Consider the following 72,089-nt stretch of genomic DNA (forward strand, 5'->3'; position numbering starts at 1 on the left):
TCAAAAAATGAGTCTAAAAGTCGTCTTTACATTCCCCAGTTTTATTTTTCACCTATTTATTTCTTTATTCCACCTTTTTAAAATCCTCCAACCCAAGTAACAAAAGTGAGGAATTTCCCCAGATTCACCAACCGTGGTGACTTTCTTTGAGGAATTTCCGAGGAATTTCTTGAGAATTGGTCCCCAAGATTAGAGATTTTTGTGGGATCACAGTTTTGAGACTCAGTTTCAAGAAATTCCTGAGAAATTCTCCGGAATTTTTCCCCACAAAATTCCTCAGAATTTCTTCAGAAATATTCTCTAGAAATTCCTGAGAAATTCTTAGGACTTTGTCACCATGTTTACGGATTTTTCAGAGAATTTATTAAGAGAATTAGTTTCGAGAAATTCCTGGGAATTTCTCCGGAATTTCACCCCAAGAAATTCCTGAGAAATTCTCCTGACTACTTCTTAGGAAATTCCTGCGAAATTATTAGGACTTGGTCATCATATTTAGGGATTTTAAGGGGAATTTAATAAAAGAATTAGTTTCAAGAAATTCCTGGGAATTTCTCTGGAATTTCACACCAAGAAATTCCTGAGAAATTCTCCAGAATGCTTCTCCGGAAATTCCTGAGAAATTCTTAAAACTTGGTCACCAAGTTTACGGATTTTTTGGGAATTAGATAAGAGAATAAGTTTCGAGAAATTCCTGAGAATTTCTCAGGAATTTTTCTCACGAAATTCCTAAGAATTTCTCAGAAATATTTCTCCGGAAATTCCTGAGAAATTCTAAGGACTTCCTCACAGAATTTTTAAGTTCCGTTTTTCACCAATAGGTGTCTCTGAGGTTCTCTTCTTTTATGCACTGCTCAAACTAAATCTTTTTTTCTTTGTATCCTTATTGATAAAAAATGATAATTTACTTCAGAACCATCTTTTAAAAAAATATTTAAAAATTTTAAAACATTTTTTTTAATTTTTTCTTGACAATTCACTTGTCTGAATAAACAAAATACATGACAACTTCAGTAAGATCAAAAACGACTATAACATTCTGACTTAAGAAGATGGTTATACCTCTAAAAAGTTGGAATATAGTTGTTAAGTTATTCACTACTTTTGTTAGTGAATATTCCTGAGGAATTCTTGAGAAAATCTTGGGAATAGTTCCAGGGAAATTCCCAGGAATTGGTTCTGAAGACCTTTTTGCTACAAATTTTCTCTGGTTTTTCTGAAGAATTGGTAACAAGAAATTCCCTAGAATTGGTTACAAGAAATTCCTTGGAAAGAGTTACGAGAATTTCCACGGAATGGGTTACAAGAAATTCCTCGGACCTGGTTCCTCGGAATTGGTAACGAGAAATTCCTGGGAAAAGCTGTCGACATTTTCACCGGATTTTCCTGTGAAAGATTCCTGGGAATTTCCGCGGATTCCCAGGAAAGATTCCTGGGAAATTCCGCGGATTTTCTGCAAAATTGTTACTTGGGAATAATTCATGCCTCAAACCTTTTGTAATCAACTTTAAAAGACTTTTAAGTAAAAAAGTCGCCCTTTAATTTCCATTTTGAATGAAACTTTCTGGGTATTTTTTTCTTAACTGGTGGATATTTTTGAAACAAAATCCTCATAAATCAATTGAAGAGTAAGATTAATACATTAATTTATGCGAAATATCATTTCTTTGCTTAAGATTAAACAGCAGACGACATTTATACAAAATTAATTTACCATTTAAAATATTTGAAAATTCTGGTCCCCTTTCTTCTTCATCACCAAAATCCCATTCCATAGAGTCTCAGAAAGAATATTTGACAACATCTGAAAATGTTCACTTACAATTATTGGCTATTTTTTATACTAAAGGTATGCGTAATTTTATCAGAAATTCAGCTATAATTCACCAGACGATCCTCATATCCAACGAGGGAGGGAGTCCAGAGTTCCTCAAATAGTAATCAACGCCACCCAAATCTGTTTTGCGGCAAGCACGCTCCTCAATTGGTAATCTCCACCACCTCAATTAGTAATCACCGTAAAATTTTGTTTTCTGTGATTTGAATTTAATGCACTTTTAACACAATTTTCGACATCTATTGGGGTTTGATGGCATCTGTATTGACTTAAACTAAATTTTCAAATTATTTTCAGATTTGTTTGGTCAACAAAAACTGAGAATCAAGGCACAGTTCATTTTAGCCGAATCTTAGATCCAATTCGCCACTTTAATGACTGCATTTCATGATTGGCGTCAAGATACAAAAAAGGTCGGGCTGCTTATTAACTAAAAATTATCTCATCGCGCCCAAAGTAATATCAATCTCCATTTAAAAGATATTTTCAAAAAACCTTTACAGTGTTTAGATTTTTGTATTCGCCAACTCGAGTTCAACATCTACAACAAAACTAATTATATGCATAGAAAGAACATAAAATTAGTCTCATCACATCAACTACTGAAAATGAAGTATTTAGTCCACTAATAATGGGTTAAAGTTTCCTCTCTATATAAGGAGTTTAAAACAACATTCAGAGGAAAATGCCGCAAACATTCTTAGAGCGAAACTTGAAACTAAAAAACGTAATATATTTCTAGCACTTAGTGTGGCATATTTATTGATTTATTTTCGAAACTAAGGAGCAATAAAGAAAGCTTTAACAATATTGTACACCATAGGGCCATTAAAAGAGGTCAATATGGTCTTATTTCTAAGAAATAAACGATTTAATTTTATGCTTTTTTGGGCTGATTAATATTTGAGGTGGTGGAGATTACCAATTGAGGAGCGTGCTTGCCGCAAAACAGATTTGGGTGGCGTTGATTACTATTTGAGGAACTCTGGACTCCCTCCCTCATCCAACCAATGATTAAATAAATTTTAAAATACAAATTTATACCATAATTTTAGTTACTTTCTTTTAGCACAAAACATTCACAATGTCAAATAATTAAAGTATAGAAAATAGAATATAAAGAGAGGAATTAAAAGAATCTCTCGGTATGAATATTTTCAGTCTCTTTCAGCCTGAAAGGGAGTTCAAAGTGTACAAATCATGTAAATGTTCACAAATTATATGCAGTAGAGTACATTAATACAGTATGTTCCCTAGACTATTCATTTCAATTTCGAAATTTTTTAAGCTGTTAAATAAACGTTATAATGAATTAGGTGAATAAAAACATCATTTGATTTATAGTTATAACGGAAAATCATCGTTTGTAAAGTGGAAGGCATAGAGTCTATGTGAAATGATCATTGGTCAATTATGAAACCAGCCTATTTCATTATTTGGTTTTCTTTTAACAATAATTTTAGATTTTCTATAAAATGACATTCCAGGGCCCAACAGGTTATATAGCATAAATATGTGAAGTACACCTGCAGTATGGAAACAGTACAACAAAATGGCCGTTTTACACTTTTTTCTAGTAAATTCCTCTCTATATATTCTATTCTCTATGAATTAAAGTCTTTGGCATACATAAACTATGTACTTTAGGGTTAGTTAAGGTTTAGACACTTTCTGGGCTGCACAAATTGCGGCAAGGACAGGCTAGGGGGCCGTGCGCTGCGGCTAGGACAGGCTAGGGAGCCGAGCGCCCGGCTAGAACTGGCTCTCTCTCTGTCTTATAATTCATTGCGGCATTCGCGAGTAACACAGATTGCATGGCCGTTGCCTCGGTGGTCGGTTTTCCAAGTTCGGAAAACAGGAATAATTATTCTTCGTAAAAAATGTTTTATTCAACAAATTTAAAAACAACTTTAAGCTCGATCTATATTCGCAGGAAAATATTTTGTGGAGTGTTAATTTTTTTCTACCACTTTTAAATCTTTATTAAAGAGGATCCTTGTACAAACAATCCATGCTGCATGATCTGCAGGCGTTAAACCCGTTAATTATTCCAATTGTATGCATCATGCATAAGTATTTTTGTTATTAATGTGTCCAGAACAATTCACTTTTATGATATAATAATAAATTTGTATAAATTTTAGGAAAGTTTTACTCCCGTTGATATATTAAAGACGACTAAAGAAAAGGCGACATTCGTTACCGTGGAAAGTAGGTGGTGTATTTTTCGACCTACACATATCCGCCATACTCCACTTGTGACCTTCGCCAAATCCGCTATACTACACATCCAACCTACTTAGCACGTGGTATTACAGCTGCTTTATGGACTTGTGGCCGCAGCGCCTGGCCCCCTAGCCTGTCCTAGCCGCAGCGCTCGGCCCAGAAATTGTCTTAACCTAACCCAACCCTCAAATAATACTAAAAATAAACAGCTGGCGTAGATCCGATATTGCAGTAGGACGGAAAGTTAGTAGGTCGGAAGTTCAGTAGGGGGGATGTTGCGTATAGACGATGTAACATTACCGCAAAATATCAATTGAACAATGAATGAATAATGATCGACTGAATTCTAATTTATTTGAATTAGTGGTGAAACAAGAAGTTACAAAGAGACGTAAAAATTGCGATTAAAACATATACTTTATAGTTTTTTTACAAGAAATTACAACGGATTTAGTAAAATCTAGATATTATGAGATTCTAACAAACCTTTATAAGTAATTGGAAGCGTCTCAATTGTGTGCCCATAGTTTCTTTTTTAGTCTCTGATTCGTGTGTAAAATAATTAATTAAAGAGTTTTCACGGAAATGACCAGTTTTCCGTCAGATTTTAGAACTTCATCACACGTAGTAGTCCAGAAGAAAATATTCATGTCTGGAGAAGCCACACGAGGGAGGGAAGGCAACCTCCCCTGCACAACTTCGGAACCTAATTCTACCTATATTTGCGGCAGTACGCATCCCCACAGGACTTCCAAACCTCCCCCAAACAGTCTTCCAGATGATTTTCCATTTATAATCGTCCATTTCTACTTAAAACAGGACTAATTCGATAATTTAAGCGCGGTAGTCAAAGTTTTCGTTTTTTCAAGCCAGATCTTTGATTGTAAAAAATATATATATATATATATATATTATGCAAATGTTAAGGATACTATAGATTGACTACCGTGCTGAAATTATCGAATTTATATAGTCCCGGTTTAAGTAGAAATTGACTATTATAAATGGAAAATCATTCTCGGAAGACTGTTTGGGGGAGGTTCAGAAGCCTTATATGGGGAAGAGCACTGCATGCAGCAAATAGGTAAAATTAGATTCGGATGCTGTGCGGGGGAGGTTGCCTTCCCTCCTTCACCACACAATAGGGTATCAGAGGGTTATTAGCAATATTGAGTTTACACCATAAACCTCTTAATCGAGTCAAATAAGGCCGGTCGCATGAGTAGTTTTTTAGAGAAGTCTCTATTCTCTAAGTCATCGTAATTTTATGTTTAAGTTCTGAAGTATGATGGAAAACTGGTAATTGTGTGAAAACTCTTAAAATGGGTATCTTATTGACAAATCAGAGCCCTAACCAATACTTGAGCTGGCGTGTGGCGCCCCTACACCTTTGATTAATGGTTGTTAGAATCTATTTATATATCTAGGTTATCCTGAATCACTTGTTAAGTATATATATTTTTTACCCCAAAATAGCTCAGCTCACTCACAAAGACGATATCTAAATATATTGCGGGTTTACAGGATCCATTCAAGGAACAGGAAAAGTAATTAAAAATTGAAATCATTATAAATCAATGCAAGCTATAACGATGCAATGTTTGTAAATGAAAAGATTACTAGAATATTTTCATTTTGTCCATTCTCACCATGAAACACAAAACAAATGCATTTTAAGAGGAGTATTGTGACAAAAACTAGTCACCACCCTTCCTGACCCCCTAAAATACCCCCACCGTTCACCACGTCCACCTCTTTGAATTATAAACTTAAAACTATTTTTTTTGTGAGCTATCATCCATTATTTCAGTTTACATGATCAGTTTTAATAATAAACTTATAAAAATGTTCTACCTATAAGCTTTATTCGTTTTCAAATTCTTATACAGTTTTACCCTAAATGAGCCATACATCGAAAGAATTTTTCAAATGTCGTCTTGACAATTTTTCAATGGGTTTTATACTACAGGGTGAATAGTTTTCAATGTCTTCTTCCATATCAAGTATTATATATTAAATACTTTGCAGCTTATTTTGCTAAAAAATCTTTTACTCAATTATAATTTGCTTTGAAATCAACTTTATTATAAAAAGACTAACAAGCCATGTTTTTATTATTCTCTTTGGTATTAAAGAACTTAACAAATTATGGAAGAAGACATTTAAAACTGTTCACCAACTGTCATGCTTCCTGGGACACTCTGTATTTTATGTAAATCTTAGTATTTGCAAAAATAAATAAAAATATATACGGGAACAGTTTTAAAGAGCTCCATATAATCATTTAATTAAAAAACTAAATATCCACAACATTCCATTATCAGATAGGGAAGAATACGAAATTTGATGAATTATTGCGATGCATGGCTTATTTAGGGTTTATCTGCAGTACCTTATAGAAAAAGTCAGTTTTAAGATAAATCTTCAAATAAACATAAGAAAAACAATATCAAAAGTAAAATATCATCAAAATTCAAAAACAATCTGAAGACAATCTCCCTCCCTGGAATCCACCGCTTTGTTCACAGCGTTTACCCAGTAACAGTCCTGATTTTACTCTCACCTCGCTATGTTCGTTAAATCCGTGAACACTCTCTTTCTATAGGTTAGATAAGAATAGAGCTGTACTCCAGCGACTCCAGCGTGTAGGTATAGTTGATAAGCATATTGACATAAACCTATATTCTATATATATATATAAACATATATATTTAAAGAATAGATATATATATATAGTCATTTATTGCAGTTCTTCATTGTTCATTCAGATAGTTACATTCGTTACATACATAGGTTAATTAATCTTACACATGGTTAAACTATATACACAGTACATGTATATACTCCAATACATAGATAATACTTAGCTCCGTATATCCGTATATATTTGGTTTTAAAATATAGATATTTCCCTGTAAATGTACAATTAACCCAAAGCTGAAGCTACACGCGCGCGCAATTTCAAGTGATTAAAATGCTCGATTTACAACGGTACCCTTGAAACCTTCATCTTATAAAAAGAATTTATAAGATACTGTCGTTTTTCTGACAGTAAAAGTGTTAAATTCTTATAATTTATCCATTTCTTCTTCTAAGCAAGAAATGCGCAAGTCGCTTTCGCAGATATTGGTGCCCGTACCGTTGTAAATCGTTATGTTTGGATGATGGAGTGCATGGAGGGACACTTTAAGTAAACACTGTTGATTAAATTATGTTTAATTCGCACTAATTTTGATCTAATTATCGTTTATCCCTTTTAAAAGAAAACTGGAATGATTGACACAGTACAATGAAATAATGTGGAAAAGACGACAACTTACATTCAAGGACACTAGTTACCTGATTATAATAATAATACTTTTCACAACAGGTTCAGATTTATTTTCTAATTTCATATTTCAAAATCAAATAAATGTTATAAGAAATAATGTATTCAGAATACTGTTTCCGGCTATGTGTTCTGTATTCTGTATTCCGTACTGTGTGTATTGTATCATGTATTCTGTATTATTTAATATGTATTTTGTTTTAGTACTCTGCAACCTATATTCTGTAGTGTCTATTATTATTCTGACTCTGAGCTCTGTATTCTATTTCCTGCTTAATGATGTATTAATTCCGTATATCGTTTATTGTATTTTGTACTTTGATTTCTGTTTTCAGAGCTGAAAACTTTAAAATGGCGGATATCGAGATCAATCTCCTCTTTTTCTCAATCTCCAGATTAAATATGGCTTGTTCTCCTCTTGTTATTAATCTCCAGATTAATGAACCGATAGAGATTAAGGATATTCCATTCTAAAGTTTTCAGCTCTGCACTCTTAACCCTGTATCCTGTATCCTATATCTTATTTCCTGTATCATGTATCCTGTTTCCTGTATTCTTTATCATGTATATTGTATATAGTATCCTGTATCCTGTATCCTGTATCCTATATTCTGTATCCTGTATCTTGTATCCTGTATCCTGTATCCTGTATCCTGTATCCTGTATCCTGTATCCTGTATCCTGTATCCTGTATCTTGTATCCTGTATCCTGTATCCTGTATCCTGTATCCTGTATCCTGTATCCTGTATTCTGTGTCATATATCCTGTATCCTGTATCCTATATTCTGTGCCCTGTATCCTGTATCCTATATCCTGTATCCTGTATCCTGTATCCTGTATCCTATATTCTGTATCCTGTATCCTGTATCCTGTATCCTGTATCCTGTATCCTGTATCCTGTATCCTGTATCCTGTATCCTGTATCCTGTATCCTGTATCCTGTATCCTGTATTCTGTATCCTATATCCTGTATCCTATATCCTGTATCCTGTATCCTGTATCCTGTATCCTGTATCCTGTATCCTGTATCCTTTATCCTGTATCCTTTATCCTGTATCCTATATTCTGTATCCTGTATCCTATATCCTGTGTCCTGTATCCTGTATCCTATATTCTGTATCCTGTATCCTGTGTCCTGTATCATGTATCCTATATCCTGTATCCTTTATTCTGTATCCTGTATCCTGTATCCTGTATCCTGAATCCAATATTCTGTATCCTGTATCCTATATCCTGTATCCTGTATCCTGTATCCTATATCCTGTATCCTGTATCCTGTATCCTGTATCCTGTATCCTGTAGCTTGTATCCTGTATCCTGTATCCTCCTGTATCCTATATCCTGTATCCTGTATCATGTATCATGTATCCTGTATCCTGTAGCTTGTATCCTGTATCCTGTATCCTCCATGTATCCTATATCCTGTATCCTGTATCATATGTCTTATTCAGTAAAAGAATAAATTGAGAAGGACTGTTATATGGGGAAAGTCTGTTATTGGAATTCTGATTGATTGATTATACTTGAAGCCGGGGCTGGATTTAAATTGATATTTTTTTTCAGTTCTGTACCTCAAGTGCACGGAGATTAGGTAAGGGTCGGGCAGAGGAAAGGTTGGACATATTTACCGTTATTTTTCACCCTAAAAATTGGTTTTGGTCAAGTTTGTTTTTGATGAGAACATTTTCGGCAGGTTTGAGAAAAAAATCTTTTTTGTGCATTTTATATTTTTTCAGAAAATTGTGCACATTCCCGGAGTTTACGGAATTTTCCTATGGTGTATAGATTATAAGCATGTTCTTTTCTGTAAAAAAGAATTTTAGTTTATTTAAATTAAATCACTATAAGAAAATTCTGAAAAAATATCAGTTATCATTTATTCAATTTCATAAATGTCTCTTTTAGTTTGTTGTTCATTAACTACTAGCTTGGGAACCCAGCTTTGCTTGGAAACTTAATAGCTAATCATTTCTTTTGAGATTGAAAGTTAAAGATTACAAAAGGTTTTGCAATTATTGCAAAGAGATGTTCTCACACAATAGTTTTCTTTAAGCTTGGAAACTAATCTTCTTGTATAAAAGTCAACTCACTCAACTTAAAACTTTAAAACCAAGCTCAGAACACTCCCATAGTTCTTCCTAGTTCCGGCCCTATACAAATTTGAGGCAAATCGATCCAGGGGCTCCTGAGTTATGATCTGACAATCAAACATTAGACAGACAGAGCAATTACTAAAGATAACACGTTCAAAAAGTTTAATTTTGTTTAACAACTTCAGTATCTCTGACCAAAACATCGTTTATAGGGAGAAGCTACCCTGCTCCTTAGCTTTCCCTCTAGTCCAGCTACACCTGGCCGGTCAACCTGTACCTGAACTACTACCTAGAGAACTACCTATCTGGATGGTGGAAACTAGTGGTAACTTAACTAATATTATTAATGGCATAAACGCAACTTTCCGATGTTTAAATGCGTTCTAACCAATCTTTTAACCAAAGGTATAGAGTTATTGCAACATACTCAATTTTTCTAATCCATATATCTTTTCAACCTGATGGTGTAAACCTTTGATATATCAAACTTAGACTTTTTGATCTAACATAATTCATAGTTTGAAACAACAAAGGTCTGCGACATTAGGTTTCAAAGATACATCAGAGAATGTGGTAAAGACTTCATATCGTTAAAAAAGGGTCATTGTCGAGAAAACAATGTATTTGCAACAATTAAACTTTGCACTGTCCCTTTATATTATATTATGATAATAATGGCTTCGTTAAAAATGTAATTCACATGACAGAAAAAAATCTATCGTGTCATGCATATAACTAAGCACAATTATTGAACATAGTTAGTTGTAATGCGCAATCTGCTAATAGTCAACAAATTCTAATTTCAAATTTTAGAATCGATCAATCTTATTATTTTCAGTGTCAAGCCATGGTCAATGTCAATCTAGTCAAAATATGGATATTTTCAAATCTGTTCTAAACAGATATCGAAGTTTAGACTAATTGAAACTGGACAATATTTAAAGAAGAGACCATTCATTATTAATGGAACAAGGAAACCTTAAAATTCATCACAATTATATATACGCACTACCCAAATCAAGCGGCATCGGGAAAATTAAAAACATATACAGGGTGAGTCATAAGAATATTGTCAACCATTAACATTAAGACCCCCCCCCCCCGCAGTTTATGTAATGTCGTCTTCAACTTAAATGCTCCTCTCAGAGACAAGAATCCAAACCAAACAATTTCAGCCCGCTTTTCTTCTTTGTTCTCCGATAACGGAGTATAAACGTTTATCAATTGTGAACCATTTCAAAGTTAAACAAAAACATTTCTATTTAAAGAATTAGTGACTTTCATCAACATTTAATTGTTAATCTTTTCAGAAGTTTTAATGTATAAAAAGCGTCTTTGGACTTTTCGACAGATAACCCCCGAATAGGAAAATAGATCGTAAGAATCTTTTCATTATAAATTTGTAAACCCTGTAATAATTATTTATCATTATTCATTTCATTATTTTTTTAGGAAATAAAGAGTTTTCTGCATTAGCGATTTTGATTTGTGGGTTATACCTTGTCTATCTGTTCATCGTCAGAATCTTGTGCCTTAGCGACAACAAATATATATTCTGGGCATACTGGACTAACCAGAGTGAGCAGCATTTGGTTTCCTCAATTTGAAATCAAATGTGTTTTGGTCTATAATTCAACAATCTTTTACCTTACGGATTTGTTTATTTTATACTTTTTCATTCAAATGTATATGCCGACAAAAAAGTATGTAAGAAAGAAGGCTAAAAAAATGATGTCTAAAGGGTCAAATTGTGATCGAAAGCAACAGCTTTCTAATATATTGACAGAACCGTTAAATCCACGTGCTAGGGTGAGACACAAAAACAGGATTAGCTTTGGTTTACACACTTTATTTTTGCTGTATTCATGTTTTAAATTGAAAAATATGAAAAAGCATTCCACAAAATGTAACAATATTATTTTGTTTAAAAAATAAAATATTTTCTAAAATTAATCTTTTCTTCAAAAACCATAATTAAACAAAATATAACAACATTACACAGAAATACATATTTTCTAAAACTAATCGTCTCTTTAGAAACAAACTAGACCTTGGTTATTTTATTCAATTTAGAAGTTTTATAAATATCTATTATTACCGCGAAAAAATAGTTTTGACAATCACCAAACCTTACAAAGATCAGAAATCTTATATGTTTTGAATCCGAATTTCTGTTATTAAAAAGCTATTTAGAGTATCTAACCAACGAAATGTGCTTTTCTTATACTTGTGCGTAACATCAAAACTATAGGAGCTCCGAGGTCACACACTCGTTCCTTCCTCTTCTGTTTAGTGAAGCGTGGTTCAATTCTATTGCAACCTATTTATTTTAAATTATTTAATTTCTTTAAATATCTGAATTTATAAAGTTATCTAACCAAATAGATGTGAACACAAGTTTTCTTTTATAACAGGGGCGGATACAGGATTTAAGTGAGGGGGGGGGCAAGATTTTTTAGGAACAAAAAAATTAATAATTAGGAACAAAAAATCGTGCCGCAGGCGAAATTTTTTTTTGACTTAAAAGACTCAAAAAGAGTCAAAATTAATGACTAAAGACTAAAAAAATAGATTTTTAACTTTAAGGAACAAAATTAACGAATTAGAACAGGAATTTAGGAACAATTAAAAGATTGTTCAGGAATTAGGAACAAAATTAAAGGATTCGGACAGGGATTTAGGAACAATAAAAAGATTGTTCAGGAATTAGGAACAAAAATATTGGATTAGGACAGGGATTTAGGTTGGGTCGGACACAGTATTAGGAACAGGAACAATAATAGGATCATTAGCAATTTAAAAACAAAAAGAAATTACTAGTTATACTTAAATGCATCAAAATTAGGACCAATATTACAATTTTGATAAATGAGTATTGATTAAGGATCATTACTAGATATGAACAATATTATAACTTAAGTCTAGTTTCTTACAAATTTCTAATTCTAATTTTATCGTTAACAATAACATTTACTTGTTGTCGGTGATTTTTAAATTAAACTGAAGAAAAGAAAGTCAAGATTTCCATAAAATAAAAAAAGCTTGAAATTGAAAAACACATACGATTTATAAAATTGGGAACATTTTTTGCCTCGAAATCTGTCAGGGGGTGGCGAATGTCCCCCCGCCACCACCCTGTATCCGCCCCTGTTTTATAAAAACACATTTTTACAAATTAAGACGAGATTAGATGAGAAGAAGTGGGGGGGGGGGGGTTAGCCTCTGATTCTATTTCCTTCTTATCCTTAACCTCATTGCTTTTAACATAGAATTAACCGATAAAACCGATATTGAAGTGTCAGAACTCAACAGCAGAGGAGCCAATCTCTTAGCTTGCTATACTCCAGATCAAGGTTGTAAAATAAGGTTAGTTCCAATATACGGAAAATGTCGTCTCCTAAGATAGATAGATAAAAATATCATATGACGTCCATGATTATAGAGGCGAGAGTGACGTCATATGAGGTTTTTATATCTTAGGAGACGACATTTTCCGTACATTGGATCGCATCGAGAATACCCAAACTTCCTATAAAACCTTGCTCCAGATATACAATATATACAAAGATAAAACATTTTAAATTTAAATATATTTAATATTAGTTTGAGAAACCAGTGTTGTCCATGGGATACTCATATTTACTCCTGCCGTTTACCCGCTCATTGTTCGTAAATTACGATTTCCTTGTAAAAGTGGACACACTCATCTTAAAATCGCAAAACCAAACTAAGACCGTTTCCGTGGTTCTCCCGAGTTCCCCAATCATAATTTGAGTTCATGAGTTATAAATACAAACAGAGATTACATCTTTATATATAAGATTTGTTGAAATAAAACTTTTTCAAAATGGAAATGTATTGAGTAGATTATGATTATGTGATATCATTCTGAAGTTTTATTTTTGATAGCATAATTTCATTCTCGTTTTTCAGGGTTTAAAACATGCAGGATAAAGCTCAGTTTTCTAACTTTGTATATAAAGAGCCAATTTGAAATTATGTCGCATTTGTGAATATGGTCGCATTCACACTGAATCTGGTCTACTACGCTAAAATCATTTAAATACAATTTAGTACCATTAATTAATAGGTTAATTTACAAATAATTCAATTTATTTATGAAAAATCAATCGATCTACAGTGGAAATACATTGTTATTTACTGGGATATACCAAAATACACTTTTTGCAGTGGAGTCGGCTCTAAAGTCTCCAAAAATACAATTGTTCAAAAATTTTAAAAATAACTATGCACTAGTATGCAGCCACATATATACATTTATTTATATGGATAGAATTAACCAGACTGTGTACATACATATCTATATATATGTACAGGGTTACCCACTAATTATGGAACTTTAATGACCACCTAAAACTCTACTCAATTACCACAAATTATGAAACTTTAATGACCACCTAAAACTATGTGACGATCTGAAGGTTGACTTACGTTTTATACCTGCCAGTGCATACCCTGCATAAATTCCATAGATTCTTTTCTAACTCTAAATCTTTTTGAGTAACCCTGTAAAGTTAGGAAGTAAGTTAGGAAGTAAGTTAGGAAGTAAGTTAGGAAGTAAGTTAGGAAGTAAGTTAGGAAGTAAGTTAGGAAGTAAGTTAGGAAGTAAGTTAGGAAGTAAGTTTTTTGTGTTGTATTTTCTATTTTCAGTTGTTTAGTACATAAAAAGAGAAGATTATCCGCGGACAAAGAATACAAAAATTACATTTACTTTTAATCAAAAAAAATTGTTGTGCTATTATCAACTTTTTAAAATTTACAAAAAGCTGGGAAAAAATCAAACATTTTTGTGAATCTAAAATTGCGAAAAAAAATCTTTAAAAAAATCATCACTTTAATTAAGAATATTTTTACTTTAGAATCAATTTTTACGCCTTAATTTTTATTGATCCATTTTAAGAAGGGCTTCTAAAGGACTGTTTACGTAGAAAAACATTCTCAAAGGAATTGAGTCTTTGTAACAAATTCTGATTTTCTAATACCCATATTTTTTCCACCTGATTGTGTAAACCTTTGATATTTCAAACTTAGATTCTTTAATCTCACAGAATTCATAGTTTGAAATACCTAAGGTTTAAGGCATTGGGTTGCGAAAATATAGTCATTAGAAAATCTTAATTTGTGACAAAGACTCAATTCCTTTCAACTAATTTCTTATAGAACACAAGTCATCCAAGGTATCGTTTATTAGGTAAAAACATATGTTTCATAAAGGACAGTGCATGGTTTAAAAAAAAAAATTACCGCCGAGCTGTTTATTGTTTCAACTGATTTCAAAAAGAAAATTGAAGAAAAAATATATTATTTTGGACTGGGCAAGATTTGTGCTAATTTTGTCTTCAGATTACTCAAGCTTCAACATTTATGAAAAATTTTAGTTTAAAAAGAAACCTTAGACTATATAATAGCAATTATGATTTAAAAAATTACAAAACTCTATTAATATGTTTTTTTTATTTAGAAAAACTATTAATTTTAAATAAATTTACAACATAAAATAACTAAAATATAGAGCTTTCTATTGACAATTACCTTGATTTAAAAAATTGAACGAAAATTGTTCCCTCAGTATCCATGCAATGTTTTTTGGGACACCCTGTATGTATGAGCGTATAGAGCTTATTTAAATAGATTACAAATCTTTTATAAGATTTATGATAATTGCGTGCTTACTTTTATTACTTAAGGTCGCGTGAAGTTGACCGGAAGGGAGTTGTGTGCACTGGAGAGCGCTGCGCTTCATAATCCAAACCAAATTATTTATTTTCTTCTCACGAACCCCAGGTAGAAAATAAGAAAATATATATGCACTAAAGAAATTGTCAATTTTGTTTTAATATAATTTAATTGTTTTGTTTTCTTCAGGTTCTAATCTTAGTTTTCAATCAATTTAAATATAGGATTTCTTGGAAACACAACATGCAAGGTCCGAAGCTTCCAAGGTTTAATTGCTTTGAAATGTTTAAAAATGCGGACCAATAGAGTCAGAGTAATGGAACATCTTATTCTCAAAAAAAATTAATAATAGTTTTCCTGTTTGAGACAAATCTGTATGAATTTCGAATTGTTTAGACTTGAAGATCTGCCTTGGAATCTAGAATATCCAAATATTCATTTTCGTTACCTACATCTGGACAACTTTTTCCATGAAACACCCCTTGGTAATTTTAGCTTTTTATTAAACACTCCTTGCTAACCTAACCTTATCCATGAAACACCCCTTGGTAATTCAAGCTTTTTACTAAACACTCCTTGCTAACCTCTAACCTTATCCATGAAACACCCCCTAAAATGTAAACCTTCTTCCCGATCCCTTTCTTCGTAAGTTATAGCTAGTTTTTATGAAACATTTCTTGGTATAGTTAACCTTAATCATGAAACACCCTTTTACAATTTGGCCTTTTTCAATCTTATATTTTTAATGACACCCTTCTTGGTATTCTAACCATATGATCAAACCCTAGCTTGTAAAACATCTTTTAATTCCATACTATTTGGAAATATAATTTTGGTGCACCTTATTTTTTAATAAGCATTGCATATTTCACAATTGCATATTTCACAATTGCATATTCCACAATTGCATATTTTTTGGTATCTTGGAAATTGTTCGGAGTACTATTTATAATTGGTTACTAAACAAACTTTTTAGAAGACAATTTTAGCTGGCTAAACTTTTTGATTTCAACCCCCTAAATCAAAATGAATTTTCAAGGAAATTAAACTTGTTTTACTCATAAAGGACTACATAGTACATATAACCATAAATGACTGCATATAACCATAAGTGACTACATATAATCATAAATGACTACATATAACAATAATTGACTAGATATAACCATAAATGACTTCATATAACCATAAGTGACTACATATAACCATAAATGATTACATATTATCATAAATGACTACATATAATCATAAATGACTATATGTAACCATAAATGACTACTTACAACCATAAATGACTACATATAACCATAAATGACTACAAATAATCATAAATGACTACATATAACCATAACTGACTACATATAACCATAAATGACTACACATAACCATAAATGACTGCATATAACCATAAATGAATTGATTATAAAAATAAATTGGAAACATATATTAATTATACAGGAAATATTTGGAAATCTGGACAATTGAGGTCCAGCAACTGGCCGGTCAGTCACCTTAGTGACTTAGTCAGGTAAATAAATCGAGATTTTGAAGGGGTGCGGGGGGGGAGACTGGTAAAAGAAGTTGAACTTGGCACTCTCCTCCTTATTCCCCTTCCATTCCACATCTATGATCTAGACTTATTAGTGAAATAAGCAGATATTCCTTACCCAAAAGGCGACTAATAGGAATGATCCTATTAGATATTTTGGGGAGGGAATGCCTGCTTATTTCACTCCTCTCGTTAACAACATTTTTTTACCCCAAACCTAGAATTGACAACCCACCCATGATCACTTTCCACCTTAACATTTCTAGGCCCAAACCTGAAACTATTGTATTGGATACACTTAATCCTGATTTCTGAATCTTGGTATCCACTGTCGAAACTTTTGATTTCAAGCTTAATCCTCTCTTTTGGATTTCCCGACGTACTGCATTGCAAAAAATGAATTGTCATTTAATACGCGCGGAAAATTTCAAAATTTCTTGGCTTCTGATTGGCTTTTTGAATTCTGCAATCAACACTCTGATTGGTTGATTTTTATACAATTTCTAGGATATATACTAAAAATAAATTAATCTTGAGATTAAAAAAAAGAAGAGATCGTGCATTGATCTCTATATCCACAATTCTAAAGTTTTCAGCACAGATCATGTAAAACAAAGTTTTTTTTACTTTATGTACTTTGAAGAAAAAGTTGTTTAAGCTTGAAATTTATCTCTAAATCTTTTTCTAATCAACCCCATCAAATAAAAATTGTAAATCAGTCCTCCGTATTGTAAAGCTAATGTATTTGCAGGTATCTACTCCTTTATGAATATGGAGGAACCTACCTAGATACAGACGTAATTTCTTTAAGAAATCTACCAAACTTTACTAACTTTGCCGGTATAGAGTATTCCAAGACAGGAACAATTGGAGCAGGGGCTCTCAGGTAATTAATTCGATTATTAAATATCAATTATATTTAAAAACTCTATTTTCTAATTTAGAATACATATTTCAAGATTAATCAGCTATATTTCCTAGTTTAGAATACATATTTCAAGATTAATCAGCTATATTTCCTAGTTTAGAATACATATTTCGAGATTAAGCATCTATATTTCCTAGTTTAGAATACATATTTCGAGATTAAGCATCTTTATTTTCTAGTTTAGAATACATATTTTGAGATTAAGCATCTTTATTTTCTAGTTTAAAATACATATTTCAAGATTAATCAGCTATATTTCCTAGTTTAGAATACATATTTCAAGATTAATAAGTTATATTTCCTTGTTTAAGATACATATTTCAAGATTGATCAGCTATATATCCTAGTTTAGCATACATATTTCAAGATTAATCAGCTATATTTCCTAGTTTAGAATACATATTTCAAGATTAATCACATAAATTTCCTAGTTTAGAATACATATTTCAAGATAAATCAGCTACATTTCCTAGTTTATACTACATATTTCAAGATTAATCAGTCATACTTCCTAGCTTAGAATACATATTTCAAGATTAATCAGCTACATTTCCTAGTTTATAATACATATTTCAAGATTAATCAGCTATATTTCTTAGTTTAGAATACATACTTTAAGATTAATCTGTCATATTTCCTGGCTTAGAATACATATTTTAAGATAAATCAGCTAAATTTCCTTGTTAAGAATACATATTTCAACATTAATCAGCTATATTTCCTAGTTTAGAATACATATTTCGAGATTAAGCATCTATATTTCCTAGTTTAGAATACATATTTCGAGATTAAGCATCTTTATTTTCTAGTTTAGAATACATATTTCAAGATTAATCAGCTATATTTCCTAATTTACAATATTTCAGATTTTATAAACAGCATCCAGTTATTCAAAATATAGTTCACAGACTTGAAAAAGGTGAATCCAATTTTTTTAAATACTCTTTAAGCGCGAGGAACAACGTTTGCCATATTATTTCATTTTAAAACACAGTGTCCGGCATGTTTCTTAAAAAAGAAATTATATTCCGAAAGGAGAAGGGCGACAGTTCTTTCATTTTTTTTGACTTTTCTTAGATTGTCCTTAGATCCCTAAATATATTGCTTAAACATCTTTTGAACTAAAAGAGGTTCTAACCATGTGCTGTTTAAACATTGCATTGCTAAATCAATATACATTTTTCTTACAAAAAAAGGAATACAATTATTTTAGGCCCTTGTTTGAATGCTTTCCTTAATAATGGATAAAATTTTTAAGAATATGATGGAACAAATTGGGGTTGGAACGGTCCTGGAATACTTACTCAGGTTCTCAAGGATACATGCAGATTACAGGTAGAGATCAGGTTCTCAAGGATACATGCAGATTACAGGTAGAGATCAGGTTCTCAAGGATACATGCAGATTACAGGTAGAGATCAGGTTCTCAAGGATACATGTAGAATGCAGGTAGAGATCATGTTCCTAAGGATACTTCTGATACAGGTAGAGTCCAGGTTCTCAAGGATACTGCTGATGCAGGTAGAGACCAGGTTCTCAAGGATACAGGTGGAGACCAGGTTCTCAAGGATACTGATGATACAGGTAGACACCAGGTTCTCAAGGATACAGGTGGAGACCAGGTTCTCAAGAATACAGGTAGAGACTAGGTTCTCAAGAATGCAGGTAGAGACCTGAGCTGAAAACTTTAGAATGGTGGATATCAAGATTAATGCTTGATCCACTCTTTTTCTTAATCCCTAGATTAAATAATGCTTGTTCGCCTCTTCTTATTAATCTCCAGATTAATTAACCGATCGGGATTAAGGATATTCCATTCTAAAGTTTTCAGCTCAGGTTCTCAAGGACACAGGTAGAGACCAGGTTCTCAAGGATACAGGTAGAGCGCAGGTTCTCATGAGGATACAGGCGGAGACCAGGTTCCCAAGGATACAGGATACAAGTAGAGGTCAGGTTCTTAAGGATACAGGATAAATGTATAGACCAGGTTCTTGAGGATACAGGATACAAGTAGAGATCAGGTTCTCAAGGATACAGGGATACAGGTAGAGATCAGGTTCTTTAGGATACATGATACAATTAAAGATCGGGTTATAGAATACAAGATACTGGTAGAGATCAGGTTCTCAAGGAAATAAGATACACGTAAAGATCGGGTTTTCAAGGATACAGAATACAGTTAAAAATTAGGCTATAGGATACAGGATCAGGTTATCAGAAATGCAGGATACAGTCAAAAATCAGGTTCTCATAGATACAGGATACAGGATAATGTTTTTAACGATTCAGAATACAGCTCGAGATTAGATTATAGGATATACGGAATACTGGAAGAGATCAGGTTCTTAAAGATACAGCCGGATACAGAAAGTTTCCAAAGATACAGGATATAGAGTTAAAGATACAGGATACAGGCAGAAATCAGGTTCTGAATGTTACGTGCAGTTATTATTAGCCCCCTTTAATAGTGGTATATTAAATACTTCAGGATATAAGTTGGCCGGAAACCTGCTCCGGAATCCAAATTCTCAAACAGGAAGTTTTCTACGCGGTTAATTGGCGGGAGGTCTGTATGCTAATCATATTTTCTAAATCCTTAAAGAAATTGTGTGTTTGTTGCAATCTTTGATTTCTTATCCTTATGTCTTTGTAACCCGATGTTTTAGACCTTACAAACTGTACACAGTCAGGTTGCAAATCTTATTACGGGATTAGAAGATTGAATTTTGTGGCAAAATCTCAATTCCTTTGTGATAATTCTTTTTGCTTTTTTGTTGAATTGATGAAAGGGGAAAATTTCAGGAAGAAAATATACAGGTTGATATGTATTTCCACGGAGAGAGAGGAGACTTGGAGAAAAGATTGAGGTTAAGATTTTAATTTTATCATAATATTATTCTGCACAGACTAAATTCACATGGCTACATGTCAATAAAAAGAATAAATTTTAAATATCTTAAATATGTATCTATTGCACTTCGTACACTAAAACCGTGGAATGAGAAGACGAAATTCAAGCAATCTCATGTTTATTGTATGTTTTCATTAAGTAAGCATTTTTATCACAAGATTTAACATCAAATTACTAATTGAAATTGGGTTGTATACTACAAAAAAAGCTTTTTTATGTTCATTGGACTATTTAAAATCAGATATTCTAATCTAAAATTTGAATCTAAAAGTCGTCCTCTTGTTCCACATTTTTAAGAGCCAGACTTTTATTACTATTAAATTTTTAAAAAAAGGAAAAAAACATTTAAAAAAATATAAAAATGTCAGGTCCAGCATAGCAACACATATCTGGGGAAAGAAAACTTCATCTAGAAATCTCACAGAGGAGTCTCCATTGTACAGAGTAATGCAAGAAAACTGTCCTTTCTCATCCAAACTTCTTCTGTAATATATCTACTTAATAAATTATTACTTATTAGAGTTCTGAATTAATGGATAGTGCTTGAAAAACTTGAAGTGATATTTCAAAACGGAAAAAATGCCAATTTTATCAAAGGAACTTTTGCACGCTTACACAGTTTGTTTTTAATCTTTGTGAAGAAACAATCTCAAGAACTGACGAGGGTCAACCCAGACCGAAATATATTTTCAATAAATGTGGAACTAACATCTACTTTTTTACTCTACAGAGGTTTGGTCCATCACCATCACCGAATTTTAAATCTCTGTAACCTTTGAGAACATTTTTAAATTTGAGGATAATTTTTGATCTTTGATCCCTAAACCAAATTTATCCATGCAGAGATAGGAACGTGTGTGTCAATATTGTTACACAAAAGAATAATAGCACAAAATGTTGATATATTAATATAAAAAACATGTGCTTAAGCAAACATATACTTTTATTTGTGCTCAGAATACACTCTCAAGAATCCTTTGCTTCCTGTAGGAGTGACAGTGTGAAAAGTGGTTTCCACTTTCCGCCCGGGAAAAAAAAATAAAAAGTTTATCAACATTTAGACAAGTAAGTGTAGCCACAGGTAAAATTTAAACAAAATCCATTGTTAAAAATCAAAGAAAAAGGACTAGAAGTTTCACCAACCCCCCCCCCCCCCCTCTATGTCCTAAATTTTTTAAATGGGGGAGGATGTCCCACCAAATTTCCAGGGAGGGGGACGTCCCCCCTCCTCCCCCTTATATAAGCCGTCTCTGCCTGTAGGCTCTGGTCAAGTATACGGAGGATTGAGGGAGTGCCTTTCGCTAATTCCAGAGATTTATTGGTCTTCGTTCAGCCTCATTTATTCTTCTTCTTTTACTATAGACGAGGGGAGAAGATTTTATATTCTTTATGACGTCAAAGTATCACTGCAGCTAGGGAGTAATATAGGATACTTTGCTACAGGGAGACTTAATAAAAATTAATTTGACTTTACAACAATATATTCATTTTCTTTAAAAAGATTTTTAAAAGAATATCACGAAACGAAATGGCCGATTACAGTCCAGAGAACATTTATTATTATAATTCATATTATTCCCGTGTATGATCTTTAAGTCTAAGTAAAGTATGCAATGATATTTCTATTTCCAAATATGTAAAAAATTTCATTGCTGTGAGTGTAACACATCCATTTCACTAGAAGGGGATCATTCATAATCATTTGGCGTACCGTCCCGGTTTCCCTTACATATTAATTGTACTCTGTCTGGTTTTAAGTCAACCTGAAATTAACCGGAGTTTACAGTGGTGACGCCTGTTACATACCAAAAAACTAAAATGTTCAAATATGATCCAAAAATGAATAATGTATTTTATATTATGTATACTAAAAATAGGACACTCTAATATTAGCTGGTGCAACATTTATCAATAATCAGCAACAGGGGACAAACTTATGAGGAAGCACCATTGAGGATGAATTCCTGCATGAGGAAGCACTAATAAACGTGCATTATTTCATGAGGAAGCATTAATTAGGATGAATTATTGCATGAGGAAGCACTAGTAAAGGTGCATTATTGTATGAGGAAGCACTATTAAGGGTGCATATTGCATGAGGAAGCACTAATAAGTATGCATTATTGAATGAGGAAGCACAAATGAGGATGCATTTTTGCATGAGGAAGTACTAATGAGGATGCATTATTACATGAGGAAGCACTAATTAGGAAGAGTTATTGCATGAGGAAGCACTAATGAGGATGCATTATTGAATGAGGAAGCACTAATAAGGATACATTATATCATGAGATAACACTAATGAGGGTGCAGTATTGCATGAGGGAGCACTAATGAGGATGCATTATTAAATGAGGAAGCACTAATTAGGAAGAGTTACTGCATGAGGAAGCACTAATGAGGATGCATTATTGAATGAGGAAGCACTAATGAGGATGCATTATTACATGAGGAAGCACTAATTAGGAAGAGTTGGATTATTACATGAGGAAGCACTAGTAAAGGTGAATTATTGCATGAGGAAGCACTATTAAGGGTGCATTATTGCATGAGGAAGCACTAATAAGTATGCATTATTGAATGAGGAAGCACAAATTAGGAAGAGTTGCATTATTGCATGAGGAAGCACAAATGAAGAAACACTTATATAAATGAAGACATACATTAAGGGGGCACTGCAGTTTCTGTTAATAACACTATTAAAGAAACCAATTGAAGATACAGAAATGTGTGACATACAGGGTGTCCCAAAAAACATGGGAATTCAGTGACGAATTCGATATCGTCTTTGTGAATAATTCTTTTATTTAGTATAGTGATACCTACTGAGAAAGCTGTAATCTGTAAGAGTTTCGTCTGCTATGTTTACATTTTGTTTGTTTATGTTTTGACTGCAACCGGTTGTACTTATGTAAAACAAGAAAATTACAGTATACAAACAGATTAAACTTGTCCATATTCACTGTTCATCTTGCGGAGACATTATAGACACATCTTTTCAGTCTTTTACCCTTTTCATTAAATAAACTCTAGCAGACATAACAATATTATGGCTTTTGAAATTAGGTATTACAATGCTAATTCATAACAAAGACGATATCGAATTCGTCACTGAATTCCCATGTTTTTTGGGACACCCTGTACTTACAAACATACATCGCAGGCTTTGTACGCGTAATTTCAAGTGTCCAGCTCTATGCAATTATAGCAATGCCCGATTTACAATGGTATACCCTTAAACATTTATCTGATCAATAATGTGGAAAATATTGTCGTTTTTCTAGGTTTGAAGGTGTTTATTTTTGATAATTTATGTATGTTTTCTTGCAGTAGAAATGCACAATTCACTTTTGTAGAGAAACCATAATTGTAAATAATTAGTTTTCAAAATTATAAACATTGATTTCTAAATCATAATTTTTCAGACAAAGCTTTTACTAGGGTACACGTGTAAATAAGCTATTGCCAGCTATTTTACTAGGGTACACGGGTAAATAAGCTATTGCCAGCTATTTTACTAGGGTACACGTGTAAATAAGCTAATGCCAGCTTGGCATGTAGGGTCACATAAAATTACACTTACAGTCCCTTTAAACTAAAGAATTCGTATAATTATGTAAAGTTTTGACTGTTTGATGTCGCGGAACTAGAACTTATATATTTTCACAATTCTCTGTTGAGTTCAGTATTCTAGACACGTTCCTACCATGGGAGAAAAACAAGCCAGTTAAACCGTTTCCCTCTCTTTTCCCTGTCCCTCGCTTACAGGGAGATCCAATAAACATCAGTTAAACCGTTTCCCTCTCTTTTCCCTGCCCCTCGCTTACAGGGAGATCCAATAAACATCAGTTAAACCGTTTTCCTCTCATTTCCTTGTCCCTTGCTTACAGGGAGATCCTATAAACACCGGTTAAACCATTTTCCTCTCTTTTCCCTCGCTTACAGGGAGATCCAATAAACATCAGTTAAACCGTTTTCCTCTCATTTCCTTGTCCCTTGCTTACAGGGAGATCCTATAAACACCGGTTAAACCATTTTCCTCTCTTTTCCCTGTCCCTCGCTTACAGGGAGATCTAATAAACATCAGTTAAACCGTTTCCCTCTCTTTTCCCTGTCCTTCGCTTACAGGGAGATCCAATAAACGTCAGTTAAACCGTTTCCCTCTCTTTTCCCTGTCCCTCGCTTACAGGGAGATCCAATAAACATCAGTTAAACCGTTTCCCTCTCTTTTCCCTGTCCCTCGCTTACAGGGAGATCCAATAAACATCAGTTAAACCGTTTTCCTCACTTTTCCCTGCCCCTCGCTTACAGGGAGATCCAATAAACATCAGTTAAACCGTTTTCCTCTCATTTCCTTGTCCCTTGCTTACAGTGAGATCCTATAAACACCATTTAAACCGTTTCCCTCTCTTTTCCCTGTCCCTCGCTAACAGGGAGATCCAATAAACATCAGTTAAACCGTTTCCCTCTCTATTCCCTGTCCCTCGCTTACAGGGAGATCCAATAAACATCAGTTAAACCGTTTTCCTCTCTTTTCCCTGTCCCTCGCTTACAGGGAGATCTAATAAACATCAGTTAACCCGTTTTCCTCTCTTTTCCCTGGCCCTTCGCTTACAGGGAGATCCTATAAACATCAGTTTAGCCGTTTCCATCTCTTTTCCCTGTCCCTCGCTTACAGGGAGATCCAATAAACATCAGTTAAACCGTTTCCATCTCTTTTCCCTGTCCCTCGCTTACAGGGAGATCCTTAAACCGTTTCCATCTCTTTTCCCTGTCCCTCGCTTACAGGGAGATCCTATAAACATCAGTTAAACCGTTTCCATCTCTTTTCCCTGTCCCTCGCTTACAGGGAGATCCTATAAACATCAGTTTAACCGTTTTCCTCTCTTTTCCCTGTCCCTCGCTTACAGGGGGTCTAATAAACATCAGTTAAAAGCTAAGTGATGTTTATTAGATTTGCTAAATTTGTTAAAGCTTTTGGTTTCAAAAAAAATTAACCTTTCTTAAAGCTTTACAATCAATAAAAACAATATATATAAAGTAGTAATCTCTGTTTGTTTTTTGTACATCCAAGCAAAGCTTTGTTTCCAAGCAATTCTTACTTTATAAACTGCAGTTTTTGGGTATCAATAGCAAACTCCATTAAATCCCATTTACCTTCAACACTCTACCGATATCAATAAGAAAGGTATTTGTTGAATCAGACAAGCTTTTTAATGACTTTACCACTGATTGTTCATATCAGAATTGTCTCCTAAATTAATATCCCATCCTTCCATCCGAACTTTTTAAACTTGCCCGTTGTTATTATTATTATTATCCTATCCTTCCATCCGAACTTTTTAAACTTGCCCGTTGTTATTTTTATTATTATCCTATCCTTCCATCCTAACTTTTTAAACTTGCCCGTTGTTATTATTATTATTATCTTATTCTTCCATCCTAACTTTTTAAACTTGCCCGTTGTTATTATTATTATTATCTTAACCTTCCATCCTAACTTTTAAAACTTGCCCGTTGTTATTATTATTATTATTATCCTATCCTTCCATCCTAACTTTTTAAACTTGTCCGTCCCTGCCTTATAACTTTTCCTCTCTCAGGTTTATCATTGATTTCCTCACGCCTTTAAAGGAATTGAGTCTTTGTCACAAACTATGATTTTCTAATCTCTATATCTTTGTAATCCAATGCCGTAGACCTTTGATATTTCAAACTATGAATTCTGTTAGATGAAAAAATCTAACTTTGAAATATCAAAGGTTTACACCATCAGATGGAAAAAATATAGGTATTAGATAATCAGAGTTTGTTATAAAGACTCAATTCCTTTACATTTATTCTTATTTTTCTGAAAGTTAACTATACATTTCTGAGGAATAAAGAGTCTTTAACACAAACTCCAATTCTCTAATCGCTGCATCTTTGCAACCTAATGTCGTAGACCTTTGATATTTCAAACTATGAATTCTGCTAAATCAAATATTAAGTTTAAAATATCAGGTTGAAAAGAGAAAAAAATAAGAAAATTTGAGTTTGAGGCAAAAAATGGATTCTAATTTTTCTGAGAACCAATAATACATTTCTAATTTGAAGAGTTATAAATATTTTTCAATGTTTGTATCTATAGATCTATATATCAATCCATGGATAAAATATAAAAGATTAATAAAGTATCATTCCAACATAATTATAATAGATAACAAATTTGTTCATTTATTTTTAAATAATCAACAATATAAACAAAAGATATGTTTATGTAACCTCCCGTTATCCGATATCTGGGTAAAATGTAAAAAAGTACATTTAGAAACACACGGAAGAGCTGGAATTACTAAATCCTCTCTTTACTATTTATCTTTTCTTTGTCGAGATACAGAGAAAATTTGACCCAGACACATATTTTGAAAAAATAAAATACATATAAAGCAAATCTTACAATTAAATACAAAAAATGTCTTTTATCACGGCTAGAATTTTGAATATATATGAAGACATTTTTTTGAATTGAATATTTACAATTTACTATTATTGAAACCTTGAATCCGAATCCAACCTCCTGTCAGACACTTCTCCCCTGTCTCCTGAACCTGGCAGGAGAAGAGAACTTTGTCTGCGTCCTTCCACATCTCTGTAATCACAGTTTGTCCTGGAAGAACGGGTTTAGAAAACCTTGCCTTGATCTCTCTCACAGCTCCAGGATCGCCAGCACAGAACCCGTCTATCACATGTCGCACAGCGATCCCGTAGGTGCAGAGACCGTGAAGGATTGGAGACGAGAATCCTCCTATAGCAGAGAATGCAGGATCTATGTGGAGAGGGTTCAGGTCACCAGACAGACGATACAGAGCAGCTTGATCAACGGTGGTTTTGTGTTTTAGGGTTTTATCTGGAGAGCGGGATGGAGGAGTTGAAACCGGAGTCAGGTGTTTGGAATTCCTTGGACCATTAAACCCTCCGCTTCCTTTTACAAAGATTGAGTTCTGATTTCGCATGAGAAGCTCGTTATTCTCATCCCTTGTTTCTACTTCTATAAGCAGAACCATACCTGATCCCTTGTCCAACACATCCTGAATCCGGAATATGTTTTCAAGTCGTCCTGAGGTTGGGATTGGTTTTAAAATCTCCATGTACTGTTCTCCGTGCAGAACGTTTGCAAGATGAAAATCTAATCCTGGAATATTTCCCGACACAAGATCTTCTAGTCCGCTCATAGCAGGGATAACTCCGAAGGTTGGCAAAGCAGAGAACATTTCATCATTTTCATATAAATATCTTAAACCATGCTTATCCTTGGTGGATACTCCCACCCCTAGAGCGTATATTATCAAATCCTTAAAATTATATGAGAACGGAACAGGTTTAGATGTATATCCAACCGCACTTAGCGGAGAAACTTCGTCAGAGCTGTGCCCAGGATCAGAACTCATAGATTCTTGAATCCTGGCAACAACATCCATAGTAGCCCCTTGTGTTGAATCCGGATACTCATGCTCCGACATATCAATAACCTTCTCCCATCCATCCTTCACGTTCTCTAGTGAAACCATCTTAGTTCTCTGATCAGTTAGAACTATTCCTTTACTTCTCTGCCACCTGTATCTACCTGCCCAACCTCCTGCTGCCTCAACTATACTTCCATTCTCCTCACAATCCTCATGACAGAGCCAAGCCACAATAGGAGCAATATGATCCGGAGACAATGCATCAAAAACCTCCGGAGGAAGGATATCCTGGGTTAGTCTAGAGGCTGCCATGGGAATTATTACATTTGAATGAATACCGAACCTTGCTCCTTCCTCTGCTAAAGTATTGGATAACCCAACCAAACCAAGTTTAGCTGCGCTGTAGTTTGCCTGACCAAAGTTACCAAAGATCCCCGCAACTGATGATGTCATGATAATTCGACCAAAGTTGATTTTCTTCATATGTGGCCAGGCTGCCTGAGAAACTTTAAAAGCTCCCCGTAGATGAACCCTATGGACCAGATCCCAATCTTGCTCCGACAACCTTGCAAAGGATTTATCCCTGAGAATACCCGCGTTGTTGATAACAATATCTATCCGTCCGTACACGTTGAGCGCGGATTGAACCAATTTCTCCCCCTCCTCTACACTATCGTAGTTAGGTACAGCTTCTCCTCCTGATGCTCTGATCTCCTGGACAACAAGATCAGCTGCTCTACTATCTCCTCCACCTCCTGATCTAAACATATAGCACCTGATAGGGGAGGCTATGGAGAGTACTCTAAACTCCAAAAGAAGTAAATACTCGACACCTATTCTAATTTTCAAGTATCTATATCTTTGCAACATGATGTCGGAGACAATTGATATTTCAAACTATGAATTTTTGTTTGATCCATCTAAGTTTAGAATACAAAAGATCTACACCATCAGAAGTCAGAGCTTCTGATGGTATAACTCAGATTCTCGTATTGAAACATTAATCTCCATATAATACAGAGTCTACGGATTGATTTAATTCCTCTTCTAAATCCCGTGGAAGTCATACCCCTACCCTGCATGGATAACTTGAATTGAGTGATCAAGCATTAGTCCTCAAATTGGAAACTCCGCACAAAAGTTTCGATATCACTATATAGGTTGCAAAAATATTGATGGAAAAATTAGAATGTGTCTCATAGGTGTTATGTTTAGTTTAAACTAAAGAATGAGGAAAGCAAATTCGAATTCGATTGGTTGCTTAAAAAAATTTAAAACATATTTCTGCATATCAATAGTTCTTCAGGCAAAAGAACTTAGAATTTGCGATTTTTTTAAAGATTTACCTAAAATAAAATGCATTAGTTTAATTGAAGGGAAGATAGTTAACTTTTTTTGTCCTTTACCTTATTTACCCCTTAAAAAAGTGCCAACGCTCATGAAAAACAAAGATTTAGTAAAATTTTCATTTTACTTTCTTCTAAATCCACCCCTTTTCTATTCTTCACAGAAACAATCAAAGAACATTTATATAAAGGTCTTACTTTGATCCTCCAAGATCATTAACGACGACCTTAGCTCCTCGTTGAGCCAACAACAGTGCATATGATCTTCCCAAACCTAATATACACATCATCATAAACATCATAGTAATTATCATTATTTTTACTCTCATTACTTATATCATTATTCAACATTTATAATTACTGATGAAGATATTTAATGGCAAAACAATGGTAAAAATAATTGTATAAATCTGTATAAATTTTAATTGAAATCTTTTATATTATCTTTACCTTCCCGTCCCCCTCCTATAAATTTTGTACATGACCATTTATTTTTCAGCAAATTTATTATTATTGGGTTTTTTCTTGTATATCATTTGTTTCCAGCAATCATAGCTGTATCAAAAAAACGTTTGACATTTTTTTATGGTTAAAAGCAAGATCAAGAAGAAAATTACTGGCGACCATATAAGATGTCTACCTCCTCCTGCCCCTGTGACCAGAGCAACCCTTCCATCAAACCTGACCGACATCCTTTTCTCTAAAAAGCTGAGGTCAAATAAATTTAAAGAATTGGGAGGTAAATATTTAGCCTTTAATTTTTGCTCTTTCTAGAAAAAAATGAGTATGACCCTCTAATTTAAAAAAAAGATTCAAAGCAATTCCTTTTCTTATAACGTGTTATATGTTTTAGACTGTCTGTGAACATTTTATGTTTTAGAGGCTGATAAAGGTTTAAATGTTAGAAATTTTTCTTTTAATATTTGTTTCATAAACTTATATAAAGACAAACTAATTTGTAATTTAAAACAATATGTTTTAGGTTATGATATATATAAAATGTTTGACGCCATATATAATGTATATCTTATTCGTTTTTTTTTAAATATTCATCTAATTTACGTCTTTTGAGAAGATCGTCATTAGTTTAATGGAACTCTAGATCCCTCAATTAATTTTAATGAATGATGAAATATTTCAAGAAAATTTGACTTCCTAATGTAGGATAAGAAATAAAAATACATTGCCTCGGGATAAACAAAATATATTATTTGTCGAAACTACGGTAAAATAAAGTACAGTCGTTGCCATAAATATCAATACAATGAATACGACTTTAGATTTCAATTTTTGAAGCAGCAAGGATACACATGAACATGGAAACAAAGAGAAACTACCAAACAGCTGTTCTTTGTTTTCATGTATTTATGCTGGAAATTAATTAGAAAAATGCTCTCCGTTATATTGATATAAACGCCGACCTCTGTAGTAAATTCGAACCTGATGCGTCTTGAATAATTTCTCTGTATTTCTCTGGGTACTTGTAAGGTTTGTAAATAAACCTATCTCCTCCTTGTCCTATAGTAAGAAATCAAAATTAAAATAATATTTCCTAATATCCTGTTTTTCATATCATAAATAGGCAATATATTTTCAAAGGTTGAAGCTTTTGTTTGAATTATATAGCGCTAATCTTCAATGCTTGAACTTAATACCAACAGCCAAAAGCTAATGATTTGATGCGATTAAGCGCTTAATCCTTACGGAATAACAGCTGACTTTCATTTTTCCGATCTCCCGTTGTACGAAACTGAGAGAAGAGTTTTTATTGTAACTGAATAATTGAATCATCAAAAACATCCAAAAGAGATTAGCTGAATACATTTGATTTGATGGTTTGATTAAAAATACCTAAAACCTAAAATAGTATAAAGTTTGTTTTATGATTTTATGTTGACTTTATCCTAAGTTGCTTGGACGGCAACAAAGAAATGTGGTGGCATATCTTTCTTTACGTTTTAATCAAAGATATGCTCTGCACAGGTCGATGTTGATAAGTATACAGGGGACGTTTTCCTTTAATCAGTTCCCGGATAAGATTTTATCAATTCTGTTACAAAAATATTTTGTGTTTTTTGGGGAGTAACAATCATACTGATTTTGAGACAGGGAATTTTTCTTGAGACTCAGTAAAGGTTAAAATATCGATTTCGATATCGATATCCGCAATGGATTACTTATATCTAACTCTTGTTTTTAGATCTATGCAATCTGCAGATGGTATTTGATCTAGCAGAATTATCAGATTGAATTATATATCAAAGGTCTACGACATTAGGAAGCAAAGATATGAGAATGAGACATGTATATCTTGTGGACAGGAATCAGTCACTGAAAAGGTAGGAATAAACATGGAACACGGAGTTTTGTGCACGCTACTTCTAAATATACTTTATTCAGAAGGTTCAAAAAAGTGGATATAGCAAGTTTTGTTTTGTTTACACTATCGAAGGTGCATTACATAAAAATCTGAGCCGTAAAAAAACACCACAGTTAACTGTAAAAACTGGTTTCATTCCATACCTTTCAAATCTCTTATTTCAATGAAAAAATCCAACCTGAATGTATTGAAGAAACTAGATGATTTTTAAAAGGACTTGTTCTACAAAGAAATAGTCTTGATTCTTGATAAAACTGCTTGTCAATGCCTGATCCTTGACCGACAGTGCCTGATCCTTGCTGGAACTGCCTGACAGTGCCTGAAAATCTGTGTAACTGCCTGATTGAAGGCATTTATCTTGAATAAAATGTTTACTGAGTAAAGATAAGAGATACAGAGACTAAAGACATTCATAACACAGGCAGTAGGACCTTAAACCTGAATTTCAGATCATAGATACATGATAGATAGATAGATAGATAGATAGATAAATAGAATAAAGATAGATAGATATTGAAGTCTAAGAGTTCTACGAAATGTGTGATTGGTTTACTCTAAACTATTCTATATATCCTAAATAAAATAACTATCCCCATATTCAATTTTTTCATTCTCAAAGGGAGTGTTCGCGAAAAATGAAAAGGGGTATATATTTACGTGGAAAAATTATCGATTGTGATTGCTACTAATCTTACTTCTATCTGTTGCGTCTATAAGGACTCATACCGAAGAACGACTCGTCCACACAATTTTAGAAAGTTGCAACATTCACTCGGATCGGAAAAAAAAGTAAATTTTATTCCAAAGAAATCATTTGTTTCCAGCAATCATAGCTGTATCAAAAAAACGTTTGACATTTTTTTATGGTTAAAAGCAAGTTCAAGAAGAAAATTACTGGAGTCCATATAAGCTGCTTCTGAAAAAATACTATGTCCTTTGCTCTGTAATACTAACTTTTTCGTAATACATAATTTATATAATCGTTTCTATCATTAAATGACAATTTTTTATCTTGTTTAAAATTTAAAAAATGGCCTAAAAGAAATAACTCAGTGTATTTTTTTACGTCAATATTAATGCTTTAGCGCAAACTACATTTCTAGTCTAGCAGTATTTATCTTTTCTGATCTTCTACAGGATTGTTTGTGCTGTAAACTTTATATTTCATGATATAGTGAGAAATAGTTGAACTACGTACCGCTATATGGTTTAACCAATTCACTTGTGCCATCAACCTGAAAAAAGGTTTAATTTGGTTTACACAGTTCAACAGCTTCTCCTATTCATTAAAAGAACTAAATTCTTGCCACAAACTCAACATTATAAAATTCCTAAATCTTTGCAACCTGATGGTGTAAACTTTAGGTATTTTTAATATCTATGATATAAGTTGCAAGGATAAAGTGATTGAATAATCAGAGTTTGTGGCAAGAACTCAGTACCTTGTACTGTATAAATAAAACAAGTTGGAAAATTAAGAACGAAGGAAACAAATTGTAAAAATATGAAGATGCCCCCTCCATGCATCTGACCAAGACAAGGAAACACTGAGTATATAATGACAGGAAATGATGTTTTCCTTCCTAAAACAAACGTACATTTTCTTCTCTCAACTGAGAAAATAAGAAAAACCATTCACCCGAATCTTCATGTATCAATACTTGCAGAGTCAGCTTAAATCTTGCTACATTCAATATACTGCAGAGAACACAGTTCATCCTTCATCCATATCTATTATAAACCCTTCCTATACCTCACAGATAGATATAGTTCATCCTTCATCCATATATATTATATACCCTTCCTATCTCACAGATTGCAGAGATAATAGTTCATCTTTCATCCACATCGAGATATTAGTAATAGAGGGGGCATCTGGAATTTTAGACTTCTTGTTGTACAGCCACTGTACACAATGACCCGATCAGAAATTCTACCTGGGGGGATCATAATTCGTAGATCAGTGTTCTAAGACATTATTGTTTGAAAGTGAAGCCTACAATATTCAAGCAAAGAAAATAAGCCCATATGATTTTTGTATAAAAATGAGACATGACAAATAGAGAAAAAAATAAAATCCTTCTCCTTAATAACATCTTGTTTCTTATCAAATTCTTTACTTCTGAAATCTACATTGTGCATTAACTCTTAGGAATATAGGTTTCTGACTTTTAGAATGAAAAGCAATTCTGAACTAATAATAGATCTAAATTAGGTTAGACTTAATTTTAAAGTTACTAGGCTTTTAGGGCGCTTCGCGCCCATCTTCTATTTAAATTGTGAACATGTTCTTTCTGTTGAGTGCAGTAGGAGCTTCAAATTTTTTTGAGAAGTTCATATTTGTGCATTGCTTCATGATTGGCATTCTTCAGAATTTCTGGATGTTGGGTTGTGAGAGTAGATATCACTTTAACACATAAATAATGAAGAATGTTTTTATTGTAAAAAAGATTATGATTATTTCTGGTTTCCCTTATTTTTTTCTCTCTTATTTCACAAACTTTTACTAAATCTTTCGACGGATAAATAAGTCCACCTCGAAAAGCTGTTCTTTGCTTAGATTCTCTCTTTGGTATGAAAGGTCATGCCTTGCGACCTGTAATGAGTTGTTCACACAACCCATTTTAAATATAGAGGGAACTGCACCATTTCTGAGTATTTTGCTATCTCTGTTTCTTTAACAATTTTTGTCAAAATGTTCACTGCATATAAAAATTGGGTGTTTTGTCTTCCAGATAACTTGTTCTATCCACTCTTTTCGTATGTTATGAAAAATTTCTGAACCCGAAACATCGTTGTTTACACAATTTTTGACACTACAATATCTCATTGTTGAAAAATATTAAAATTAACTGTTCACACAATACCGTACAAATAGATGTACTTAGGATTAAACCCACTGTACTCTATGATACCAACTCAGTCATAAGGAAACATTTTTCGACAAAATTCACTGTACAGTATAAACCTAGCCAGGCAAAATTAGGAGAGTTATGCCCGCCCCCTGTTCATCCATATATATTATATACCAGCTTCCTATACCTCACAGATAGTGTAGTTCATCCTTCATCCATATATATTATATACCCTTCCTATACCTCACAGATAGATATAGTTAAAAGTTGAAAACTTAAATATAAATAAATCTTTCAATGTTTTAATTATCCTGCGATAAATCTTAGGCCGGGTCAAGAGTCCCTTAATAGCACTCTTAACTAATCCTGGTTGGTAGGATCATCTACCCTACGCGTTCATAAGTTGTGCTAATACCGGAATTGCGGGGTTCATGGCCGCATGGCCCCCCCTCCCTCTTCCTGGTCCTTATTGGTAGTTGTGAAGTAAAGTGCTTTCTAAATTTTTGTTATAGGCTTTCTCATTGGTTGCAGAGAGGAGAAGGGAATCCTACGGACAAATGAGAATCCAGCTTTCATTAGCGGCATCATGCTCATAATTAGGTCGCCATATTGGAGAAACCTGCCGGAGGAAAACAACACAAATTTTTCACGTCAATTTAAACAAATTTAGAAGGTATGTTTTGATCCAATATTAAGTTAAGATTAGAGATAACTAAAGTTGTAGGGTCTGTCCTAGAGAACGATTTTTAAACCCTTCCCGTCCCCCTCCTATAAATTTTGTACATGATTTTTTGTTATTTAGGGTTAGGTTAGGTTAAGATACTTTCTGGGCCGAGCGCTGCGGCTAGGATGGGCTAGGGGGACGAGCGCTGCGGCCACGGGTTAGGGCTATCACACTTATCTCATCTGAAACTGAAGAACTGATGAACATAGTAAAATTGGCAATTTCTAGAGAACGACTTTTGGACCCCCTCCCTTCAATCAATTTTGTACATTTAAATGGTCATTTACATGGTTTAAATGTATAAATGGTCATGTGGCCGCAGCGCCCGGCCCCCTTGTCTGTCGTAGCCGCGGCGCTCGGCCCCCTAGCCTGTCCTAACCGCAGCGCTCGCCCTCTAGCCTATCCTAGTCGCAGCGCTCGCCCCCTAGCCTGTCCTAGCCGCAGGAAGGGGGGACATTAAACGTTTCCATGATGTATAATTAGTGAGTTTGAGCGCAAAGTCGACGTTCAAAATCATGAATTTGGGTGGGTACGTCTTCAGAATCGTTTTTTTTAAGTTATAAAATAACGACGACAAAAAAAACATCATTAAATTGAATTTCTTATTTTTTGTGAATTTGTTCGCAGATTTCTTCAAATTCTTAAAATGTCGTCTTTAATTAATAAAAATTCTAGAAAGTCTGCAGGAAATCTTTAAATCTTTGTGATCAGAGAGATTATAGAAACTAATAGTTGTATAAGATTACTTATTTTCGAAGATAAGAGTTAATTTCTATTTTTTCAATCTGTTCCTTAACAACCAATTAGTTTACGGTATAATTTTGTTTACAATTTTGTCGTCGTTATTTATTAATTAAAAAAAACAATTCTGAAAACGTATGCACCCAAAAGTACGATTTTTAAACGTCGACTTTGCGCTCAAACTCAGGATTTACAGATCTTTAAAAAGTTTTATATGTCTCAAATGAATCCTGAAGAATTTGTCCACAACACTGCATACTCAGTTTAACTACCTTACAAAGTCGGTCTGTCCCTTTAACCACGTCGACGTTCAAAATCATGAATTTGGAGGGGTGCATTTCCAGAATCAGTTTTTTTAATTATAAAAAACGACGACATATTTCCTAAAAGAACTTTTGTCAATAAATCAAAGTTAGACTTAATTTTTCCTTTTTTCATCATTATATTGAATTTCTTATTTTCTATGAATTTGTTCGCAGATTCTTTAAATTCTTCAAATAACGTCTTTTTAATAAAAATTCCAGAAAATCTGAAGAAAATTTTTGTGATTAAAGAGTGATTATAGAAAGAAACTAATAATTGAATAAGATTACTTAATTTCGAAGATAAGAGTTAATTTTATTTTCTCAATCTGTTCCTTAACAACTAATTAGTTAACTGTAGAATTTGGTTACTTTTTTGTCGTCGTTATTTAACAATTTAAAAAAAAAAAAATTCTGAAAACATATCCACCCAAAAGTACGATTTTGAACGTCGACTTTGCGCTCAAATTCAGGACTTACAGATCTATATTTATAAGATTTATATGTCTCGAATGAATCCTAAAGAATTTGTCCCACTGCATACTCAAACTACCTTACATAGCCTGTCTGTCCCTTTGAGTTCACTAAAAAAAAGTTGAATTGAGTTCACAGAATTTCATTTTAAAAATTTGTTTACTATTTCTAGTATAAATTATCTAAAGTATCTTTGTTAAATCAATGTAACATATTGAAAGTAGAAGTTGAACTAAAATTATTTTATGTTAAGAAAATGTCTGAAACTGCTCCGGAAAAGATGAAGGTGACTGACCTGCGCAGTGCCCTGCAGGAGAGAGGATTGGACACAAAGGGAACTAAACCCGTCCTAGTTGCCAGACTCCAGGAGGCTCTAGATAAAGAGAAACCTGTTGAAGAATCAGCAGAGCTTACTGAGGCCGAGGCAGGTGCAGGAGGAGATGCTGAACCTATGGAGGAAGGAGATAAACCTAAAGTTGAAGAAGTTAAACCCGAAGCTGAAGTTAAACCCGAAACTAAGAAGGAAGATGTTAAGGGTGTGAAGAGAAAGGTTGAAGAGGAACCTTTCGAGGTCAAAGAGAATGAACCTGAGATTGCTGATGATCTTGTTTGCTTGGATTGGTACAACTCCGACCTGAGTTTGAAGATAAGCGAGGATCTGTTCACCGCGCTTCCATTTATCCGTGATGGTTGGTCCTACTGCTACGCTGGAGCTAGAGCTACACATGGGTTTCAAACCGGTAAAATCTGGTATGAGGTGAAGTACATCGACAATATGGATGCTAAGGTTGAGAAGGAAGCTTCAACATTTGATCTCAGGGTTGGATGGAGCACTAATGACGCTGATCTGATGCTTGGAGATGCTCCTAATACTTGGTGCTATTCTAGCTGTCAGGGCAACATGGCCTCTGCTAGTAAGTTTGAGGATTATGGAGAGAAATATGGAAGAAACGACGTAATCGGAGCCTTCCTCGATATCGGAGAGGACGAGATTAGTATGACATTCACCAAGAACGGTGAGGACCAAGGTGATGCTTATCAGATACCTAGATCTGAACTGGTAGAAGGACAATCTTTCTTTCCTCATATCCTAACCAGGAACGTCAAGTTCCAAGTCAACTTCGGGGTTGATAAGAAAGGAGAAGATGTTGAGAACTGGAAAGAGAAGCTTGAAGGGGAATACATCAAGGCTGGAAAGGCGGAGAATAAGATCCGTGGAACTGCTAGAATTGAGAAGAGGGAAGACTGTGAGATGATCATGATGGTCGGACTACCCGGAGCCGGTAAAACTCACTGGGTTGAGAATCATGTGAAGGAGAACCCGGATAAGAATTATAATGTTATCAGCACCAACGAGATGTTTAGGAAAATGACGGTAAGTTAAATTAATTCATAATGTGTCTAGGAATAAATATTGAAAGGTGGGGGAGGGTTAATTATTAAGAAAATTTATATCCCTTTAACGAACAAGAAGATGTAATTATTAAGAAAATAAATATCCCTTTTAATGAGCAAGAAGACTTTTTAGACTAATTAAACATTCGCCTCTGTTAAAAAAAAAATAGAAAAATATGTTAGGATTTTTTGTAATGGGAGTATAAAAGGGGTTTGTGTAGAAGAACTTATTAAAAAAGAAGTTGTATATTACCACGTTTATTCAATTCTCAAATACACACCTATGTCGCCGACCAACTATTTTTATCTTGTCATTCGTGACTTTATCTGTTTTGTGCAAAGTTATATATTTTCTAAAAAATCATTTCCTCTCCCACTTTTTTTAGAAAATCCTTTTTTCAGAATTTGTATGTGTTTGATCGCAAAAATTTCCTAAAGGTTTTTTTCACTGAATTGGGAAAAATGATTTTTTGAGTTAAAAGTATTAAAAAGAATTAAAATAAACTTACCTTCCTATGAAAAATGTAAACTCTGTTCAGGTTAAAGGAGAGCTGAGAAAGAAGGTTCATATTGGAAAATGGGATCTAGTTATCCAGAAAGCCACCAGATCTCTGCAGGAACTGATCAGAACTGCATCTGCACGCAGGCGTAACATAATCATCGATCAGGTAGGATATAGTTTTGAGCCTCGAATATAGCCCCCTCATTCTCAAGTTGTCCATCAAAGTTTTTTTGCTGAATTGAATTTATCTTTTATTGTTTGGTTCATTGGGACACTTAATCATTTGGTTTGTGCTTTCAAGCACGGTGGTATAGCTTCAAGTCAACGTTTAACTCAAGCACGGTGGTATAGGTTCAAGTCAACTTTAACTCAAGCACGGCAGTGTAGCCTCAAATAAGTTGGTCTAGCCCCGAATAGGATGGTGTAGCCCCTAGGTTTAACACCGTTTTAGTCCGAAATATTCAAAATTATGTTTTAATGTTAATTGAATATTAAAATTCTGAAAAATTCTTCATATCCTAACATCAAAAGTTTTGATGATTAATAGCTGATAAATAGTCTGTAAAAAATTTATTTAAAATATCATGAGTAAAATTTATTATATAAAGAATATGTTATACCCTTCTCTTTGGGACAAAAGAACCTGTTTCTAGAAGAACAGAAAGTTTTCTCAAGTTCTCAGTGCATAAACAATTGAATGTGAAACTTAACAGTTTTGATAAGAAGTGGTGAGATACTGCTATGTCATTTAAAGCTCAAAACATAAAGCTTTTTGACAACACCAAATATTTGTAACAAGGAGTAACAACTCCAAATTAAACTGTTACATCCGCAAGTACTCCCATAGTACTCAACCATCCATCCTAGTGATCACAGGAAACTATTTTCTTCTATTAAAAGTTGTAATAACTCCCAAGTATAACCACAAGTACTCCACCAGCCACAAGTTAATCAACCAGTTAATTATTGTTACTCTTAATTTTGATTTCCAAAGACCATACAAATAATCTTCCAAAAAATATAACTATTTCTGAGATTATTTAAGCTGGGTTCTTTACTCTCTTCTAAAGTTTGGTTATCAGAATACAAGGAGCTCATGCAAAACCCAGTCTTAAAATTCATCTCAAAGGTCAGGTCAAAATTATTTTAGTTGTTAAATAAAATAATAGTTTACAATTGATCTGAAATATTCTCTATTTAGTTTATTTTTTTGTAAAGATAACTCAGTTTTAACTTATATTGTCGAGTGGTTACTTCTCATGCAGTTTAAACTTTTTGAAGTTGCATATATCCTGTGACATGAAAACATGTTCTTATCTCAAGAACACCGCATCTTCGATGTGCTTCGACCAATAAGACTCATATAATCGTCATTATTGACAAACAATAAAGAAATGAGTTCAGCACACAGTCACACGGCTCTTGAGTTTTTTACTCAACTTCTTATCAGGTCACATCTAATATAGATGAGTATTTTTAGAATTCTACTTATTTCACATCCCATTAATTTTTCTTTATTGGTTTTAACAAATTTGGCCCTGTCCTGTCGAACTTCTGAACATAGCAACCTCCCTTGATTTTACTGTTCCCGGTTAAGTTAAAATAGGATAATAATCACGGGAGGTTGCTATTGTGCAGACTGCACATTTATTAAAAATAACTTAATTTTTTTCTCGTGGATTTTCCTCATAATGAAGGTAAGTATAAAAGCTCTTTTTGGCAAAGGTTAAATTTTATGATTAGACGGCGCTTCACGGTGTTTAGTTAGGAAGACAATAGTCTGTAACTATTCTGTTTTGTTTCCGTAATAAATCCAGAGGGGAAACTCGCGTGAACGGTTAAGATCGTTGCCTTGAAAGAAGTGGGGTTTGTGATCAATTCTGGAATTGGTCATAAATACTTTGACATGGAGCATTTACAAGTTAAGTGAACGGAAGTGTGGAGAGGGGGGAGGAGTCTGTTTTGAGAACCGATTAGATCGTGACTTGTAAGATACGGTTTGAGTGAATTGAAATAAAGTTGATCCAGTATCCTTTAACAGAATCATATCTTATGTGGAATAGGAAAGATCAAAATAGGATTTCAAAATAAAATTAGGAATTACTACGCGTTATTCCAGACTTGCTTTGAAGGGATAAGTACAAAGGCTACGATTTCATTCAGAGTTGAAAAAAATCTGTTGAAAAAGTGATTTTATGTTTAAGAAGACAAGAACTTTCAAACAATAATTCAAAACCTTCTTATATGGATTTGTAAAGACAACATCGGCATGTTATCCAGTACTATTTATTCAAAATACATTCCATATAACTGGTACAACATTATAAAATATTGTGAAATTTTACCGAAATCTTTGAAACAAGTTGTTAATGATTGTTGTTTATAAACAAACGTAAGCCATAGATGATAATGTGAACAAGCAAAATGGAGCCTTTACATTTTTTTAAATAAAACCTGGCACATACATTATATGAATGGCTTCATCTGAATCGTTTGATGTAACTATGTCTAGCCCCAAGAATTGTAATCGCCGAGCAATTTGTCACCCATATAGTTGGTTCATCATTTATTGATGTATCTTAAATTGTTTAAATTTTACAACAGTGTGAGGATCGTCAGCTCTAGAACCTGTCCAGAAGTGAATAAACGGACCATTAGTGAAAACAAATTATAAATGGCAAGATATCTCGAAATTGCTATTTTCTTATATAAAGAAAGCTCAGTTATCCACTGAACTTGAGAGACTCAAAAAAATTTATTTTAAAGCTACCTTTTACAACCTCAGTTATCCACTGAACTTGAGAGACTCAAAAAAAAGTTTTTTATAAAGCTACCTTCTAGTAAATCTCAGCAGGATGGCAAACTTCCTCGAAATTGCCATTTTCCTATCTTAAAAAAAGCTCAGTTATCCACTGAACTTGAGAGACTCAAAAAAAGTTTATTATAAAGCTTCCTTCTAGTAAATCTCAGCAGGATGGCAAACTTCCTCGAAATTGCCATTTTCCTATTTAAAGAAAGCTCCGTTATCCACTGAACTTGAGACTCAAAAAAAAATTTATTATAAAGCTACCTTTTACAACCTCAGTTATCCACTGAACTTGAGAGACTTTAAAAAAGTTTATTACAAAGCTACCTTCTAGCAAATCTCAGCAGGATGGCAAACTTCCTCGAAATTGCCATTTTCTTATATAAAGAAAGCTCAGTTATCCACTGAACTTGGGAGACTCAAAAAATTATTATAGAGCTACCTTCTAGTAAATCAACTCAAAGAAAAGAATTTAACTGGAAAAGTTAAAACCGTGTTAAAAGCAGTTAATGCGAGAAAAAACTGTATTGTGTACAGTGTTTAATCTTGCCCTAGATGTAATAGTAATTTTTAATTTGTTTAAGTTTTATAAATGCTCTTAAATGAGATCAATGATTTCATGATTGTACTCTCTCCAAACCAACTTATCACTGGTTTTAAACAACTGTCATTTTCGTCATAATATATTTCGTTGTAAATCTATAGATGGCTAATAAATATCTCTTTAAGAAGTGAATCAAGCGTAAATTAGCTTGGTCGTTCTTAAATGAGATAAAATATACATCTCAGCAGGAGCCACTTTGCTCTGTTGAATTTAGTCGTTGAGTTGAGAATTATAATATTTCTAGACAAACGTTTTCCCGAACGCTCAGAGCCGGAAAGCTCGACCCTTCGAGGGTTTCCAGCGTCGGTGCGTGGTAGTAGTTCCAACTGACGAGCAGTATAAGGAGAGGGTTAAGAGTCAGGATGTTGCGGGAAACAAGGATATACCTGACGAAGCAATCATGGAGATGAAAGGTAGCCCCAGCCATCAGCGTAGAAACGAAGAAACTCATCTTAAATACATGGGTATATATTTTACAAAAAGTTTTGTCCCTTTGGTTTATTTTAAATTTAAGTTCAAAGAAAAAAGTATTCTGTAAAATATATACCCTTGGAAAATATTCAGATTATTGTTTTAAAAAGATTTTTTTTTATTTAAAAATTATTTCTCCAAAATATTTATTTAAGTCTGAATATTTTCCTGAAGTTTATTGTTTTAGACCTAACCTGTTGTTATAATGTTTAGCAAACTTCGAGTTGCCGGCGGAGGAGGGTTCTCCCTTCAACGAGATCCTCTTCGTAGAACTCGACAGGGAGAAGGCTAAGGAGGTTGTTGATCTTTATAACAAGGTAGGATTATGGCTTAGAATCTCATACGCTTGGAACAGAATTCCAACCGGAGCCAATTTTGGTCAGACTGACCAGTGGTTAAGATCCGAATACATCGGATTCGCAAAATTTTGACTTCCTTGATCCGAATCCACGCGACAGAACACTTACCATATATTCAACCAAAAAAAACTGCTCTCAAAACCTAAATCTGCACTGTAAAAATGAGATTATTAAGCATTTTTTATTATTACTACTGTTAGCAGCATTGCCCCCCCCCCCAAATTTTATATTCCATTTTATTCATTCAAAAAATTTGGTGTTGATATTTGGTTCTTAGATCTTTAAAGGGACCGTTCCCTTAATTGGGTAATTTCAGGGTAAACTAAACAGCCTATTATTCGCTGTTGATTGGTAATAGTCTTACTTTTCAAAGACAACTGTGGCCGGAGAAAAAGCCGATTTTTCGTTCAGAATCTGAGCGCAAAGGGACGGTCCCTCTCTATAGACACTATTTGATGTTTTTTTTCAGTATTTGTGGATCAAAATAAATTTCGAATATAAAATTAAACCGTTGTATCAATTTTTTTGTTTTTTAACTTTCTATTTCTAAAATATCACTATTTTATTGCATTAAAAATTGTGTATTGCCTGTGTAAAAAGCTGAATTGAACGCGGCACGAAAAATGAAAAGTTGCGCACATACGGGAACAAAATAGACAGGAGGGGGGGGGTACAAAAATCGTATACTAAAAAAATACATTCATTTTGAATTTCTCGGACTGCGACTGCAGCTGATCGTCTTGAAGACAGGAAAGCTGACATACGTCTGACGTCCCTTTCCGCTCAAATTCTGAACGAAAAATCGGCTTTTTCTCCGGCCACAGTTGTCTTTGAAAAGTAAGACTATTACCAATCAACAGCGAATAGGCTGTTTAGTTAACCCTGAAATTACCCAAATAAGTGAACGTCCCTTTAAAAGCGTTCACATTTTAGACATTAGTGAAAACCCTAATGTTCTATTAATGTCTACTAATTCTAGGTCGCCAAAGAGAAAGGCTATGGTAAATCTGAAGGTGAAAGAAGGAGCTTCAAGAAGCCTAGACTCTCAAGAGGAGGTTCCACTCCAAGAGGATCATTCAGAGGAAACTTTAATCCGTAAGTATTATTTTACTTGCGGTTCAAAGGATCCGGATCCGCTTAATCCGCAAGATTTTTGTCTGCGTAAAATCAAAATCTGTTAAAATGTTGCCAAATATTACCAAAATGAAAAAATCCTTTTCAGGTAGAACTTTAATTTTTCTCTCCCAGATTTTCAAAAATCCGGGTTTATCTTATAAATATTTAATTAATTTCTCCAAAAAATATTGGCAATTTTGTTTGGTTCTTCTGTCTTGAATCCGTTAATCTTGAACGTCCAGTACAGTGCGAAAAATACGAGTTGAGTGAAGTAAGGTTATAAATAGATTTATTGTTTACGAGCTAGGTATAAACTGGTTTTGTGTTACACTTAACATTTTATTGTTTTGCTCACAACACTTTATACAAGAAAATATATATTTTTATCAAATCAATGACGGATTTGTTTTAAACCTTGAACCGATTTCCAGGGTTGTTTTTCTTCCATAAATAATTCCTGAACTTGATCTTCTTTCTCAATAAATAATTCAAACTTTTCTCTGATTCAAACTTAAAAATAAGATTTTAATTTCGCCTAAAAGTAATCAAGCAATTATGTCTTTCATGGCAATAAGTTTCTGTCAGATTGAATAAAGGTTTTTTTCAAATATTTTTATGTTTTTGTATAATTGCAGTCATTAATTACTCGACTCGAACTGAGAAAATTATGTATTCTATTCCGTCTGTAATGCGGATACACACCTTCTAGTATTACTTCTGCAACATTTGTAACTAAGTTGCACTAAACTTGGGCGCAGTAGAAATTTATGCAGAAGCTCATTTAGCCATGAAAACTATCAGGCCTGGATACAAGATACATTCTAGGGATGTACTTACACACACACTTTATTGGTAAAATAGCGTTGGTTACATCTCTGGATTAAGTGACAACCATTAAGCTTCAGATTAAATCAAAACGTTGTGTCTTTACATTTTTATTGGAGTTTTAATAGAGCAAGAAATCTTAAATCATTGACTCGATGTTATCAACAAATATTATAAAAAACCTAAGGTCCAACTAAAGCATTCCCAATTTATGGACTAACTCATGAATTCGGTTTTCAATAATTATAATATTTAGGCGTGGAGCTGGCTTCCGTGGTCGTGGAGGACCACCTTTCAGGGGTGGTAGAGGAATGCGAGGAGCACCTTATCCAGGATCCAGAGGAAACATGAGGAATGGGATGGGTCCCTCCCCCTGGGCAAATAAGAACCAAGGACCCCAGGGCTGGGGAACCTGGAACCAGGGAACAAACGCTGTTAATCCCATGATGGCTATGAATAATATGGGAGGCGGAATGAATGGTATGGGAGGAGGTATGAACGGCATGGGAATGAATGGTATTGGAGGAGGAATGAACAGTATGGGAGGTGGGATGAACGGTATGGGAGGAGGAATGAATGGTATGGGAATGGGAGGTGGAATGAATTCAATGGGTATGGGTGGTATGGGAGGAGGTATGGGTGGTATGGGAGGAGGTATGGGTGGTATGGGAGGTGGCATGGGCGGTATGGGAGGTGGCATGGGTGTAATGGGAGGCGGCATGGGCGGTATGGGAGGTGGAATGAGTGGCATGGGAGGAGGAATGGGTGGCATGGGAGGAGGTATGAGTGGCATGGGAATGAGCAGTGGTATGGGAAGCATGGCATCAAGATTAGGAGGTGGAATGGGAGGAGGCATGGGCAGTTCATTTTCTCAAAATAGAAACTCGCAGGTAAAGATTTTATTTCTTTAAAACTGTATTTTTTGAATAGCTTAAAATGAAACTATTAGATTAAACCTCATTCGATTAATTTTTAGCTGTAATACTACAAGCACTATTTAGGATTTATGGAAATCCTCTAAACTTTATATTTTTCAGAGTTTCGGAGGTGGAAGCTCAGGTGGATATTCCGTAACTAACAAATTCAACTCCTCAAGTCGAGGAGGCAGCAGAGGATCGCTTTCACGAGGAGGTGGAGGCAGTTCATACTCCAGGGGAGGAGGTAGTTCATACTCACCCAGGGGAGGCTCCAGAGGGTCCTTTAGAGCCGGAGGATCCAGAGGGAGACGTTGAACCGAAGAGAACAATAAACTAAAAATTTAAACTATTGTCCACGTGTATCGTACATACATGAACAATGAACATGGCGCAAGTTTCTAATCAACTCCTTCTTATCATTTTTTTGTAAATCAGAGACTAACCTTTCGCGCATTTGTAAATATATTCAGAGGAATAAATGTTTTGTCAACCATTTTTTTCAAAAAAAAATTATACTGTTTCTGGACTGGAGGAGTCTCAGCCGACTTCTTGAGTATTTTTTTTATTTACGGTTGATTAAAAGTAATTACTTCTGCGCTTTCTCATCACGTTGAGTTGACTTATTGAAACTTTTATCAAAGAACAATTAATTAGAAAGTTTGTATTCATATCTTCATGACTGAATTCAAAGGTACGGAGGTTTTTTCTAAAATATGCGGACTGCTGCTGTTGGAAATAATTTGATCAATTGTTAGTTCCCGAAATTGTATATAAAGTTGGGTGTCAAGTCCCATTCTTTTCTGTCAATCCTCAAATAATAGAGCTTGTCATATTAAACGAACCTTGCATTTTCGGCATCTTAATTTTTACACAATTTTTTTATTTTATCCTAGTGGCAGAAAACTTTTAATTTTTTGTTTAATTCTCGAACCCCGGAGTTCTAGTTTTATTCAGAATATTTTATGGTGTATGTATTTTGTCCCATCCAATCGTGAAAATTTGTGCTAAGTTATATTAAACGTATGCATAGTTGTGTGATTCCAAAATGTTCAATGATATTAAATATTTTTTTCATGATATATAAAACGCGATAGACATTTCTGCCGATCAAAATTCTCAAGATATATAGAATGAGTATTCAAAGATGTTAGTATGAGATCTATTCGGGCTCATTTCCAGATATTCCTGTAATTATTTCATTGCAGTTTAATAGGAATGTAGACGTTAATCAAGGATTTCAATTGCGCCTTCTTATACATTTTAATGAATAGCAATGTCTGATTCTCAACAATACCATTTAATTCTATCTTGTCTGTCTGGGTGTTCGTTTGTTTCTATCCAATAAACGTCAAAATGATTTAACCCATGGGACCCAAGTTTTCTGTAGTACCTCGGGTTACCGAGGTTACCCGAGGGAAGGTCTATGGATGATCGAATTTTCAATAATTTGCCTCGAACAAAATTCGATTTTTCAAAATTTCGAAAATCCGTGAAATTTTAATAAAAGCCGCAAATTTTTCGTTTTGATTTTTACTTTTTATACAAAGGGAACATTTTCACAATGGAAATAGAAGCCTAAAAGCCTAGTTTGGATAAAATGACAAAGATATCGTTGTTACGTTAGCCTGAAACTAGTCGATTTATTATAATTTCTTCTTTGTCTGCAGCATAATTCCGCAAGTCAAATTCAAATATAATAACGAAAAACTCTTCATTAGAAGGGCACCTTTGTGAATGGGACATGCAACACTATTTGTGAAGGTCCTTTAAAATTATATATCTACTGTGTTTAAGATAAAAGAAAAAGTTTTCAAAAAAGTCTAACAAAATTGTGGATTGATGTTGAAGTAAGGTTTAAATATAAAATGTTAAAGAAATGCAATCTAGATTGAAATAAATCTGGAGGCTAAGGAAGAAAGGATTACTGGGATTTTACTTGAGGAAAACTTATTGATTGGCCTAATTCCTTTTATTGAATTTCTTCTCCGGGTATTTAAGAGAGTTACATTTACGTTTATTCAAATGTATAGTGAGATGCATTATATTGTGGGACATGAAGGTTCGAGGATTTTTTGGCCACAGGAGTAGCAAAAAAATAAAAAAAAATTTCCAAAAATATCGATAAAACACCATACAGGAGAGTTACACAAAAAAGGTACAATTTTGCATCAAGCGCCGTTAGTCACACTTTTTTTTGACTCACTCTGCATGTATCAACATTTAATTGCTAAAATGTCGTCCTCCTATTCCAAATAAATCTCGTTGAAGCATTTTTTTTACAATTTCTGAAGAGTAATTTGTCTGGGGATAAGTTGTAATTTCTTATTAAATAGGTTTGTTTTTCATCAAAATATCGGTCACAGGGATACATACAGCTGGGTCAATAAAACTGCAAACTAGAAGACGACATAAATGCAGTTATGTGATTTTAATTTACACATCGTAATTTCCTTAATTTCGTATAAAGGTAGTTGTATTGTATCTCTATATCACAGTCTAAAATGAAAATGTCCAATTTAACATTTGAATCCCTTTTTTAGATTACTCCAAATGCGTACGTCGGTAGTCGTTTATGCTTCTCATTAACAATCCCTTTCCATCTAATTATAAATTTGGCTTTTCTGTCTGGATCCGATGAAAAACGACTGAACCGATTGGGCCCACATTTTTATGTGACAATTAACATGACCCCAGGGAAGGTTTAGGGACGCTTAAAAGTAAACAGGTTTGACTTTAAAGCCTCGTTTTTTTTAAATTTTAGATATCTATTAATGTTATCAGGAAATTCCCCAAAATTTTGAGTTTTTCAATTACTAAGAAAAAATGATCACTTGAAAAAAGGTAGCTAGAGGAGTGCCACGGAGGCCTAGTTAAAAATATTTATGATATTGCAAATTGTGAATATAATTTGTAGGTTTAATGGTTAGGGTTAGTGCAGGACAGCGTGTCGAAGATGCATGAGTATGAAAAGAGGGTTGGATAGGTTTGATTGATCTGAGTAGGGGTAGGAGAAGGAAGGGTCCGACTCTACAGATATATTTAGATTAATCTCTCCTTTAACCCAGATATTAGGTGTGATGGATTACAGTAATATATATATTTATTTTTTTGTTTCATGAGGATCACGTAACATGTGAGATACACTTCAAAATTAAAATCTTTCAATTTAAGGGTTAGTACGCCAAAAGGTTTAGTAAGGTTTAAAATTCGGTGATGGTGATGGACCAAACCTCTGTAGAGTAAAAAAAGTAGAAGTTAGTTCCACATTTATTGAAAATATATTTCGGTCTGGGTTGACCCTCGTCAGTTCTAACGAAATAATAACCATCAAAATCGACAAAAAAAATTGTTAAAAACCACAAGAAAATAGTAAGGTGTTAAAATAATTTATATGAGGATATAAATGAGTATGTAGATTGTAGTGAAGTTAGGCTTGCTTCATGCAAAATATTTACGCTAACCAAAGATATAAACGATTATATTAAAAACATTTTTCGTTTTCTGTTTTGACAAATCGTTTTGTTAAAGAACTCGCATAATGTAATAAAAGCAAACTTAAATTATCGAGAATTCAATTTTGTGATAAATAATCACATGTTTGTTGAGCACTTCAAAAGTAAAAAAAAACTCTAGATGTAAACTCAAAACGATGCGCATCAGTAGCAATGAGCATCGCTTTGTAAGGTTTTTCACTACAAAAAAATCTTAAATGTTTTATCATATTTCAAATTATGTTAATATATAAACCTACTTTTCTCCATTGTGCAGAATATTTACCCTGGTCAATATATTAATCAAAACGATTTTTCAAAACAATTAGTAAAATCGGTTTTCGATTTTATTTTTGCGTTTTGAAAAATCCATTGGTACTTGTGTCTTTGATCAGAAATTCGCATAATGTAAAAAAGGCAAGAATAAATCGAATACATTGAGAACAAATGAGTGTAAATGTATGCTGGCTTGATTTTTATTTAAACTGGCGAGAGAGAGAAAATATTTTAGCACAGAACTAGTTTTTGCCTGTTACAAGGTCCGGTGCATTTAGTTTCCGGAAACCTGCTGAAGAAAACCTTTTAAAACATCTGAAAATTTCAATAAATTACCCCGCCCGAGTTTTTAGTCCATCCGGAGGCAGTTTTATTCTATCCTGTATCTTTTTGTGCCCAAACTCTCATGAACCCCCCCCCCCCCAATGGGTAACTCAAAGAAGATGTTAAGCCTAGAATGAAGCAATTTTGCGCATTAAGTCTGGATTTCTAAATCTAACAGAATCATTAGATCTCAAGATTCTAGAATCTCCTTCTCTGCCTCCTAATCTCACGGATAACTCATTTTATTAAAACTAAATATTTCAAATTTTGAAATAAACATTTGGTGCAAAACCATGATTTAAGAGAGAAGGGATGGATTAATTTTATGTTGGATCAGGAATTTGAAAAATGTGAAGAAAAATTTGCGTTCAACATCGAGCTGGAACTGCTCTTATTCTAAATATTCTAAATATTTTTCTATTCATTAGACAGATCATAGTTAAATTAAAGTATGAATTTAAGATAATTTGTACTAATTGTATCTAATTTTGATAAAACAGTTTTCATTTAACAATTATAGATTAGTTTTCATGTAAATAATCATTTCATCTAGATATTTTAGAGTAGTTTTTTACCTAATTTTTAAATATTTTTCATCAAATCATTGGACAGTTTTCATCGAATATTAAGAAATTATCATCTATTTATCAAGTAATTTCATCTAGTTTTGATGTAGTTTTCATCTAGTTTAGTTCTGATGTAGCTTTCATCTAGTTTTGATGTAGCTTTATCTAGTTCTGATGTAGTTTTCATCTAGTTTTGATGTAGTTTTCATCTAGTTTTGATGTAGTTTTCATCTAGTTTTGATGTAGTTTTCATCTAGTTTTGATGTAGTTTTCATCTAGTTTTGATGTAGTTATTATCTAGTTTTGATGTAGTTTTCATCTAGATTTGTATCCATGGACCAGTTAAAAATCATAACTTGAGTCTAACGGTCGTCTTCCTCTTCCAGAGTTTTACGTGCCCCACTGTATGTTTAGTTAAACATTTGTTAACACAATAATACAGTTTGTCATCTTATCAACAGAACGTTTCTTTTCCTAAAATATTTAAGTATTTTCAGAGGGAGGGGGGCTATGGCGGCACAGCCCCCCTCCCATAAATATGAGTAAAGAGCTTTATGATAAAGAAATCTTCCATAGTCTGAGAAGAATAACTCCAAGCTTTGAGGGAATATTTGCAAAAAAGTATTTGAGTCTTTGTCACAAACTCAGATTTTCTAATCTCAATATCTTAACAAACCAATGTCTTTGAGTTCAAATATTTCAAAATTAGAATTTTGTCCGATAAAATAATTTAAGTTTGAAATGTCAAAGGTTTACACCACCAGCTAAACTCCAATAAAATAACTGATTAAATTGGTGCTACTTTCAATTTCATCCGATATCTGATATCTGAAAAACTGTTTTTGAACGCGTCTCACAGAGTTATGTATACGTTAAAATATCGTTTTCCGCAATAAAGTTAATTTTTGGTGCCCAAAATTTTTATCTCGTTTCGGAACATTTCCGTCAGTAAACCTTAAACCGAAATCCTGAAATACAGGGTGTCCCAAAAACATGGAAATTCAGTGACGAATTGGATATCGTCTTTGTTATAAATTAGCATTGTAATACCTAATTTCAAAAGCCATATTATTATTATCTCTGCTAGAGTTTATTTTATGAAAAGATGTGTCTATAATGTCTCTGCAAGATGAAGAGTGAAGTTTACTCTGTTTGTGTACTGCAATTTTCTTGTTTTATTAGGTTAGGTACAACCGTCATGCAATCAAAACATAAACAAACAAAATTCTTACAGATTACAGCTTTCTCATTAGGTATCACTAAACTAAATCAAAGAATTATCTAAAAAGACGATATCGAATTCGTCACTGAATTCCCATGTTTATTGGGACACCCTGTATTTGAGAAAAAGTAAATAAAAGTCCTATAATTGTAACGATACTCCACCTGCATCAGAATTGTTAAAACAAAGTGTTATAACATGTATAGTTCCTTAAATGTCGTTGATGTTTTGGGCGTAGGAACGAAACCGGTTTGCTGGGGAGGAAAAGTTTGGTTGTAAATTTCAAGTTTTGGATTGAATTAGGTAATCACGTGGTCCCTTGAACAAACTTTTACTTGTGTAAACTTCTCTTCTCAGAGTTATTGTTTAGGATGGAATACAAACTCAACAAATCCACGATTCTTTAATTGCATGAAATGAATGAAATGTAATAAAATGCAAAAAAGGACATGAAGTTCTGAATAAAAAATATTTTAATTGTTTTTATTTGAAGGAAAAAAGTGATACTACGAGACGATTAAACTCTTAAATCGTGGAACCAACTTGCTTCAAATTTTGTTTAGCGGAAATCAAACCAAACCAAATCATGGAAGGTGAGGAAGGTGAGAGCAAGGGAGGGGATGGAGATTCGAGGAAATTGAAGACGAGTTAATTCAAATATCCAGGCAAAGACGGGTACCTACACGCTGGTACGTTTTCAGGGTCCAAATTTGGCATAGTGTTAATAAAGAAATTGTTTTAAAGATAGGTTTTTTCTAAACATGTGCTTTTCTTCTATATTTTAACACTAACAGAAAATATAAGATAAAAACGAACCAAAACGAATGTGTTATAATTATCGTTTTATGATTTTTTAAAAATTTCTTTTATTTTAGGATAAAAATATTGCAAAGTTTATCAAAGCAAAACTTAATTTATGACAGTTTTATGAAAAGTTTCCAAAAAACGATCAATAAAACGATTTCAACTCTAAGATCATGAAATACTTAATGCGTTGATCACACCGAAAAGTTCAGATATTTTTATGTTTTTATCAAAGTCTAAGAATATTAGAAACCTATCTATTTGGTACCTACCGTACCATAAAATTATCTGAATGATCTATTTTAAAAAATTGTCGAGGTAAACAACTACCATCTTTAAATACTAATACTCATGAAAGATGAAACGTGAAATATTAATAAATAAATAAATATATTAATATAAAAATAATCATATTCTTGATGGAAAACATATTAGAACTAGACTCATAACGATGCATATTCATGAAGTATAAGGTTGTATTTGCCAAGAAATTATTCAACAAATATGTTAACGACAAATATAGATACAAATACACGGAGAGGAGAAAGAAAATTGATAAAATTCAATCATTCTTAAACATTTTTTTATAATTATTAAACGTGAAGACAATTGTGCAATACTAGGCTTTCAGGACGCTTCGCGCCCTTCTTCCATTTCAATTGTGAGTATTTTTCTCTTTGTATACATTGTAAAACAAAACAAAAATGAGTCAAATCAAATAAAAAATCCGTAGTTTTTTAAAATTTAATGCAAAACATCTTTTGTTGGAGGCTAATTTTTGAGGTCACACACAAAATTTGGACCCGATCGGTTCAGGCGTTTAGACGTTAGATACAAACAAACAGACAGACAAGCAAAGTAAATGTATAGAATAGATACACACAATTATATTGTAGTCGTTTAATATTCTTTCATTTTTCATATTAAAGTTAGAATTTCAACTAGACATGAGATAGTAGGAATTAAACCTTATTCCAAGACTGGTTAAATCTTGGAATATTGAAGCTGTGTTCTTAAACCATTCAGTGAATTGTTTGCTTTAAAAGGAACTGATCACGAATCTCAAACTCTAATTTTCTAATCCTTAAATCTTTGTAGCCTAATGACCTTTGACTTTCAACTTATTAATTCTATAAGTCAAGAATTGAAATATCAAATATTTGCACCATTAGACTGCAAAGATATAGGGATTGTAAAACAAATTGTCTACAGTGAGATTTCTTTTGCGAGGACAACTATTTTGTCAAAGAATTTTTTTCCCATTTGCAGGGATCCAAGAATGCAAGAAAAAAGTCTCAATAAATTCCTTCCAGTTCTCTTTTTTTATTTCATAATTTTTTGTTGTTGTTTGAATTCTTTTTTTGATTGAACTACAGTATTATTTTCACGTCTATATTGAGTGCACACTTCTCTAATCCAATCATTAGTGAAGAAACCATTAATCTCAGAAATGAACCTAATCCTTATCCTGGGAACCTGTATAAGCAGGAGATGCATCCAACTAACAAATATTAGAAGGGTTGGTGTACTGCAGTGTATACATTCAACCCACCTGAAATGTAGATAAACTTTTGTCAACCATTAACCATGATACATGTAAAGTCGTCTTTAACTTAGAACCCCCTCTCGGAGACAATAAAATCCAAACCAAATAATTTTAGGCTCCGTCCTTTGTTCTCCCATCGGAGTGTAAATAAGCATTGTGAATCCATCAATTTTCAAAAGTTAAACAAAGAATATTTTCACATAAAGAATTAGTGACTTTCGTTAATAATTAATTGTCATTCTTTTCAGAAGTTTAAAAAAACGTCTTAGGACTGTCCGACGATTTAACCCTCTGCTATCTCAAAATAGATCGTAAGAATCTTTCCATTATAAACATTCATTGTAACAATCTTAAATGACGAATCTATGAATAAAAAATCTTATTTCTTTCTTAAAAATTACCGGCTAAAAATATGCTTCATTTTGAATTTCTAAATATAAAATGTTCTCATAAAAGCCAGTTTTCAAGAAGAAATTTTAATCTGAAAATAATATTTCAAGGATAATTTATATAATCGATAATAAGAATTTTTAATCTGTAAATTTTCTGAAAACAATTTTTTTGACGTAGGATTAAAGACATTTTTCTGGAATTTTAGAAGAATGACTTTTGAAAACTTTTTTAACATTCATAGCATACAATTATACACAATATTGGAAAATAATTTAAGACATTTATATACTAGTTATAATTGAAGACAATCTGAAGAAATTTTCGCTGCAGAATTTCTTCTGGAATTTTGGTAGCTTAAGACTTCCACTTTCCGTACATCCTGGAAATCATCTCTGGATTAATTATATACATCTAGCTTGGGAACCCAGCGGTCCTCAGGTTACACATTGTTACTGCCGCCGATACATCTAGCTTGGGAACCCAGCGGTCCTTAGGTTACACATTGTTGCTACCGCCGATACATCTAGCTTGGGAACCTAGCGGTCCTCAGGTTACACATTGTTACTACCGCCGATACAACCAGCTTGAGAACCCAGCGGTCCTCAGGTTACACATTGTTACTACCGCCGCTACAACTAGCTTGAGAACCTAGCGGTCCTCAGGTTACACATTGTTACTACCGCCGATACAACTAGCTTGGGAACCCAGCGGTGCTCAGGTTATACACATTGTGACTACCGCCGATACATCTAGCTTAGAAACTTAAAGCCAAACTAAGAACATTCACGTAGCTCCCCCGAGTTCCCCAATCAAAATTTGAGGTTAATCGGTTCAGGGGTTCCTGAATCATGGTCGGACAAACAAACAGACAGGTGGTACAACCATATATATATATTCGAAAGTCGAATTCGAAACTTAGGTTTAGAACTGACCCTGAAAGGTTTTTAGGAGAGGAAGAGATGAAGTTTCCATTTATCTTTTTCAGATCAGACAAAACCAGACTAGGGAGGGAAGGACAGCCACATTAATTCTTCGCCACACACTTTCTCATCCATACCACAGCCATAATTTTAATCCGTGCAAATACTTCTTTTAAAGTACTTATTTATAGAGATTTTAAAACCCTGCCACATTTACAAAATAGTTTAGACGTCAAGGGTTTAAAAAATATAAATATACCAAAAGAAATGAAAATGAGAAGAATGTGGCTCGGATGAAGAATTCCTGCGGCTAGCCTTTCCTCCCTCACGAGCTACTAAAGGAATAAACCTAAGTTTTTACTATTCTAACTTTGCTAGTTTAACTCGTAGAGTTGGATGTTTTCTAAAGATAAACTTGTAAAGATTGATACATTTTCCACAAAATTGACTCTGCCAGAGTAACATGAATAATGATAGTTTCATTTATGAAAAAAGAAAAATAATGATAAAAATGATCCAGTTATAGTAGAACTAGTTTTCAGGTCTACAGGTTCTATTTAGCAGTAGAGTTTGGCTCACCTACTTAATTGATTATGAAAAATTGTCATTAGTGTTAAATAAAAAAAGATGATTAACTTTTGAAAAAGTTCCATATCTCCTTGAATACTATACTCCTATACTTGAATATTTTTTCTGAAAAAGGGACTGACTATGAGTTCTGTTAGATCAGAAAGTCAAAGTTAGAAGATTTGACTTTGTGGCAAAAACTTAATTCCATTCTTATTTCAATTTAAAAGTAAAGGTTTGTATTTTGTCAGACTAGACTTAAAAGTTTTGTCCGAACAAATATGATTAAAACTGTTTATTTTCATTTGTAGGTTCTCAACAATAGTGGCTTGTGCATTTCTGCCTTCAATTTATAGATTCTCAACAATAGTGGCTTTCGAATTTCTGCCTTCAATTTGTAGGTTCTCAACAATATTGGCTTGCGCATTTCTGTCTTCAATTTGTAGGTTCTCAACAATATTGGCTTGCGCATTTCTGTCTTGAATTTGTAGGTTCTCAACAATAGTGGCTTGCGCATTTCTGTCTTGAATTTGTAGGTTCTCAACAATAGTGGCTTGCGCATTTCTGTCTTCAATTTGTAGGTTCTCAATAATAGTGGCTTGCGCATTTCTGTCTTCAAAAACAATTGCGAAATTAAAAGAGTTGAACAATTTTTAACCACATTATCTTAATAAATTGATCAATAATTCGAAGATAACGACGATGTTTATTTAGGTACTGGTTGTGAATCGGGCATGCCCCTTTTTTTAAATAAGAGGTCACTTAATATTACAAAAACAGTCCCTTTAACAACAAATACTATGAGAAGACGAAATGTTTGTTTTACAAAAGCTGGAAGGAAAAGAGAATAACTTTTTAATCGGGAAACTTTTCAGAAACATTTTTTTCTTTTCTTAGATCTATAAATTTTTCTTCTTTACTTGATATTTCTTTTAATGATTTGGACACATTGAGTTCATGAAGAACATTGTTTGATCATGTTTTTTTAAAGAAACTTTTAAAAACAAAAGAAATCGGCAATTTTTAGCATCCTCACTTTTCCAATATAATTTTGAGAATTTCTTTGAATTTTAGGCAAAACTTTAAATTCATGTTCCCAAATCAAATTTCACTATATATTGTTATTTATTTCATTTATTTTTTTGCTGAATATTAGACATCTTAGATCTTGTCATCTTTGTATTTTTGGGAATAGGTTTCCTCAATTTGGAATCTAAAATATGTATTGATACTAGGGTTTCCATGCGAACGAAAACACCCGCGAAAAAATGCGAAAATTTGCGAAAATTTTCTTACCAACTTCGCAAACGTTTTGGCGAAATTTCTCATTTTTTCGCGCAAACGAATTTTGCGAAAGGAAGCAAAAAGGAAATATTGCGAAGCACGCAAGAAAGTATTCGCAATTATTTGCAAAAGTTTTCGTTCGCATTTTTTTCTACGAACGGAATGCAAAATTTTCACGAAATGATTTCCCCATTGCACAGGAAACAATAATTGATACTCACTTCTAATTTCCAGTGACCTTTCCATTTAAGTGTTTTAAGAATGTTAGACTTAAAAAATTTCAAAATAATTTACACATTAACAAAAGTTATCTCTCTTTCAAACGCCACCAAGAAAAACTTAAAGAACTTTTAGTTAAAAAAAGTGAAAACAAAAGAAAAGTTGAAGGAGATATGACAGCAATTATGCATTTAATTAAATAAAAATGGGGTTGAGAAAAATACGTTAATAATTCCTGAGATAATTAAAATTTATGTTTAAAATGAATATTTTTTAATGTTCTGGCGCAAAGGGAGAGACCGGCTAGATATTTCAGTTGAGCTGAAAATGCAGTATTGTAGAGAAAAACTTTTGAATTTATTTGATACCTTATTTGAGACATTTTTTATGGTGTACAATTTTTAAATAAGAGCATGAAACCGTTTGTAATATTTCACCAGTTGTTTCAATCAGCAGAAGAAACTATGATTCAATTACTGACTATATCTCGGACAAAAAATGCCAAACATTATTTTACAGACAAAGGAATTGAATCATTGTCACAAACTCAAATTTTCTAATCCCTATATCTTAGCAACTTGATGGAGCAAACCTTTGATATTTCAAACTTAGATTATTTAATCTACCAGAACTCATAGTTTGAAATATCTAAGGTCTACGGCATTGGGTTGCAAAGATATAGGGATTAGAAAATCTGAGTATGTGGCAAAGACTCAATTCCTTTGCTGTTTAGAAGCATATTTCCTAAAAGAAACTATCGATGAAAGCCATAATAGAACTATAGAATCGATTATTTCATCATCATTTTTACCTTTGGTGTTTCTATAATTTTATTCGTAGATTTCTTTAAAATGTTGTCTTCGCAATTAAAATTTAAAAAAAAACTCCAACAAGCGATATTCACTGTGAGAATTCGATAATCTTATTTTCAATGATTTAAGTTCATTATTTTTCCCAATTCCGCAAATACAAAGTTCTGTCCGGAAATACAAAGTTTTCCGAAAATACAAAGTACTATCCGCGAATATAAAGTTTTCCACGAACACAAAGTTCTATCCGTAAATACAAAGTTCTATCCGCAAATACAAAGTTCTGTCCAAAAATAAAAAAGTTTTCCGAAAATACAAATTACTATCCGTGAATAAAAAGTTCTATCCGTAAATACAAAGTTCTATCCGCGAATACAAAGTTCTGTCCGGAAATACAAAGTTCTGTCCGGAAATTCAAAGTTCTGTCCGGAAATAAAAAGTTCTGTCCGGAAATTCAAAGTTCTGTCCGGAAATACAAAGTTCTGTCCGGAAATTCAAAGTTCTGTCCGGAAATACAAAGTTCTTCCGCAAATACAAAGTTCTATCCGCAAATACAAAGTTCTGTCCGGAAATGTAAAGTTTTCGTCCGCAAATACAAAAATCGCATAATCCCAGTACAATTGACAAGTTTTCAAATATTTAGGAGTTCGTCCTATAATATTTGTAATATTATAGGACGAACTCGATCCTGATGATGCCAAAGTTTTTGGCGAAATATATTGAGAAGAAAATGATTAAAACGATCTAAAGTTTACAACTAAAAATATGTAAAAATGCTACAGACGTAAAACAGAATGTAATCAAATTGTAAAAATTTATTAGAAACGGAAATATAAAAATCTAGATTCAGAAAATTTTCTCAATTGTCTCATGAATCCTAAAGTTTTTCTTTACAAAACTGCACTTTCAAGCCTCTCCCTTTAATGATATAATATCAAATGAAATGATGTTAAAGAAATGAAATGGATGACTTTGTGAAAATCCAGATAAGTTTGTATATAGAGAACCCTAATCAAAATTATAAATAAACATTAATTAAGCAACTTAAAGTTCATCAAAAATATCATGTTAAAAATCAAGTTCTTTTTGGAGGATTTAGGTTAGATTTATCAAAAGGGAAATATGATTATCATCTTACATACTTTTTCCTTTTTTCATCTAAATTATCATAAAAGCTACATATAGAAAACTTGACAGAAGTTCGTAGCTCCTACAGTTTTCATTTTACCCGCAAGTATGAGAGAAGAAAAGGAATTGAGTCTTTGCCACAAATTCAAATTTTATTTTATTGCAACCTAGTGGTTTAAACCTTTTGATGTTTCAAACTTAGATATTTTGCTGTAACTAAATTCATAATTTTAAAATATTTAAGGTCTCCGACATTGGGTTGCAATTAGGGAAATATCAAGGGTTTACCAAATCGGTTTGCAAAAATATAGGGATTTGAAATTAGAGTTTGTGGCAAAAACTCAGTTTCTTATCCGTTTCCTGGTTTGTTTTAGAAAAATATATCTCAGCTAAAATGTTAGAATGACGTGGGTTTCACGTATACTCTTTATACCAGGGTAATATTGTTTTTATAATATTCTGTTTTCTCGTGAATTGTGTGTACTGTTCAGTGTACCTCAAAGTATTATGAAGATGTCCCCCCACTCCTAGTTTTACACCTCAACTCGTCCTGGATTTAATTTAAAAAGAAACCGTGGTGCTGCCCGCCTCAAGCTCCTAAAATAAATCCTTGGTGCTGCCCGCCTCCAGCTCCTGAAATGAATCTGCGGTGCTGCCCGCCTCCAGCTTCTAAAATGAATCTGTGGTGCTGCCCGCCTCCCGCTCCTAAAATGAATCTGCGGTGCTGCCCGGCTCCAGCTTCTAAAATGAATCTGTGGTGCTGCCCGCCTCCAGCTTCTAAAATGAATCTGTGGTGCTGCCCGCCTCCAGCTTTTAAAATGAATCTGTGGTGCTGCCCGCCTCCAGCTTCTAAAATGAATCTATGGTGCTGCCCGCCCCCAGCTTCTAAAATGAATCTATAAATGATAAAATACTCCGGAAGTTTAAAGATTGTTAAATTACTGACCAAAACTCGATTGAATTCAAATAGAAGAACCCGAATGCATCTTGCCCTGGTTAGTCTCCTGTTGGTTGATACCCTGATGTATATGTACTATGTATGGCTTGAACCAAAACACAGATATTTCCTAGCCTAGAGCTACCCGTTGTTTAGAGAAGATTGTTTAGTGATGAATTTTCAACACAATGGACATTAAACTCTTTATGGACATTGTGTAAACTTTAATTTTTATTAATCTAAAAGGAGAACAAATTCTACAGTCTACACTATGCAATAGATGTATATTAAAGGGTGTTAGAAAAAACAATATCCTGTGTCCGAATTTAATGAATTTGAGCCGCGTTTTAAACCCGCCAAAAAACAGTTTCAATTGAGCGCTGGCTTAAATCTTGAAACATTTAATACAATTTTAAGTGAAACCAACCATATTTGAGCCGCGTCTCAAATTTAAGCCGCGGCTCAAATTCTTTAGATTCGGCCTCATGGAAAATAAGCTTAAACTATAAAAGGGTATATTTTTCAAAAAATATGCATATCTTTCTTTTTGAAGAGTTACACATAACTTTATCACCTTTAGGCAAATATTAGCTCCCCATGATTCTCCCAAGAACGGCATGTTAAATTACTTAACTGTCCCCTGGGATAGAGTTGTTTAAGAATAAATAATACATAATTATATATGATATGTAATCAGGAAATCTGTCCTAAATTTCATCTGTCCTACATTTCATCTGTCCTACACTTTATCTATCCTACACTTCATCTGTCCTTCACTTCATCTGTCCTAAACTTCATCTGTCCTACAATTCATCTGTCCTTCACTTCATCTGTCCTACACTTTATGTAACCTTTACTTCATCTGTCCTACACTTTATCTATGCTACACTTCATCTGTCCTACACTTCATCTGCCCTACAATTCATCTGTCCTACATTTCATCTGTCCTACTCTTTATCTATCCTACACTTCATTTGTCCTACACTTCATCTGTCCCCCACTTCATTTGTTCTACAATTTATCTGTCCTCAGCTCTTTTGTCCTACACATCTGTCCTCACCTCATCTGTCCTACACATCTGTCCTCACCTCATCTGTCCTTAAACTCAGTTTGAAACATACACTTCCCTATGCTTGAAAGAGTTGTATATATGCTAGAATTGAGTATGTTTTATTTTATATATATATTATATTTATTTTATATTTATGATCCGAAAACCGAGTTTAAGAGCAATGAACTAGGTATTTATTTCTAATAATTTAATACTGAACATACTTCGTACATAGAACCATCAGAAATTATAAGGAAACTAAACTAGAAGTTTTGTAGACCTACAGTGATAACCATTGTGCAGTGTAAACAGACCCATTTCACAAATCAAGTGATTTGATAACTTTACACTAGTAACACTGTTTGCTTTGTAACAACATCAAATGAATTTCAGTATTGTCTTAATGTCGTCTTCCTATTCTGCAGTTTTCTGGTTATCACTGTATGTATACACAAGAATACAGAGAATTATTGGAATTATGTTTCCGACTAGGGTTCTTTAAAATAAATCGTAAATAAATGAAATATTCATGAAAAAACAAAAATATGTCTTTTCTAAAATGGGGGGAACAATAATATTTATGCTTTAAACCGTGAGGAAAGGGTCGCAAAATTGAAAACTTTGCAAAAACACATCCTCTAAACCAGGATCTGACTCTTATTATTATGTGATATCATTATATTTATGCTTTAAACCGTGCGGAAAGGGTCGCAAAATTGAAATCTTTGCAAAAACACATCCTCTAGACCAGGATCTGACTCTTATTATGTGATATCATTATATTTATGCTTTAAACCGTGCGGAAAGGGTCGCAAAACTAAAAACTTTGCAAAAACACATCCTCTAAACCAGGATCTGACTCTTATTATGTGATATCATTATATTTATGCTTTAAACCGTGCGGAAAGGGTCGCAAAACTAAAATCTTTGCATAAAAACATCCTCTAAACCAGGATCTGACTCTTATTATGTGATATCATTATATTTATGCTTTAAACCGTGCGGAAAGGGTCGCAAAATTGAAATCTTTGCATAAACACATCCTCTAAACCAGGATCTGACTCTTATTATTATGTGATATCATTATAAACTTTAATATACATTTATCAGTAGAAAATTGAGTAAAATCATTTAAACAATTGAAATCTTTGCAAAAACACATCCTCTAGACCAGGATCTGACTCTTATTATTATGTGATATCATTATAAACTTTAATATACATTTATCAGTAGAAAATTGAGTAAAATCATTTAAAACAATTGAAACATTTCATAGAAAAAAGTATTAATTGATTGGTAAAGTAATCAAGGGGCAAGGCGTAGTAACATTCGGATCATAGATATTGAATTATTTGTATAACATCGCGCACTGTGTTAAGGAATTGATTCCTTATCACAAACCCTGATAATATATCTTTGCAACATAATGGTGTAACCTTTGATATTTCAAACTTAGATTATTTGATCCAACATAATTCACAGTTTGAAATATCTAAGGTCTACGGCACTGAATTGCAATGATGAGATTAGAAAATCTGAGTTTTTGTCAAATACTCAATTCTTTGAAAGGAAATCTGATAGTTATGTACAGGCCTAAGAGTCAAATGTTTTTATGAAGTCTAAATTCAATTATTTTTTTTGGAGATTAATCTTAATAATAAATATTGATTGAATTGAAAATAATTGTCGATTTTGAGCTAAACTATTTCTAAATAAGTGATCTAAACATTTTGAGAAATATATCATTTGCATTATTTAAAAATTTTTAAATACTTGGCAAAACTTCTTAAGTAATAGGAAGAAAAACGCCGACATACATTTTTCCGGTACTTACTGTATTAAAGGGATTGTACATGTAATTTCAAATGACCCTCCATTGATGAAATGGCATGTCCGATTCGCAACAGTACTTGTTTGATATGATGAAATATAAATCATCTTCTTTTGTAAAGTTGATTATTTTCAATTGTGGTTTCACTATAAATGTGTTTTTTGCTTCAGAAACGATATGAAGGAGATTGTTAGAATTAAACACAAGCTAAAAACGACGCTTTATAGCTTTGATCAGATAAAAGTTTAATTGGTACCATTGTGAATCTAGTGTTTCCATCCTTAAATGGAAGGTCACTTGAAATGACAATGAAAATGTCTTTAATCAGCTATGATCTGTTAGTCAATATATATGATATATGATTGTTAACCCTAAACAATGAGTTACTCCGTTGTAAAGTCGTCTTTGACTAAGATTTTCTCCGGCAGCCAAACCAAACATTACCTCCGATGAACAGTACAAACAATTTTCACGTGCAGTAACCTCGCTTCAAAAAAGTTATAAAATAACACTTAAAAAATAGTGATTTACATTTAAAATAAATTGCCATTCTATTTCAGAAAACAAAAAGTTGTTTAAGTAAGTTGTTCAATAACCGGACTATAAACTTTTACCCACTAATAGTAAACATGTCTCATTATAACAAAACATTACATTTATACTCTGTAAACCTTTGTTCATTAAATGTATTTTTCAGGATCGAAATAAATTGAATACCATTTATTATCGACTTTCGGGTTAAATAGAGGATAGGAAGGATATTCTGTGAATGTTTGAATGTTATGAATGTTTGTGAACTCTAGTTAATCGGGACTATTGGTTTGGGTAATATATTCTCTCTTGGTTCGGTCCCTGGAAGTTTACTGTAGTAATTCTCACCACACATTTCGAGATCACCCCCTTTTAACTCAACAATGATATATGATATATGATATACGGAAAACAAAAGCAAAGTATAATGCTCCATGAGTTTAATACGTTTTATAAAGATTTAATCTAAACAAATCCAGACAAAACATTGGAATATTTTATCTTTTGAATGATCATCATTTTTACTTACATCCTCATGTCTAAGTTTCAAACTGTTAACAGGCTTGAAAATTGATAATTTAGTAAGATAGGAATTCCTGTTCACACAAAACTTAAAGTTATCATTTTTGATACAGGGTGTCAAGTTTTAAGCTAGCGTTATGATTTTTGTGGATTTTGATATTCCTCAAAACTACGGGGGTAACATTGGAGTGTAGGTGATCTCCTCATATTTCTTGGCAACCTCGCGCGAGACTATCTTTCTATTTTACCCTAACCTGACCAGAGCGGAAAACTTTAGAATTGGCTACCTTTAATCGCTTAATCTAAATATCCAATATGGACACCTTTTATTTCTACTTAATCCGAACTTTTTCTCTCTTTTAGGATATCCCTAATTTGTTCGGACCAATGAGAGTTCTCTCATTTCAAATTTCAAAATTTCTCGGCTCCTGATTGGCTGTTCAGGTGTCTGCAAACGCAAGCTGAGAATATTCTGATATAGCCAGAATGCTCTTCATTGTTCTTAGTTAGTTTTATGTGGGCGTGCAGGGGGGGGGGGTTACTGAACATCTGCACAAATTAAAGCCTGAGGACTCGGGCAACGCCGGGTATTTCTTCTAAAGTGATAACAAGAAAACTGTATAATAGGACGACGACTTTACAGCAATACTAAAGTGCATTTTATGTTTTTACAACGTAAAATGCTTCACTAGAAAGTTATTAAATAACCTATTAAGTTGTGTGGGTTTGTTTACACTGCACGATTGCCATGCCTCATGTTCAATGGGCTCGTTTAAGTTATAACTTGAGTCTTAAAGTCGACTTACTAATCCAGATATGTATATGTATGTATGTAAAGACATTATTAATATTAGATAAATATACATGTATGAGTTTACATATATTAATGTATATATATATGTATGTATGTATATAAAGACATTATTAATATTAGATAAAAATATATGTATGACTATACAGATATTAATGTATATATATATGCTCAAGCTAATTCATGAATCTCAAGTATGGTTAATTATTAGATACTTGTACTATAAGACAGCCGGATATCTTAGAACACAAAGGAATTGAGTCTTTGCCACTAACTATGATCTGGTCTTATCCCTTTAACGGTGGAACCCAATGTTCTTAGACCTTAGATATTTCAAACTATGAAGTCTCTGTTAGATTGAATAGTCTATGTTTGAAATAGCAACGTTCTACATCATCAGGTCAGGTTATAGGGATTGGAAAATTTTAGTTTGTATCAAATACTCAATTCCTTTATTCCCATTTTTTTCTAATATGTGACATTTATACTGTTACTAAAAATCCATAAATCAAAGCGTCACTAAACACAATACATGCTTTCATATTAAAAACACGAAGCCCAATGCAAATAAAATTTATTTTGATGGGAGGGACTATAGGGGTAGTTTCAAGTAACCCTCCAATTGTAGATTAAAATGTCAGATTAAATCTTAAGCTGATCAAGGATGAGAAAAATCTGTCTACAGAAATGTTTTTAATTGTTGAACACTTTGTTTCCAACCTGTCTTATAATTAAGAAATATTTAATACATACTTTACATTAATAAAAGAGAATAAGTACTTGAATTTTTAAAACCAGCGTTGGACAAAATTTGGGATTTTCGAGAAATATAAATAAATAACGTCAGCAGTTTACCGGGTTAGGGCTCACTTGTATTTAACAGGGTCCAAGAGGGTCCCCCCCCCCCACCTGCATTTAATGTTTAATCAAGAAATTATCAAATATTAAATAATCATAACTAATAACCTTCGAATAAAATAAATGAGTTAATGATACAAAATATCAATATGTCAAAGTATAATGGTATTACAAGCTCTATGAAAACATAAGAAAACCTAGAAATTATTTGTAAGTAATCCTTTGTATGGATAATTAAATGGATCAAAATAAACATTTACAAAATAGTTTTATTTTATTTATTTATTCAACAACAATTTTAGAATGTAATAATTATTTATGAAACTATAGTGAATTATTACTCACTTCATCGTGAATTTCATAATGAACTTGCTATAAAGTAATTATCGTGCTATAATGTTAAATTAGCTGTACATTATGGCACATGTGCTATAAAGTTTTGATTGGTTCCCGGATTTTCTCCAAAAATTTAGGATATTTCCAAAATATTTCTTTCAATTGAAATGAAAATAAAATTGAAATCAACTTTATATTTTGACTTCTGTTTTTTTCAAAGCTTATTTGATCTAGAAACATTCATTGAAATAAGACAAATTCACAAACGTTTCATAAAAATACCAATAACACTATTATTTTGGTACGACGTGCTATAAAGTTTTGGACTTAAATTTTCTTTATATCTCGAAGGTTCTCGTTTGTTTAGATTATATTTTATCCCTCGCTAAAGCTCGGGACAAAATTAAATCTAAATTAAATCTCTCGATAAAGAAAAAAATTCTGTCCAAAAACTTAATTTTAATTACTCTAAAATTTTGTCGATCGTCTTTTGAGATAAAATTTCGATTTTTTCACAAAAACTTCGCAACTTATAAGTAACTTATCATCCCTCTGTTGGAGAAGACATGGGTTGGTGATAACTGAAGAACATTACTCGCCTATCCAATAAATGAACAAGATGTATGAATCTTGTTAAGTTACTAACTATGTAAATAAACATATGTTTACTCAAAACAATTCTTGGCAAGGTTCATAACAATACTTTGAATAAACACTTCTTTTCCAGGGAGAAAAGTTTCAAACTGTTAACAGGCTTGAAAATTGATAATTTAGTAAGATAGGAATTCCTGTTCACACAAAACTTAAAGTTATCATTTTTGATACAGGGTTTCAAGTTTCTATGACTGTGTTCCCTATGAGGCGGTGCCATTTAATTGTCTCACTGTGCCATTTAATTGTCTTACTGTGCCATTTAATTTTAATTGTCTCACTGTGCCATTTAATTGTCTTACTGTGCCATTTAATTGTCTTACTGTGCCATTTAATTGTCTCACTGTGCCATGCCTAATTGCCTAGCCTATGTTAATGTCGTACTATACTTTTTATTATCTTACTTGACCTTTTTTTACCTTTTAATTATCTTACTTTACCATTTAGATGTCTTCCTGTACCATACTTACTTTATCAACGTGTGTAAATTTTACGACGATGTACATTTCTCATGAACATACATATCCTGTTAAACCCAGCCCTAGCAACACGTTAACTAAAAAGTTTATTTTCTTACGTAGTGTAGTTGTCTAGTTGTCTAGTTGTCTGTTTGTCTAGTTGTTTATTTGTCTAGTTGTATATTTATCTAGTTGTTCAATTGTCTAGTTGTTTAATTGTCTCGTTGTCTAGTTGTCAAGTTTTCTAGTTGTCTAGTTGTCTAGTGTTCTAGTTTTCTAATTTTCTAGTTGTCTAAATGTCTAGTTGTCTAGTTATCTTGTTGTCTTGTTGTCTAGTTTTCTATTGTTCTAGTTGTCTAATTGTCTTGTTGTCTAGTTTTCTATTGTTCTAGTTGTCTAGTTATCTAGTAGTCTAATTGTCTAGTTGGCTAGTTGTCTAGTTGTCTAGTTGACTAGTTTTCTAGTTTTCTTTTTTGGCTGGTTGTCTAGATGTCTACTTTTCTAGTTGTCTAGTTGTCTATTTGTCTAATAGTGGTCTAGTTGTCCTGTTGTATAGTTATTTAGTTATCTAGTTGTCTAGTTCCCTAGTTGTTTAGTTGTCTAGTTGTCTAGTTGTCTAGTTGTCTAGTTGTTTAGTTGTCTAGTTGTTTAGTTGACTAGTTGACTAGTTGACTAGTTGACTAGTTTTCTAGTTGTCTAATTGTCTAGTTGTCTAGTTGACTAGTTTTTTAGTTGTATAATTGTCTAGTTGACTAGTTTTCTAGTTGTCTAATCGTGTAATTGTCTAGTTGACTAGGTTTCTAGTTGTCTAATTGTCTAATTGACTAGTTGACTAGTTGTCTAGTTGTCTAGTTGTCTAGTTGTCTATTTATCTAGTTGTCTAGTTGTCTAGTTTTCTAATTGTCTTTTTGTCTAGTTGTCTATTTGTTTAGTTGTCTATTTGTCTAGTTGTCTATTTGTATATTTGTCTAGCTGTCTAGTTGTCTATTTGTCTAGTTGTCTATTTGTCTAGTTGTCTATTTGTCTAGTTGCCTAGTTGTCTAGTTGTATATTTGTCTAGCTGTCTAGTTGTCTATTTGTCTATTTGTCTAGTTGTCTATTTGTCTAGATGTCTAGTTTTCTAGTTGTCTAGTTGTCTACCTAGGATCTGGAGGATGGGTGAAGTGAGGATGGGGGAGGGGGGGAGGGAGCCTCCAGGTTCCTCTAGTGTATAAGAGGATGGTCCCATGAGAGGATCTATATGAACCTGAGTGTTAAATCAAGGATTGGTAAATATCCTTCTCTTCAATCAATCTAATTAAACAATAATTAATCATTATATTAATATTGACTAAACATGTTTTATTAAATATAAGTGAAATACCAAGGTGAGAAAAGTGAACTGTATTTTAGCAATATTTCAGAGAGAGAAATCCCGGCTAAAATTAATCAGAGATGAACCCAACCCCTTCAGGCACATATTCTTGATAAACCCTTGATTCAAGTATATAACACGTGATATAGATATCTATATTCTTATCCTTCATGTTACCCTGTGAATAGAGAAGTGTTCAACCACGTAGGATTGTAGATTAAGAAGCAGATTTATGCATTGTACTTGATGCATGCTGGAATTAGGTGGGAATTAAGGTTAAAAACTTCCAATATCTGCATCACGCAGTGCGCATGCTTAAATTCAAATAAATATTTAAAATCATGGTAAATTAGGCTTTAACGAACCAAATAAGGAATACATTGGAATGTTTGAGGCACTATATCTGGTTGAACGTAAAAAAAAATATTAAAACTTTGAAATATTTCAAAAGTCCTTACGAAAGGTTTCATTTTCATGCCCATATTTCGTATTTTATGGCATATTTACTATTTATACTTTAGTGTACTGTAAAAGATGGGATTTAAAGCCATACTTTGCATAAGACAAGAAGGCTTGGATCCATCCGAAAACCAGAGTTTTTTCTTTACAACAAATTACCAGAAATATTCTTCCACATTTTTCCAAAATACTTTTTTCGCCATTTGCTTCATTTGTATCATTTGCAGAATCATTTTCTTCGATATGCTAGTTTTGCATTAAGATTCTACACTTCTTGTTTTATTAATGGAAGCAAAATGTTTGTTTTCTAAACAAGAAAGCGCAAATCTAACATGCAATTTATTTCTTTGCAATAGTTTTCCCATCCTGTCGGTTCCACACATTAACATTAACTTGTTAAAAGTTGATTACAGTTTGTTCTGTTGGTCTGTGTACGACACCAAATCTTTTTTGTCGACTTTCTTCCAGAAATAACTAAATGATTAAGTACTGCTTAAGCTTAATATTTTTATGGTGGTACCAACACCAAGTGTCTGTTGTTTATTTTTACTTTTTTGTTTTTAAATCAGAATTTACTCGTCGTAAGATATCTTCAAGTTTGTGGTGAAAGCACAAATCCACTAAACTATCTACTAAACTATCCACTAAACTATCCACTAAACTATCCACAAAACTATCCACTAAACTATCCATAAAATCATCCACTAAACTATCCACAAAACTATCCACTAAACTATCCATTTAACAATCCACAAAACTATCCATAAAATTATCCACTGAACTATCCACTAAACTATCCACTAAACTATCCATTTAACAATCCACGACACTATCCATAAAATTATCCACTAAACTATCCACTAAACTATACATAAAATTATCCACTAAACTATCCACTAAACTATTCACTAAACTATCCATTAAACAATCCACTAAACTATCCATAAAATCATCCACTAAACTATCCACAAAACTATCCACTAAACTATTCATTTAACAATCCACAAAACTATCCATAAAATTATCCACTGAACTATCCACTAAAATATCCACTAAACTATCCTTTAAACAATCCACTAAACTATCCATAAAATTATCCCCTGAACTATCCACTAAACTATCCACTAAAATATTCACTAAACTATCTACAAAACTTTCCGCTAAACTATCCACTAAACTATCCACTAAACTATCCACTAAACTATTTACTAAACTATCCTTTAAACTATCCACTAAACCATCCATTAAATTATCCACTAAACTATCTACTGAACTATCCACTGAACGATTTACTAAACTATCCACTAAACTATCTACTAAATTATCTACAAAACTATCCACTAAACTATCCACTAAACTATTCACTAAACTATTTTATAAACTATCACTAAACTATCTACTAAACTATCTAAAAAACTATCTGCTAAACTATCCAATAAACTATCTACTAACTATCAACTAGACTCAACTAAAATCTACTAGATTATCCACTTTAGAAGAATTTTAGAAAAATTTTAGTTTGTCATTTTTCGTATTACTGCAATCTATTTATAAATTTAGCCTGTCTGTCTGTCTGTTTGTATCCAATAAACGTCAAAACGGCTGAACCTATCGGGCCCAAATTTTGTGTGGGACCTCACGTGACCCAAAGAAATATCTATTTATGATCAAAATTAAAAAAAATTTTGTGTTTAAAAGTTTTTTATTTTTGTAAAATTTTGAAAATGCGCGAAAAAAATATTATGAAATCCGCAAACTTTTTGTTTGTTTTTGTATTATACTGTACAAAGAGAAGATGCTCACAGATAAAGCCACATTTAAAAGTTGAAATAAAGGATGGACGCTAAGAGCCTAAAAGCATAATAAAACTAAATTTTGCTTTAGATAGATTTTCCATCCGAATGAATCCATTTTTTTAATGAAAACAGCTATTCTAATCCTTCGTTGGGAAACTAATTATAAAGAATTATAGAAGAATGAAATTTTGAATTAATCCTTCTAAACCCTAAGCATTATTTTACGCAGTTAAATGTTTTAAAACTATGAGTACCAGCGGAATTAAATCTATTAAAAAACTGAAATGTATACATGTAACACTCTCCGCTAAATCCCACTATTTCTTCGGCCAGTGTTTAGGGTGGTAAAAGTGTAATTATCCCGCGGTGAATCGGACATGCCACTCTTTTAATAAATTGCGTTTACAGTCCCTTTAAGTATCATCCCCCAGCAGCAAAACTACTAAATACGACATATTTAGTAGATTATCATATTTATTAGAATGGATTAGAAATTGATCAAGTTCGTGAATTATTCAAGTAAACGCTGAACACACTTTTTTATTCGATTAACAGTGTAGGAAATGAAGAATTAGAGTAGGGGGCTAACATGCCAATTCTGTTAGGGTTTTACTTCCTTTTTTAAGTTGGACTTTTTATCAACTTTTGAAACTAAACTAACCAAATTTTACCACTTCAACATGTCCTTTAGGCCTAGAATAGTTTAGCATTTTTGCCAAAACCCCCAAAATTTTGGCATGAATTATATAAATTTTTTTGTTTATTTCAAGAGAAGAAAATATTTCTTGGTTTTTAAAGAAATTTTCCGAAACACCCGATAAAATTATTTTTGTTTTTATAATTATGATTATTAGAATATCTGTCAGTGGTGAAATGGTTTGTAATGTTAATATTCCATGTGTATTGATTAAAAGGGGAGAGTTTCAAAATAGGTAAACAAACTCTCCAGGAGAGTTTCAAAATAAGGAACAACCCCTTTAGAAGAGTTTCAAAATAGGCAAACATATCCCATTAGGAGAGTTTCAAAATAGGTAAACATATCACATTAGGATAGTTTCAAAATAGGCAAAAACTCTCTTTAGGAGAGTTTCAAAATAGGTAACAACCCCTTTATGG

General features: G+C 33.1%; 3 protein-coding genes across 7 annotated transcripts; 2 read left to right on the forward strand and 1 right to left on the reverse strand.

The window, feature by feature from the left end:
- Nucleotides 1-6,502: 6,502 nt before the first annotated feature.
- On the forward strand, nt 6,503-21,088 carry LOC111696522 (lactosylceramide 4-alpha-galactosyltransferase). 3 transcript variants are annotated; one of them, XM_023466139.1, is made up of 12 exons: nt 6,503-6,709; nt 8,953-8,980; nt 9,695-9,807; nt 15,191-15,287; nt 15,576-15,664; nt 16,638-16,707; nt 17,480-17,614; nt 18,523-18,575; nt 18,915-18,991; nt 20,145-20,222; nt 20,459-20,523; nt 20,936-21,088. In XM_023466139.1, the coding sequence occupies exons 3-12, from the start codon at nt 9,792-9,794 to the stop codon at nt 21,054-21,056; spliced, it is 801 nt and encodes a 266-aa protein (XP_023321907.1). In that variant the 5' UTR covers nt 6,503-6,709; nt 8,953-8,980; nt 9,695-9,791; the 3' UTR covers nt 21,057-21,088. The 3 variants fall into 3 exon arrangements, with proteins under 3 accessions (XP_023321907.1, XP_023321905.1, XP_023321906.1); XM_023466137.1 differs by lacking the exon at nt 6,503-6,709 and adding an exon at nt 7,209-7,430; XM_023466138.1 differs by lacking the exon at nt 6,503-6,709 and adding an exon at nt 7,210-7,430 and having other exon boundaries at nt 20,474-20,523.
- A 5,675-nt stretch (nt 21,089-26,763) lies between these two features.
- On the reverse strand, nt 26,764-33,404 carry LOC111696524 (peroxisomal multifunctional enzyme type 2). Of its 2 annotated transcripts, XM_023466142.1 has the most exons (7): nt 33,378-33,404; nt 32,937-32,973; nt 31,917-32,057; nt 30,799-30,876; nt 29,999-30,058; nt 29,557-29,632; nt 26,764-28,772 (listed from the first exon to the last, which is right to left on the reverse strand). In XM_023466142.1, the coding sequence occupies exons 1-7, from the start codon at nt 33,387-33,389 to the stop codon at nt 27,083-27,085; spliced, it is 2,094 nt and encodes a 697-aa protein (XP_023321910.1). In that variant the 5' UTR covers nt 33,390-33,404; the 3' UTR covers nt 26,764-27,082. The 2 variants fall into 2 exon arrangements, with proteins under 2 accessions (XP_023321910.1, XP_023321911.1); XM_023466143.1 differs by lacking the exons at nt 31,917-32,057; nt 32,937-32,973; nt 33,378-33,404 and having other exon boundaries at nt 29,999-30,066; nt 30,799-30,878.
- A 1,754-nt stretch (nt 33,405-35,158) lies between these two features.
- LOC111696517 (heterogeneous nuclear ribonucleoprotein U-like protein 1) lies at nt 35,159-46,319 on the forward strand. 2 transcript variants are annotated; one of them, XM_023466127.1, is made up of 8 exons: nt 35,159-35,266; nt 37,088-38,209; nt 38,769-38,897; nt 42,386-42,605; nt 42,826-42,929; nt 43,951-44,066; nt 45,169-45,802; nt 45,950-46,319. In XM_023466127.1, the coding sequence occupies exons 2-8, from the start codon at nt 37,091-37,093 to the stop codon at nt 46,142-46,144; spliced, it is 2,517 nt and encodes an 838-aa protein (XP_023321895.1). In that variant the 5' UTR covers nt 35,159-35,266; nt 37,088-37,090; the 3' UTR covers nt 46,145-46,319. The 2 variants fall into 2 exon arrangements, with proteins under 2 accessions (XP_023321895.1, XP_023321896.1); XM_023466128.1 differs by having other exon boundaries at nt 42,386-42,554.
- Nucleotides 46,320-72,089: the final 25,770 nt, after the last annotated feature.

Source organism: Eurytemora carolleeae, unplaced genomic scaffold, assembly GCF_000591075.1.
Source record: "Eurytemora carolleeae unplaced genomic scaffold, Eaff_2.0 scaffold211, whole genome shotgun sequence".
NCBI lineage: Eukaryota > Metazoa > Arthropoda > Copepoda > Calanoida > Temoridae > Eurytemora > Eurytemora carolleeae.

What these genes read in the sequence shown, in the direction of transcription:
- LOC111696522 (XM_023466137.1), top strand. Translation starts at nt 7,358, where the DNA reads ATGTGGAAAAGACGACAACTTACATTCAAGGACACTAGTTACCTGATT. An exon ending in AGTTCACAGACTTGAAAAAG is followed by an intron (nt 18,576 to 18,914) that starts GTGAATCCAATT and finishes AAAATTTTTAAG; the next exon opens with AATATGATGGAACAAATTGG. An exon ending in ACGCGGTTAATTGGCGGGAG is followed by an intron (nt 20,223 to 20,458) that starts GTCTGTATGCTA and finishes GGAAAATTTCAG; the next exon opens with GAAGAAAATATACAGGTTGA.
- LOC111696524 (XM_023466142.1), bottom strand. An exon ending in ATTGGTTAAACCATATAGCG is followed by an intron (nt 32,058 to 32,936) that starts GTACGTAGTTCA and finishes ACAGATTTTCAG; the next exon opens with GCACTGTCAGGCAGTTCCAG. An exon ending in AATTATTCAAGACGCATCAG is followed by an intron (nt 30,059 to 30,798) that starts GTTCGAATTTAC and finishes TCAGCTTTTTAG; the next exon opens with AGAAAAGGATGTCGGTCAGG.
- LOC111696517 (XM_023466127.1), top strand. Translation starts at nt 37,091, where the DNA reads ATGTCTGAAACTGCTCCGGAAAAGATGAAGGTGACTGACCTGCGCAGT. An exon ending in TTCAGAGGAAACTTTAATCC is followed by an intron (nt 44,067 to 45,168) that starts GTAAGTATTATT and finishes TATAATATTTAG; the next exon opens with GCGTGGAGCTGGCTTCCGTG. An exon ending in CTCAAAATAGAAACTCGCAG is followed by an intron (nt 45,803 to 45,949) that starts GTAAAGATTTTA and finishes TATATTTTTCAG; the next exon opens with AGTTTCGGAGGTGGAAGCTC.